Raw genomic sequence first — 72,089 nt, 5'->3', positions numbered from 1 at the left:
ATAAGTAATGGTGTCTGAAGTGCCCAACAAACAAGAGTTCGAAAGAACCTGATTGAACTTTTAAACTCTTGCCATGGGCTTTGAAATCACAGGCATATTAACAGATAATGCCAAAATGTATTACTTGTTTCGGACTTTTAGGCCATTTAAGCCTAAACGTACATTCATTCAGCACTCTGTTCAACAGGAAATTTCCAATGAAAGAATACCTTTCAAAAATTCTTGTGACCACTCCTCACCCACTCTGTTGGTTTTGGCAGTGTTGTATTGTCTTTTCAGACTCATATTTTGATTCAGAGAAGCAAATTTTCCAGTCAAATGAGTGGAATATTGAGAAAAGTGTCTTTGAGAAATATTTGAACCCTAACCCTAACTAGCAAAATCAGAAGCTAGGGTTAGGGTTTTATTCCCCATACAATGTGGACAGTGTTTGATGGCATGGCTGTGTTTTAGGGCTGAAAGGATACTTAGGAATATAGTTCTTTTGAAGTTTTCTAAACTTTTTTTTCTGACCTAAATGGCTGTATACAGTGCTTTGCTCCAAAAAGGGATGGTGTCTGAAGTGCCCAACAAGCAAGAGTATGTAAGAACCTGATTGAACTTTTAAACTCTTGCCATGGGCTTTGAAATCACAGGCATATTAACAGATAATGCCAAAATGTATTAGTTGTTTCGGACTTTTAGGCCACTAAAGCCTAAACGTACATTCATTCAGCACTCCGTTCAACACGAAATTTCCAATGAAAGAATACCTTTCAAAAATTGTTGTGACCACTCCTCACCCACTCTTTTGGTTTTGGCAGTGTTGTATTGTCTTTTCAAACTCATATTTTGATTCAAAGAAGCAAATTTTCCAGTCAAATGAGTGGAATATTGAGAAAAGTGTCTTTGAGAAATATTTGAACCCTAACCCTAACTAGCAAAACCCGAAGCTAGGGTTAGGGTTTTATTCCCCATACAATGTGGACAGTTTTTGATGGCATGGCTGTGTTTTAGGGCTGAAAGTATACTTAGGAATATAGTTCTTTCGATGTTTTCTAAACATTTTTTTTCTGACCTATATGGCTGTATACAGTGCTTTGCCCCAATAAGGCATGGTGTCTGAAGTGCCCAACAAACAAGAGTTCGAAAGAACCTGATTGAACTTTTAAACTCTTGCTATGGGCTTTGAAATCACAGGCATATTAACAGATAATGCCAAAATGTATTACTTGTTTCGGACTTTTAGGCCATTTAAGCCTAAACGTACATTCATTCAGCACTCTGTTCAACACGAAATTTCCAATGAAAGAATACCTTTCAAAAATTCATGTGACCACTCCTCACCCACTCTTTTGGTTTTGGCAGTGTTGTATTGTCTTTTCAGACTCATATTTTAATTCAGAGAAGCAAATTTTCCAGTCAAATGAGTGGAATATTGAGAAAAGTGTCTTTGAGAAATATTTGAACCCTAACCCTAACTAGCAAAATCAGAAGCTAGGGTTAGGGTTTTATTCCCCATACAATGTGGACAGTGTTTGATGGCATGGCTGTGTTTTAGGGCTGAAAGGATACTTAGGAATATAGTTCTTTTGAAGTTTTCTAAACTTTTTTTTCTGACCTAAATGGCTGTATACAGTGCTTTGCTCCAAAAAGGGATGGTGTCTGAAGTGCCCAACAAGCAAGAGTATGTAAGAACCTGATTGAACTTTTAAACTCTTGCCATGGGCTTTGAAATCACAGGCAAATTAACAGATAATGCCAAAATGTATTAGTTGTTTCGGACTTTTAGGCCACTAAAGCCTAAACGTACATTCATTCAGCACTCCGTTCAATACGAAATTTCCAATGAAAGAATACCTTTCAAAAATTGTTGTGACCACTCCTCACCCACTCTTTTGGTTTTGGCAGTGTTGTATTGTCTTTTCAAACTCATATTTTGATTCAAAGAAGCAAATTTTCCAGTCAAATGAGTGGAATATTGAGAAAAGTGTCTTTGAGAAATATTTGAACCCTAACCCTAACTAGCAAAACCCGAAGCTAGGGTTAGGGTTTTATTCCCCATACAATGTGGACAGTTTTTGATGGCATGGCTGTGTTTTAGGGCTGAAAGTATACTTAGGAATATAGTTCTTTCGATGTTTTCTAAACATTTTTTTTCTGACCTATATGGCTGTATACAGTGCTTTGCCCCAATAAGGCATGGTGTCTGAAGTGCCCAACAAACAAGAGTTCGAAAGAACCTGATTGAACTTTTAAACTCTTGCTATGGGCTTTGAAATCACAGGCATATTAACAGATAATGCCAAAATGTATTACTTGTTTCGGACTTTTAGGCCATTTAAGCCTAAACGTACATTCATTCAGCACTCTGTTCAACAGGAAATTTCCAATGAAAGAATACCTTTCAAAAATTCTTGTGACCACTCCTCACCCACTCTGTTGGTTTTGGCAGTGTTGTATTGTCTTTTCAGACTCATATTTTGATTCAGAGAAGCAAATTTTCCAGTCAAATGAGTGGAATATTGAGGAAAGTGTCTTTGAGAAATATTTGAACCCTAACCCTAACTAGCAAAACCCGAAGCTAGGGTTAGGGTTTTATTCCCATACAATGTGGACAGTTTTTGATGGCATGGCTGTGTTTTAGGGCTGAAAGGATACTTAGGAATATAGTTCTTTTGATGTTTTCTAAACATTTTTTTTCTGACCTATATGGCTGTATACAGTGCTTTGCTCCAAAAAGGAATGGTGTCTGAAGTGCCCAACAAACAAGAGTTCGAAAGAACCTGATTGAACTTTTAAACTCTTGCCATGGGCTTTGAAATCACAGGCATATTAACAGATAATGCCAAAATGCATTACTTGTTTCGGACTTTTAGGCCATTTAAGCCTAAACGTACATTCATTCAGCACTCTGTTCAACAGGAAATTTCCAATGAAAGAATACCTTTCAAAAATTCTTGTGACCACTCCTCACCCACTCTTTTGGTTTTGGCAGTGTTGTATTGTCTTTTCAGACTCATATTTTGATTCAGAGAAGCAAATTTTCCAGTCAAATGAGTGGAATATTGAGAAAAGTGTCTTTGAGAAATATTTGAACCCTAACCCTAACTAGCAAAACCCGAAGCTAGGGTTAGGGTTTTATTCCCATACAATGTGGACAGTTTTTGATGGCATGGCTGTGTTTTAGGGCTGAAAGGATACTTAGGAATATAGTTCTTTCGATGTTTTCTAAACATTTTTTTTCTGACCTATATGGCTGTATACAGTGCTTTGCCCCAATAAGGAATGGTGTCTGAAGTGCCCAACAAACAAGAGTTCGAAAGAACCTGATTGAACTTTTAAACTCTTGCCATGGGCTTTGAAATCACAGGCATATTAACAGATAATGCCAGAATGTATTACTTGTTTCGGACTTTTAGGCCATTTAAGCCTAAACGTACATTCATTCAGCACTCTGTTCAACAGGAAATTTCCAATGAAAGAATACCTTTCAAAAATTCATGTGACCACTCCTCACCCACTCTTTTGGTTTTGGCAGTGTTGTATTGTCTTTTCAGACTCATATTTTGATTCAGAGAAGCAAATTTTCCAGTCAAATGAGTGGAATATTGAGAAAAGTGTCTTTGAGAAATATTTGAACCCTAACCCTAACTAGCAAAACCCGAAGCTAGGGTTAGGGTTTTATTCCCCATACAATGTGGACAGTTTTTGATGGCATGGCTGTGTTTTAGGGCTGAAAGGATACTTAGGAATATAGTTATTTCGATGTTTTCTAAACATTTTTTTTCTGACCTATATGGCTGTATACAGTGCTTTGCCCCAATAAGTAATGGTGTCTGAAGTGCCCAACAAACAAGAGTTCGAAAGAACCTGATTGAACTTTTAAACTCTTGCCATGGGCTTTGAAATCACAGGCATATTAACAGATAATGCCAAAATGTATTACTTGTTTCGGACTTTTAGGCCATTTAAGCCTAAACGTACATTCATTCAGCACTCTGTTCAACACGAAATTTCCAATGAAAGAATACCTTTCAAAAATTCATGTGACCACTCCTCACCCACTCTTTTGGTTTTGGCAGTGTTGTATTGTCTTTTCAGACTCATATTTTAATTCAGAGAAGCAAATTTTCCAGTCAAATGAGTGGAATATTGAGAAAAGTGTCTTTGAGAAATATTTGAACCCTAACCCTAACTAGCAAAATCAGAAGCTAGGGTTAGGGTTTTATTCCCCATACAATGTGGACAGTGTTTGATGGCATGGCTGTGTTTTAGGGCTGAAAGGATACTTAGGAATATAGTTCTTTTGAAGTTTTCTAAACTTTTTTTTCTGACCTAAATGGCTGTATACAGTGCTTTGCTCCAAAAAGGGATGGTGTCTGAAGTGCCCAACAAGCAAGAGTATGTAAGAACCTGATTGAACTTTTAAACTCTTGCCATGGGCTTTGAAATCACAGGCATATTAACAGATAATGCCAAAATGTATTAGTTGTTTCGGACTTTTAGGCCACTAAAGCCTAAACGTACATTCATTCAGCACTCCGTTCAACACGAAATTTCCAATGAAAGAATACCTTTCAAAAATTGTTGTGACCACTCCTCACCCACTCTTTTGGTTTTGGCAGTGTTGTATTGTCTTTTCAAACTCATATTTTGATTCAAAGAAGCAAATTTTCCAGTCAAATGAGTGGAATATTGAGAAAAGTGTCTTTGAGAAATATTTGAACCCTAACCCTAACTAGCAAAACCCGAAGCTAGGGTTAGGGTTTTATTCCCCATAAAATGTGGACAGTTTTTGATGGCATGGCTGTGTTTTAGGGCTGAAAGTATACTTAGGAATATAGTTCTTTCGATGTTTTCTAAACATTTTTTTTCTGACCTATATGGGTGTATACAGTGCTTTGCCCCAATAAGGCATGGTGTCTGAAGTGCCCAACAAACAAGAGTTCGAAAGAACCTGATTGAACTTTTAAACTCTTGCTATGGGCTTTGAAATCACAGGCATATTAACAGATAATGCCAAAATGTATTACTTGTTTCGGACTTTTAGGCCATTTAAGCCTAAACGTACATTCATTCAGCACTCTGTTCAACACGAAATTTCCAATGAAAGAATACCTTTCAAAAATTCATGTGACCACTCCTCACCCACTCTTTTGGTTTTGGCAGTGTTATATTGTCTTTTCAGACTCATATTTTAATTCAGAGAAGCAAATTTTCCAGTCAAATGAGTGGAATATTGAGAAAAGTGTCTTTGAGAAATATTTGAACCCTAACCCTAACTAGCAAAATCAGAAGCTAGGGTTAGGGTTTTATTCCCCATACAATGTGGACAGTGTTTGATGGCATGGCTGTGTTTTAGGGCTGAAAGGATACTTAGGAATATAGTTCTTTTGAAGTTTTCTAAACTTTTTTTTCTGACCTAAATGGCTGTATACAGTGCTTTGCTCCAAAAAGGGATGGTGTCTGAAGTGCCCAACAAGCAAGAGTATGTAAGAACCTGATTGAACTTTTAAACTCTTGCCATGGGCTTTGAAATCACAGGCATATTAACAGATAATGCCAAAATGTATTAGTCGTTTCGGACTTTTAGGCCACTAAAGCCTAAACGTACATTCATTCAGCACTCCGTTCAACACGAAATTTCCAATGAAAGAATACCTTTCAAAAATTCTTGTGACCACTCCTCACCCACTCTTTTGGTTTTGGCAGTGTTGTATTGTCTTTTCAAACTCATATTTTGATTCAAAGAAGCAAATTTTCCAGTCAAATGAGTGGAATATTGAGAAAAGTGTCTTTGAGAAATATTTGAACCCTAACCCTAACTAGCAAAACCCGAAGCTAGGGTTAGGGTTTTATTCCCCATACAATGTGGACAGTTTTTGATGGCATGGCTGTGTTTTAGGGCTGAAAGTATACTTAGGAATATAGTTCTTTCGATGTTTTCTAAACATTTTTTTCTGACCTATATGGCTGTATACAGTGCTTTGCCCCAATAAGGAATGGTGTCTGAAGTGCCCAACAAACAAGAGTTCGAAAGAACCTGATTGAACTTTTAAACTCTTGCTATGGGCTTTGAAATCACAGGCATATTAACAGATAATGCCAAAATGTATTACTTGTTTCGGACTTTTAGGCCATTTAAGCCTAAACGTACATTCATTCAGCACTCTGTTCAACACGAAATTTCCAATGAAAGAATACCTTTCAAAAATTCATGTGACCACTCCTCACCCACTCTTTTGGTTTTGGCAGTGTTGTATTGTCTTTTCAGACTCATATTTTAATTCAGAGAAGCAAATTTTCCAGTCAAATGAGTGGAATATTGAGAAAAGTGTCTTTGAGAAATATTTGAACCCTAACCCTAACTAGCAAAATCAGAAGCTAGGGTTAGGGTTTTATTCCCCATACAATGTGGACAGTGTTTGATGGCATGGCTGTGTTTTAGGGCTGAAAGGATACTTAGGAATATAGTTCTTTTGAAGTTTTCTAAACTTTTTTTTCTGACCTAAATGGCTGTATACAGTGCTTTGCTCCAAAAAGGGATGGTGTCTGAAGTGCCCAACAAGCAAGAGTATGTAAGAACCTGATTGAACTTTTAAACTCTTGCCATGGGCTTTGAAATCACAGGCATATTAACAGATAATGCCAAAATGTATTAGTCGTTTTGGACTTTTAGGCCATTAAAGCCTAAACGTACATTCATTCAGCACTCCGTTCAACACGAAATTTCCAATGAAAGAATACCTTTCAAAAATTCTTGTGACCACTCCTCACCCACTCTTTTGGTTTTGGCAGTGTTGTATTGTCTTTTCAAACTCATATTTTGATTCAAAGAAGCAAATTTTCCAGTCAAATGAGTGGAATATTGAGAAAAGTGTCTTTGAGAAATATTTGAACCCTAACCCTAACTAGCAAAACCCGAAGCTAGGGTTAGGGTTTTATTCCCCATACAATGTGGACAGTTTTTGATGGCATGGCTGTGTTTTAGGGCTGAAAGTATACTTAGGAATATAGTTCTTTCGATGTTTTCTAAACATTTTTTTCTGACCTATTTGGCTGTATACAGTGCTTTGCCCCAATAAGGAATGGTGTCTGAAGTGCCCAACAAACAAGAGTTCGAAAGAACCTGATTGAACTTTTAAACTCTTGCCATGGGCTTTGAAATCACAGGCATATTAACAGATAATGCCAGAATGTATTACTTGTTTCGGACTTTTAGGCCATTTAAGCCTAAACGTACATTCATTCAGCACTCTGTTCAACAGGAAATTTCCAATGAAAGAATACCTTTCAAAAATTCATGTGACCACTCCTCACCCACTCTTTTGGTTTTGGCAGTGTTGTATTGTCTTTTCAGACTCATATTTTGATTCAGAGAAGCAAATTTTCCAGTCAAATGAGTGGAATATTGAGAAAAGTGTCTTTGAGAAATATTTGAACCCTAACCCTAACTAGCAAAACCCGAAGCTAGGGTTAGGGTTTTATTCCCATACAATGTGGACAGTTTTTGATGGCATGGCTGTGTTTTAGGGCTGAAAGGATACTTAGGAATATAGTTCTTTTGAAGTTTTCTAAACTTTTTTTTCTGACCTAAATGGCTGTATACAGTGCTTTGCTCCAAAAAGGGATGGTGTCTGAAGTGCCCAACAAGCAAGAGTATGTAAGAACCTGATTGAACTTTTAAACTCTTGCCATGGGCTTTGAAATCACAGGCATATTAACAGATAATGCCAAAATGTATTAGTCGTTTCGGACTTTTAGGCCACTAAAGCCTAAACGTACATTCATTCAGCACTCCGTTCAACACGAAATTTCCAATGAAAGAATACCTTTCAAAAATTCTTGTGACCACTCCTCACCCACTCTTTTGGTTTTGGCAGTGTTGTATTGTCTTTTCAAACTCATATTTTGATTCAAAGAAGCAAATTTTCCAGTCAAATGAGTGGAATATTGAGAAAAGTGTCTTTGAGAAATATTTGAACCCTAACCCTAACTAGCAAAACCCGAAGCTAGGGTTAGGGTTTTATTCCCCATACAATGTGGACAGTTTTTGATGGCATGGCTGTGTTTTAGGGCTGAAAGTATACTTAGGAATATAGTTCTTTCGATGTTTTCTAAACATTTTTTTCTGACCTATATGGCTGTATACAGTGCTTTGCCCCAATAAGGAATGGTGTCTGAAGTGCCCAACAAACAAGAGTTCGAAAGAACCTGATTGAACTTTTAAACTCTTGCTATGGGCTTTGAAATCACAGGCATATTAACAGATAATGCCAAAATGTATTACTTGTTTCGGACTTTTAGGCCATTTAAGCCTAAACGTACATTCATTCAGCACTCTGTTCAACACGAAATTTCCAATGAAAGAATACCTTTCAAAAATTCATGTGACCACTCCTCACCCACTCTTTTGGTTTTGGCAGTGTTGTATTGTCTTTTCAGACTCATATTTTAATTCAGAGAAGCAAATTTTCCAGTCAAATGAGTGGAATATTGAGAAAAGTGTCTTTGAGAAATATTTGAACCCTAACCCTAACTAGCAAAATCAGAAGCTAGGGTTAGGGTTTTATTCCCCATACAATGTGGACAGTGTTTGATGGCATGGCTGTGTTTTAGGGCTGAAAGGATACTTAGGAATATAGTTCTTTTGAAGTTTTCTAAACTTTTTTTTCTGACCTAAATGGCTGTATACAGTGCTTTGCTCCAAAAAGGGATGGTGTCTGAAGTGCCCAACAAGCAAGAGTATGTAAGAACCTGATTGAACTTTTAAACTCTTGCCATGGGCTTTGAAATCACAGGCATATTAACAGATAATGCCAAAATGTATTAGTCGTTTTGGACTTTTAGGCCATTAAAGCCTAAACGTACATTCATTCAGCACTCCGTTCAACACGAAATTTCCAATGAAAGAATACCTTTCAAAAATTCTTGTGACCACTCCTCACCCACTCTTTTGGTTTTGGCAGTGTTGTATTGTCTTTTCAAACTCATATTTTGATTCAAAGAAGCAAATTTTCCAGTCAAATGAGTGGAATATTGAGAAAAGTGTCTTTGAGAAATATTTGAACCCTAACCCTAACTAGCAAAACCCGAAGCTAGGGTTAGGGTTTTATTCCCCATACAATGTGGACAGTTTTTGATGGCATGGCTGTGTTTTAGGGCTGAAAGTATACTTAGGAATATAGTTCTTTCGATGTTTTCTAAACATTTTTTTCTGACCTATTTGGCTGTATACAGTGCTTTGCCCCAATAAGGAATGGTGTCTGAAGTGCCCAACAAACAAGAGTTCGAAAGAACCTGATTGAACTTTTAAACTCTTGCCATGGGCTTTGAAATCACAGGCATATTAACAGATAATGCCAGAATGTATTACTTGTTTCGGACTTTTAGGCCATTTAAGCCTAAACGTACATTCATTCAGCACTCTGTTCAACAGGAAATTTCCAATGAAAGAATACCTTTCAAAAATTCATGTGACCACTCCTCACCCACTCTTTTGGTTTTGGCAGTGTTGTATTGTCTTTTCAGACTCATATTTTGATTCAGAGAAGCAAATTTTCCAGTCAAATGAGTGGAATATTGAGAAAAGTGTCTTTGAGAAATATTTGAACCCTAACCCTAACTAGCAAAACCCGAAGCTAGGGTTAGGGTTTTATTCCCATACAATGTGGACAGTTTTTGATGGCATGGCTGTGTTTTAGGGCTGAAAGGATACTTAGGAATATAGTTCTTTTGAAGTTTTCTAAACTTTTTTTTCTGACCTAAATGGCTGTATACAGTGCTTTGCTCCAAAAAGGGATGGTGTCTGAAGTGCCCAACAAGCAAGAGTATGTAAGAACCTGATTGAACTTTTAAACTCTTGCCATGGGCTTTGAAATCACAGGCATATTAACAGATAATGCCAAAATGTATTAGTTGTTTCGGACTTTTAGGCCACTAAAGCCTAAACGTACATTCATTCAGCACTCCGTTCAACACGAAATTTCCAATGAAAGAATACCTTTCAAAAATTCTTGTGACCACTCCTCACCCACTCTTTTGGTTTTGGCAGTGTTGTATTGTCTTTTCAAACTCATATTTTGATTCAAAGAAGCAAATTTTCCAGTCAAATGAGTGGAATATTGAGAAAAGTGTCTTTGAGAAATATTTGAACCCTAACCCTAACTAGCAAAACCCGAAGCTAGGGTTAGGGTTTTATTCCCCATACAATGTGGACAGTTTTTGATGGCATGGCTGTGTTTTAGGGCTGAAAGTATACTTAGGAATATAGTTCTTTCGATGTTTTCTAAACATTTTTTTTCTGACCTATATGGCTGTATACAGTGCTTTGCCCCAATAAGGAATGGTGTCTGAAGTGCCCAACAAACAAGAGTTCGAAAGAACCTGATTGAACTTTTAAACTCTTGCCATGGGCTTTGAAATCACAGGCATATTAACAGATAATGCCAGAATGTATTACTTGTTTCGGACTTTTAGGCCATTTAAGCCTAAACGTACATTCATTCAGCACTCTGTTCAACAGGAAATTTCCAATGAAAGAATACCTTTCAAAAATTCATGTGACCACTCCTCACCCACTCTTTTGGTTTTGGCAGTGTTGTATTGTCTTTTCAAACTCATATTTTGATTCAAAGAAGCAAATTTTCCAGTCAAATGAGTGGAATATTGAGAAAAGTGTCTTTGAGAAATATTTGAACCCTAACCCTAACTAGCAAAACCCGAAGCTAGGGTTAGGGTTTTATTCCCCATACAATGTGGACAGTTTTTGATGGCATGGCTGTGTTTTAGGGCTGAAAGTATACTTAGGAATATAGTTCTTTCGATGTTTTCTAAACATTTTTTTCTGACCTATATGGCTGTATACAGTGCTTTGCCCCAATAAGGAATGGTGTCTGAAGTGCCCAACAAGCAAGAGTATGTAAGAACCTGATTGAACTTTTAAACTCTTGCCATGGGCTTTGAAATCACAGGCATATTAACAGATAATGCCAAAATGTATTAGTTGTTTCGGACTTTTAGGCCACTAAAGCCTAAACGTACATTCATTCAGCACTCCGTTCAACACGAAATTTCCAATGAAAGAATACCTTTCAAAAATTCTTGTGACCACTCCTCACCCACTCTTTTGGTTTTGACAGTGTTGTATTGTCTTTTCAGACTCATATTTTGATTCAGAGAAGCAATTTTTCCAGTCAAATGAGTGGAATATTGAGAAAAGTGTCTTTGAGAAATATTTGAACCCTAACCCTAACTAGCAAAACCCGAAGCTAGGGTTAGGGTTTTATTCCCATACAATGTGGACAGTTTTTGATGGCATGGCTGTGTTTTAGGGCTGAAAGTATACTTAGGAATATAGTTATTTCGATGTTTTCTAAACATTTTTTTTCTGACCTATATGGCTGTATACAGTGCTTTGCCCCAATAAGTAATGGTGTCTGAAGTGCCCAACAAACAAGAGTTCGAAAGAACCTGATTGAACTTTTAAACTCTTGCCATGGGCTTTGAAATCACAGGCATATTAACAGATAATGCCAGAATGTATTACTTGTTTCGGACTTTTAGGCCATTTAAGCCTAAACGTACATTCATTCAGCACTCTGTTCAACAGGAAATTTCCAATGAAAGAATACCTTTCAAAAATTCATGTGACCACTCCTCACCCACTCTTTTGGTTTTGGCAGTGTTGTATTGTCTTTTCAGACTCATATTTTGATTCAGAGAAGCAAATTTTCCAGTCAAATGAGTGGAATATTGAGAAAAGTGTCTTTGAGAAATATTTGAACCCTAACCCTAACTAGCAAAACCCGAAGCTAGGGTTAGGGTTTTATTCCCATACAATGTGGACAGTTTTTGATGGCATGGCTGTGTTTTAGGGCTGAAAGGATACTTAGGAATATAGTTCTTTTGAAGTTTTCTAAACTTTTTTTTCTGACCTAAATGGCTGTATACAGTGCTTTGCTCCAAAAAGGGATGGTGTCTGAAGTGCCCAACAAGCAAGAGTATGTAAGAACCTGATTGAACTTTTAAACTCTTGCCATGGGCTTTGAAATCACAGGCATATTAACAGATAATGCCAAAATGTATTAGTTGTTTCGGACTTTTAGGCCACTAAAGCCTAAACGTACATTCATTCAGCACTCCGTTCAACACGAAATTTCCAATGAAAGAATACCTTTCAAAAATTCTTGTGACCACTCCTCACCCACTCTTTTGGTTTTGGCAGTGTTGAATTGTCTTTTCAAACTCATATTTTGATTCAAAGAAGCAAATTTTCCAGTCAAATGAGTGGAATATTGAGAAAAGTGTCTTTGAGAAATATTTGAACCCTAACCCTAACTAGCAAAACCCGAAGCTAGGGTTAGGGTTTTATTCCCCATACAATGTGGACAGTTTTTGATGGCATGGCTGTGTTTTAGGGCTGAAAGTATACTTAGGAATATAGTTCTTTCGATGTTTTCTAAACATTTTTTTTCTGACCTATATGGCTGTATACAGTGCTTTGCCCCAATAAGGAATGGTGTCTGAAGTGCCCAACAAACAAGAGTTCGAAAGAACCTGATTGAACTTTTAAACTCTTGCCATGGGCTTTGAAATCACAGGCATATTAACAGATAATGCCAGAATGTATTACTTGTTTCGGACTTTTAGGCCATTTAAGCCTAAACGTACATTCATTCAGCACTCTGTTCAACACGAAATTTCCAATGAACGAATACCTTTCAAAAATTCTTGTGACCACTCCTCAGCCACTCTTTTGGTTTTGGCAGTGTTGTATTGTCTTTTCAGACTCATATTTTGATTCAGAGAAGCAAATTTTCCAGTCAAATGAGTGGAATATTGAGAAAAGTGTCTTTGAGAAATATTTGAACCCTAACCCTAACTAGCAAAACCCGAAGCTAGGGTTAGGGTTTTATTCCCCATACAATGTGGACAGTTTTTGATGGCATGGCTGTGTTTTAGGGCTGAAAGGATATTTAGGAATATAGTTCTTTTGATGTTTTCTAAACATTTTTTTTCTGACCTATATGGCTGTATACAGTGCTTTGCTCCAAAAAGGGATGGTGTCTGAAGTGCCCAACAAGCAAGAGTATGTAAGAACCTGATTGAACTTTTAAACTCTTGCCATGGGCTTTGAAATCACAGGCATATTAACAGATAATTCCAAAATGTATTAGTTTTTTCGGACATTTAGGCCATTTAAGCCTAAACGTACATTCATTCAGCACTCTGTTCAACAGGAAATTTCCAATGAAAGAATACCTTTCAAAAATTCTTGTGACCACTCCTCACCCACTCTTTTGGTTTTGGCAGTGTTGTATTGTCTTTTAGACTCATATTTTGATTCAGAGAAGCAAATTTTCCAGTCAAATGAGTGGAATATTGAGAAAAGTGTCTATGAGAAATATTTGAACCCTAACCCTAACTAGCAAAACCCGAAGCTAGGGTTAGGGTTTTATTCCCATACAATGTGGACAGTTTTTGATGGCATGGCTGTGTTTTAGGGCTGAAAGGATACTTAGGAATATAGTTCTTTTGAAGTTTTCTAAACTTTTTTTTCTGACCTATATGGCTGTATACAGTGCTTTGCTCCAAAAAGGGATGGTGTCTGAAGTGCCCAACAAGCAAGGGTATGTAAGAACCTGATTGAACTTTTAAACTCTTGCCATGGGCTTTGAAATCACAGGCATATTAACAGATAATGCCAAAATGTATTAGTTGTTTCGGACTTTTAGGCCACTAAAGCCTAAACGTACATTCATTCAGCACTCCGTTCAACACGAAATTTCCAATGAAAGAATACCTTTCAAAAATTCTTGTGACCACTCCTCACCCACTCTTTTGGTTTTGACAGTGTTGTATTGTCTTTTCAGACTCATATTTTGATTCAGAGAAGCAATTTTTCCAGTCAAATGAGTGGAATATTGAGAAAAGTGTCTTTGAGAAATATTTGAACCCTAACCCTAACTAGCAAAACCCGAAGCTAGGGTTAGGGTTTTATTCCCATACAATGTGGACAGTTTTTGATGGCATGGCTGTGTTTTAGGGCTGAAAGTATACTTAGGAATATAGTTATTTCGATGTTTTCTAAACATTTTTTTTCTGACCTATATGGCTGTATACAGTGCTTTGCCCCAATAAGTAATGGTGTCTGAAGTGCCCAACAAACAAGAGTTCGAAAGAACCTGATTGAACTTTTAAACTCTTGCCATGGGCTTTGAAATCACAGGCATATTAACAGATAATGCCAAAATGTATTACTTGTTTCGGACTTTTAGTCCATTTAAGCCTAAACGTACATTCATTCAGCACTCTGTTCAACAGGAAATTTCCAATGAAAGAATACCTTTCAAAAATTCTTGTGACCACTCCTCACCCACTCTTTTGGTTTTGGCAGTGTTGTATTGTCTTTTCAGACTCATATTTTGATTCAGAGAAGCAAATTTTCCAGTCAAATGAGTGGAATATTGAGGAAAGTGTCTTTGAGAAATATTTGAACCCTAACCCTAACTAGCAAAACCCGAAGCTAGGGTTAGGGTTTTATTCCCATACAATGTGGACAGTTTTTGATGGCATGGCTGTGTTTTAGGGCTGAAAGGATACTTAGGAATATAGTTCTTTCGATGTTTTCTAAACATTTTTTTCTGACCTATATGGCTGTATACAGTGCTTTGCCCCAATAAGGAATGGTGTCTGAAGTGCCCAACAAACAAGAGTTCGAAAGAACCTGATTGAACTTTTAAACTCTTGCCATGGGCTTTGAAATCACAGGCATATTAACAGATAATGCCAAAATGTATTACTTGTTTCGGACTTTTAGGCCATTTAAGCCTAAACGTACATTCATTCAGCACTCTGTTCAACACGAAATTTCCAATGAAAGAATACCTTTCAAAAATTCATGTGACCACTCCTCACCCACTCTTTTGGTTTTGGCAGTGTTGTATTGTCTTTTCAGACTCATATTTTGATTCAGAGAAGCAAATTTTCCAGTCAAATGAGTGGAATATTGAGAAAAGTGTCTTTGAGAAATATTTGAACCCTAACCCTAACTAGCAAAACCCGAAGCTAGGGTTAGGGTTTTATTCCCCATACAATGTGGACAGTGTTTGATGGCATGGCTGTGTTTTAGGGCTGAAAGGATACTTAGGAATATAGTTCTTTTGAAGTTTTCTAAACTTTTTTTTCTGACCTAAATGGCTGTATACAGTGCTTTGCTCCAAAAAGGGATGGTGTCTGAAGTGCCCAACAAGCAAGAGTATGTAAGAACCTGATTGAACTTTTAAACTCTTGCCATGGGCTTTGAAATCACAGGCATATTAACAGATAATGCCAAAATGTATTAGTTGTTTCGGACTTTTAGGCCACTAAAGCCTAAACGTACATTCATTCAGCACTCCGTTCAACACGAAATTTCCAATGAAAGAATACCTTTCAAAAATTCTTGTGACCACTCCTCACCCACTCTTTTGGTTTTGGCAGTGTTGTATTGTCTTTTCAGACTCATATTTTGATTCAGAGAAGCACATTTTCCAGTCAAATGAGTGGAATATTGAGAAAAGTGTCTTTGAGAAATATTTGAACCCTAACCCTAACTAGCAAAACCCGATGCTAGGGTTAGGGTTTTATTCCCCATACAATGTGGACAGTTTTTGATGGCATGGCTGTGTTTTAGGGCTGAAAGTATACTTAGGAATATAGTTCTTTCGATGTTTTCTAAACATTTGTTTTCTGACCTATATGGCTGTATACAGTGCTTTGCCCCAATAAGGAATGGTGTCTGAAGTGCCCAACAAACAAGAGTTCGAAAGAACCTGATTGAACTTTTAAACTCTTGCCATGGGCTTTGAAATCACAGGCATATTAACAGATAATGCCAGAATGTATTACTTGTTTTGGACTTTTAGGCCATTTAAGCCTAAACGTACATTCATTCAGCACTCTGTTCAACACGAAATTTCCAATGAAAGAATACCTTTCAAAAATTCATGTGACCACTCCTCACCCACTCTTTTGGTTTTGGCAGTGTTGTATTGTCTTTTCAGACTCATATTTTGATTCAGAGAAGCAAATTTTCCAGTCAAATGAGTGGAATATTGAGAAAAGTGTCTTTGAGAAATATTTGAACCCTAACCCTAACTAGCAAAACCCGAAGCTAGGGTTAGGGTTTTATTCCCATACAATGTGGACAGTTTTTGATGGCATGGCTGTGTTTTAGGGCTGAAAGTATACTTAGGAATATAGTTCTTTCGATGTTTTCTAAACATTTTTTTCTGACCTATATGGCTGTATACAGTGCTTTGCCCCAATAAGGAATGGTGTCTGAAGTGCCCAACAAACAAGAGTTCGAAAGAACCTGATTGAACTTTTAAACTCTTGCCATGGGCTTTGAAATCACAGGCATATTAACAGATAATGCCAAAATGTATTACTTGTTTCGGACTTTTAGGCCATTTAAGCCAAAACGAACATTCATTCAGCACTCTGTTCAACACGAAATTTCCAAGAAAGAATACCTTTCAAAAATTCATGTGACCACTCCTCACCCACTCTTTTGGTTTTGGCAGTGTTGTATTGTCTTTTCAGACTCATATTTTAATTCAGAGAAGCAAATTTTCCAGTCAAATGAGTGGAATATTGAGAAAAGTGTCTTTGAGAAATATTTGAACCCTAACCCTAACTAGCAAAACCAGAAGCTAGGGTTAGGGTTTTATTCCCCATACAATGTGGACAGTGTTTGATGGCATGGCTGTGTTTTAGGGCTGAAAGGATACTTAGGAATATAGTTCTTTTGAAGTTTTCTAAATTTTTTTTCTGACCTAAATGGCTGTATACAGTGCTTTGCTCCAAAAAGGGATGGTGTCTGAAGTGCCCAACAAGCAAGAGTATGTAAGAACCTGATTGAACTTTTAAACTCTTGCCATGGGCTTTGAAATCACAGGCATATTAACAGATAATGCCAAAATGTATTAGTTGTTTCGGACTTTTAGGCCACTAAAGCCTAAACGTACATTCATTCAGCACTCCGTTCAACACGAAATTTCCAATGAAAGAATACCTTTCAAAAATTCTTGTGACCACTCCTCACCCACTCTTTTTGTTTTGGCAGTGTTGTATTGTCTTTTCAAACTCATATTTTGATTCAGAGAAGCAAATTTTCCAGTCAAATGAGTGGAATATTGAGAAAAGTGTCTTTGAGAAATATTTGAACCCTAACCCTAACTATCAAAACCCGAAGCTAGGGTTAGGGTTTTATTCCCCATACAATGTGGACAGTTTTTGATGGCATGGCTGTGTTTTAGGGCTGAAAGTATACTTAGGAATATAGTTCTTTCGATGTTTTCTAAACATTTTTTTTCTGACCTATATGGCTGTATACAGTGCTTTGCCCCAATAAGGAATGGTGTCTGAAGTGCCCAACAAACAAGAGTTCGAAAGAACCTGATTGAACTTTTAAACTCTTGCCATGGGCTTTGAAATCACAGGCATATTAACAGATAATGCCAGAATGTATTACTTGTTTCGGACTTTTAGGCCATTTAAGCCTAAACGTACATTCATTCAGCACTCTGTTCAACCACGAAATTTCCAATGAAAGAATACCTTTCAAAAATTCATGTAACCACTCCTCACCCACTCTTTTGGTTTTGGCAGTGTTGTATTGTCTTTTCAGACTCATATTTTGATTCAGAGAAGCAAATTTTCCTGTCAAATGAGTGGAATATTGAGAAAAGTGTCTTTGAGAAATATTTGAACCCTAACCCTAACTAGCAAAACCCGAAGCTAGGGTTAGGGTTTTATTCCCCATACAATGTGGACAGTTTTTGATGGCATGGCTGTGTTTTAGGGCTGAAAGGATACTTAGGAATATAGTTCTTTTGAAGTTTTCTAAACTTTTTTTTCTGACCTAAATGGCTGTATACAGTGCTTTGCTCCAAAAAGGGATGGTGTCTGAAGTGCCCAACAAGCAAGAGTATGTAAGAACCTGATTGAACTTTTAAACTCTTGCCATGGGCTTTGAAATCACAGGCATATTAACAGATAATGCCAAAATGTATTAGTTGTTTCGGACTTTTAGGCCACTAAAGCCTAAACGTACATTCATTCAGCACTCCGTTCAACACGAAATTTCCAATGAACGAATACCTTTCAAAAATTCTTCTGACCACTCCTCAGCCACTCTTTTGGTTTTGGCAGTGTTTTATTGTCTTTTCAGACTCATATTTTGATTCAGAGAAGCAAATTTTCCAGTCAAATGATTGGAATATTGAGAAAAGTGTCTTTGAGAAATATTTGAACCCTAACCCTAACTAGCAAAACCCGAAGCTAGGGTTAGGGTTTTATTCCCATACAATGTGGACAGTTTTTGATGGCATGGCTGTGTTTTAGGGCTGAAAGTATACTTAGGAATATAGTTCTTTCGATGTTTTCTAAACATTTTTTTTCTGACCTATATGGCTGTATACAGTGCTTTGCCCCAATAAGGAATGGTGTCTGAAGTGCCCAACAAACAAGAGTTCGAAAGAACCTGATTGAACTTTTAAACTCTTGCCATGGGCTTTGAAATCACAGGCATATTAACAGATAATGCCAAAATGTATTAGTTGTTTCGCACTTTTAGGCCACTAAAGCCTAAACGTACATTCATTCAGCACTCCGTTCAACACGAAATTTCCAATGAAAGAATACCTTTCAAAAATTCATGTGACCACTCCTCACCCACTGTTTTGGTTTTGGCAGTGTTGTATTGTCTTTTCAGACTCATATTTTGATTCAGAGAAGCAAATTTTCCAGTCAAATGAGTGGAATATTGAGAAAAGTGTCTTTGAGAAATATTTGAACCCTAACCCTAACTAGCAAAACCCGAAGCTAGGGTTAGGGTTTTATTCCCATACAATGTGGACAGTTTTTGATGGCATGGCTGTGTTTTAGGGCTGAAAGTATACTTAGGAATATAGTTCTTTCGATGTTTTCTAAACATTTTTTTTCTGACCTATATGGCTGTATACAGTGCTTTGCCCCAATAAGGAATGGTGTCTGAAGTGCCCAACAAACAAGAGTTCGAAAGAACCTGATTGAACTTTTAAACTCTTGCCATGGGCTTTGAAATCACAGGCATATTAACAGATAATGCCAAAATATATTACTTGTTTCGGACTTTTAGGCCATTTAAGCCTAAACGTACATTCATTCAGCACTCTGTTCAACACGAAATTTCCAATGAAAGAATACCTTTCAAAAATTCATGTGACCACTCCTCACCCACTCTTTTGGTTTTGGCAGTGTTGTATTGTCTTTTCAGACTCATATTTTGATTCAGAGAAGCAAATTTTCCAGTCAAATGAGTGGAATATTGAGAAAAGTGTCTTTGAGAAATATTTGAACCCTAACCCTAACTAGCAAAACCCGAAGCTAGGGTTAGGGTTTTATTCCCATACAATGTGGACAGTTTTTGATGGCATGGCTGTGTTTTAGGGCTGAAAGGATACTTAGGAATATAGTTCTTTTGAAGTTTTCTAAACTTTTTTTTCTGACCTATATGGCTGTATACAGTGCTTTGCTCCAAAAAGGGATGGTGTCTGAAGTGCCCAACAAGCAAGAGTATGTAAGAACCTGATTGAACTTTTAAACTCTTGCCATGGGCTTTGAAATCACAGGCATATTAACAGATAATGCCAAAATGTATTAGTTGTTTCGGACTTTTAGGCCACTAAAGCCTAAACGTACATTCATTCAGCACTCCGTTCAACACGAAATTTCCAATGAAAGAATACCTTTCAAAAATTCTTGTGACCACTCCTCACCCACTCTTTTGGTTTTGGCAGTGTTGTATTGTCTTTTCAGACTCATATTTTGATTCAGAGAAGCAATTTTTCCAGTCAAATGAGTGGAATATTGAGAAAAGTGTCTTTGAGAAATATTTGAACCCTAACCCTAACTAGCAAAACCCGAAGCTAGGGTTAGGGTTTTATTCCCATACAATGTGGACAGTTTTTGATGGCATGGCTGTGTTTTAGGGCTGAAAGTATACTTAGGAATATAGTTCTTTCGATGTTTTCTAAACATTTTTTTTCTGACCTATATGGCTGTATACAGTGCTTTGCCCCAATAAGGAATGGTGTCTGAAGTGCCCAACAAACAAGAGTTCGAAAGAACCTGATTGAACTTTTAAACTCTTGCCATGGGCTTTGAAATCACAGGCATATTAACAGATAATGCCAAAATGTATTACTTGTTTTGGACTTTTAGGCCATTTAAACCTAAACGTACATTCATTCAGCACTCTGTTCAACACGAAATTTCCAATGAAAGAATACCTTTCAAAAATTCATGTGACCACTCCTCACCCACTCTTTTGGTTTTGGCAGTGTTGTATTGTCTTTTCAGACTCATATTTTAATTCAAAGAAGCAAATTTTCCAGTCAAATGAGTGGAATATTGAGAAAAGTGTCTTTGAGAAATATTTGAACCCTAACCCTAACTAGCAAAACCCGAAGCTAGGGTTAGGGTTTTATTCCCCATACAATGTGGACAGTTTTTGATGGCATGGCTGTGTTTTAGGGCTGAAAGGATATTTAGGAATATAGTTCTTTTGATGTTTTCTAAACATTTTTTTTCTGACCTATATGGCTGTATACAGTGCTTTGCTCCAAAAAGGGATGGTGTCTGAAGTGCCCAACAAGCAAGAGTATGTAAGAACCTGATTGAACTTTTAAACTCTTGCCATGGGCTTTGAAATCACAGGCATATTAACAGATAATGCCAAAATGTATTAGTTGTTTCGGACTTTTAGGCCATTTAAGCCTAAACGTACATTCATTCAGCACTCTGTTCAACAGGAAATTTCCAATGAAAGAATACCTTTCAAAAATTCTTGTGACCACTCCTCACCCACTCTTTTGGTTTTGGCAGTGTTGTATTGTCTTTTCAGACTCATATTTTGATTCAGAGAAGCAAATTTTCCAGTCAAATGAGTGGAATATTGAGAAAAGTGTCTTTGAGAAATATTTGAACCCTAACCCTAACTAGCAAAACCCGAAGCTAGGGTTAGGGTTTTATTCCCATACAATGTGGACAGTTTTTGATGGCATGGCTGTGTTTTAGGGCTGAAAGGATACTTAGGAATATAGTTCTTTTGAAGTTTTCTAAACTTTTTTTTCTGACCTATATGGCTGTATACAGTGCTTTGCTCCAAAAAGGGATGGTGTCTGAAGTGCCCAACAAGCAAGAGTATGTAAGAACCTGATTGAACTTTTAAACTCTTGCCATGGGCTTTGAAATCACAGGCATATTAACAGATAATGCCAAAATGTATTAGTTGTTTCGGACTTTTAGGCCACTAAAGCCTAAACGTACATTCATTCAGCACTCCGTTCAACACGAAATTTCCAATGAAAGAATACCTTTCAAAAATTCTTGTGACCACTCCTCACCCACTCTTTTGGTTTTGGCAGTGTTGTATTGTCTTTTCAGACTCATATTTTGATTCAGAGAAGCAAATTTTCCGGTCAAATGAGTGGAATACTGAGAAAAGTGTCTTTGAGAAATATTTGAACCCTAACCCTAACTAGCAAAACCCGAAGCTAGGGTTAGGGTTTTATTCCCCATACAATGTGGACAGTTTTTGATGGCATGGCTGTGTTTTAGGGCTGAAAGTATACTTAGGAATATAGTTCTTTCGATGTTTTCTAAACATTTTTTTTCTGACCTATATGGCTGTATACAGTGCTTTGCCCCAATAAGGAATGGTGTCTGAAGTGCCCAACAAACAAGAGTTCGAAAGAACCTGATTGAACTTTTAAACTCTTGCCATGGGCTTTGAAATCACAGGCATATTAACAGATAATGCCAAAATGTATTAGTTGTTTCGCACTTTTAGGCCACTAAAGCCTAAACGTACATTCATTCAGCACTCCGTTCAACACGAAATTTCCAATGAAAGAATACCTTTCAAAAATTCATGTGACCACTCCTCACCCACTGTTTTGGTTTTGGCAGTGTTGTATTGTCTTTTCAGACTCATATTTTGATTCAGAGAAGCAAATTTTCCAGTCAAATGAGTGGAATATTGAGAAAAGTGTCTTTGAGAAATATTTGAACCCTAACCCTAACTAGCAAAACCCGAAGCTAGGGTTAGGGTTTTATTCCCATACAATGTGGACAGTTTTTGATGGCATGGCTGTGTTTTAGGGCTGAAAGTATACTTAGGAATATAGTTCTTTCGATGTTTTCTAAACATTTTTTTTCTGACCTATATGGCTGTATACAGTGCTTTGCCCCAATAAGGAATGGTGTCTGAAGTGCCCAACAAACAAGAGTTCGAAAGAACCTGATTGAACTTTTAAACTCTTGCCATGGGCTTTGAAATCACAGGCATATTAACAGATAATGCCAAAATGTATTACTTGTTTCGGACTTTTAGGCCATTTAAGCCTAAACGTACATTCATTCAGCACTCTGTTCAACACGAAATTTCCAATGAAAGAATACCTTTCAAAAATTCATGTGACCACTCCTCACCCACTCTTTTGGTTTTGGCAGTGTTGTATTGTCTTTTCAGACTCATATTTTGATTCAGAGAAGCAATTTTTCCAGTCAAATGAGTGGAATATTGAGAAAAGTGTCTTTGAGAAATATTTGAACCCTAACCCTAACTAGCAAAACCCGAAGCTAGGGTTAGGGTTTTATTCCCCATACAATGTGGACAGTTTTTGATGGCATGGCTGTGTTTTAGGGCTGAAAGTATACTTAGGAATATAGTTCTTTCGATGTTTTCTAAACATTTTTTTCTGACCTATATGGCTGTATACAGTGCTTTGCCCCAATAAGGAATGGTGTCTGAAGTGCCCAACAAACAAGAGTTCGAAAGAACCTGATTGAACTTTTAAACTCTTGCCATGGGCTTTGAAATCACAGGCATATTAACAGATAATGCCAAAATGTATTACTTGTTTCGGACTTTTAGGCCATTTAAGCCTAAACGTACATTCATTCAGCACTCTGTTCAACACGAAATTTCCAATGAAAGAATACCTTTCAAAAATTCATGTGACCACTCCTCACCCACTCTTTTGGTTTTGGCAGTGTTGTTTTCTTTTCAGACTCATATTTTGATTCAGAGAAGCAAATTTTCCTGTCAAATGAGTGGAATATTGAGAAAAGTGTCTTTGAGAAATATTTGAACCCTAACCCTAACTAGCAAAACCCGAAGCTAGGGTTAGGGTTTTATTCCCATACAATGTGGACAGTTTTTGATGGCATGGCTGTGTTTTAGGGCTGAAAGTATACTTAGGAATATAGTTCTTTCGATGTTTTCTAAACATTTTTTTTCTGACCTATATGGCTGTATACAGTGCTTTGCCCCAATAAGGAATGGTGTCTGAAGTGCCCAACAAACAAGAGTTCGAAAGAACCTGATTGAACTTTTAAACTCTTGCCAGGGGCTTTGAAATCACAGGCATATTAACAGATAATGCCAAAATGTATTACTTGTTTTGGACTTTTAGGCCATTTAAACCTAAACGTACATTCATTCAGCACTCTGTTCAACACGAAATTTCCAATGAAAGAATACCTTTCAAAAATTCATGTGACCACTCCTCACCCACTCTTTTGGTTTTGGCAGTGTTGTATTGTCTTTTCAGACTCATATTTTAATTCAGAGAAGCAAATTTTCCAGTCAAATGAGTGGAATATTGAGAAAAGTGTCTTTGAGAAATATTTGAACCCTAACCCTAACTAGCAAAACCCGATGCTAGGGTTAGGGTTTTATTCCCCATACAATGTGGACAGTTTTTGATGGCATGGCTGTGTTTTAGGGCTGAAAGGATATTTAGGAATATAGTTCTTTTGATGTTTTCTAAACATTTTTTTTCTGACCTATATGGCTGTATACAGTGCTTTGCTCCAAAAAGGGATGGTGTCTGAAGTGCCCAACAAGCAAGAGTATGTAAGAACCTGATTGAACTTTTAAACTCTTGCCATGGGCTTTGAAATCACAGGCATATTAACAGATAATGCCAAAATGTATTAGTTGTTTCGGACTTTTAGGCCATTTAAGCCTAAACGTACATTCATTCAGCACTCTGTTCAACAGGAAATTTCCAATGAAAGAATACCTTTCAAAAATTCTTGTGACCACTCCTCACCCACTCTTTTGGTTTTGGCAGTGTTGTATTGTCTTTTCAGACTCATATTTTGATTCAGAGAAGCAAATTTTCCAGTCAAATGAGTGGAATATTGAGAAAAGTGTCTTTGAGAAATATTTGAACCCTAACCCTAACTAGCAAAACCCGATGCTAGGGTTAGGGTTTTATTCCCCATACAATGTGGACAGTTTTTGATGGCATGGCTGTGTTTTAGGGCTGAAAGGATATTTAGGAATATAGTTCTTTTGATGTTTTCTAAACATTTTTTTTCTGACCTATATGGCTGTATACAGTGCTTTGCTCCAAAAAGGGATGGTGTCTGAAGTGCCCAACAAGCAAGAGTATGTAAGAACCTGATTGAACTTTTAAACTCTTGCCATGGGCTTTGAAATCACAGGCATATTAACAGATAATGCCAAAATGTATTAGTTGTTTCGGACTTTTAGGCCATTTAAGCCTAAACGTACATTCATTCAGCACTCTGTTCAACAGGAAATTTCCAATGAAAGAATACCTTTCAAAAATTCTTGTGACCACTCCTCACCCACTCTTTTGGTTTTGGCAGTGTTGTATTGTCTTTTCAGACTCATATTTTGATTCAGAGAAGCAAATTTTCCAGTCAAATGAGTGGAATATTGAGAAAAGTGTCTTTGAGAAATATTTGAACCCTAACCCTAACTAGCAAAACCCGAAGCTAGGGTTAGGGTTTTATTCCCATACAATGTGGACAGTTTTTGATGGCATGGCTGTGTTTTAGGGCTGAAAGGATACTTAGGAATATAGTTCTTTTGAAGTTTTCTAAACTTTTTTTTCTGACCTATATGGCTGTATACAGTGCTTTGCTCCAAAAAGGGATGGTGTCTGAAGTGCCCAACAAGCAAGAGTATGTAAGAACCTGATTGAACTTTTAAACTCTTGCCATGGGCTTTGAAATCACAGGCATATTAACAGATAATGCCAAAATGTATTAGTTGTTTCGGACTTTTAGGCCACTAAAGCCTAAACGTACATTCATTCAGCACTCCGTTCAACACGAAATTTCCAATGAAAGAATACCTTTCAAAAATTCTTGTGACCACTCCTCACCCACTCTTTTGGTTTTGGCAGTGTTGTATTGTCTTTTCAGACTCATATTTTGATTCAGAGAAGCAAATTTTCCGGTCAAATGAGTGGAATACTGAGAAAAGTGTCTTTGAGAAATATTTGAACCCTAACCCTAACTAGCAAAACCCGAAGCTAGGGTTAGGGTTTTATTCCCCATACAATGTGGACAGTTTTTGATGGCATGGCTGTGTTTTAGGGCTGAAAGTATACTTAGGAATATAGTTCTTTCGATGTTTTCTAAACATTTTTTTTCTGACCTATATGGCTGTATACAGTGCTTTGCCCCAATAAGGAATGGTGTCTGAAGTGCCCAACAAACAAGAGTTCGAAAGAACCTGATTGAACTTTTAAACTCTTGCCATGGGCTTTGAAATCACAGGCATATTAACAGATAATGCCAAAATGTATTAGTTGTTTCGGACTTTTAGGCCACTAAAGCCTAAACGTACATTCATTCAGCACTCCGTTCAACACGAAATTTCCAATGAAAGAATACCTTTCAAAAATTCTTGTGACCACTCCTCACCCACTGTTTTGGTTTTGGCAGTGTTGTATTGTCTTTTCAGACTCATATTTTGATTCAGAGAAGCAAATTTTCCTGTCAAATGAGTGGAATATTGAGAAAAGTGTCTTTGAGAAATATTTGAACCCTAACCCTAACTAGCAAAACCCGAAGCTAGGGTTAGGGTTTTATTCCCCATACAATGTGGACAGTTTTTGATGGCATGGCTGTGTTTTAGGGCTGAAAGGATACTTAGGAATATAGTTCTTTTGAAGTTTTCTAAACTTTTTTTTCTGACCTAAATGGCTGTATACAGTGCTTTGCTCCAAAAAGGGATGGTGTCTGAAGTGCCCAACAAGCAAGAGTATGTAAGAACCTGATTGAACTTTTAAACTCTTGCCATGGGCTTTGAAATCACAGGCATATTAACAGATAATGCCAAAATGTATTAGTTGTTTCGGACTTTTAGGCCACTAAAGCCTAAACGTACATTCATTCAGCACTCCGTTCAACACGAAATTTCCAATGAACGAATACCTTTCAAAAATTCTTGTGACCACTCCTCAGCCACTCTTTTGGTTTTGGCAGTGTTGTATTGTCTTTTCAGACTCATATTTTGATTCAGAGAAGCAAATTTTCCTGTCAAATGAGTGGAATATTGAGAAAAGTGTCTTTGAGAAATATTTGAACCCTAACCCTAACTAGCAAAACCCGAAGCTAGGGTTAGGGTTTTATTCCCCATACAATGTGGACAGTTTTTGATGGCATGGCTGTGTTTTAGGGCTGAAAGTATACTTAGGAATATAGTTCTTTCGATGTTTTCTAAACATTTTTTTTCTGACCTATATGGCTGTATACAGTGCTTTGCCCCAATAAGGAATGGTGTCTGAAGTGCCCAACAAACAAGAGTTCGAAAGAGCCTGATTGAACTTTTAAACTCTTGCCATGGGCTTTGAAATCACAGGCATATTAACAGATAATGCCAGAATGTATTACTTGTTTCGGACTTTTAGGCCATTTAAGCCTAAACGTACATTCATTCAGCACTCTGTTCAACACGAAATTTCCAATGAAAGAATACCTTTCAAAAATTCATGTGACCACTCCTCACCCACTCTTTTGGTTTTGGCAGTGTTGTATTGTCTTTTCAGACTCATATTTTGATTCAGAGAAGCAAATTTTCCAGTCAAATGAGTGGAATATTGAGAAAAGTGTCTTTGAGAAATATTTGAACCCTAACCCTAACTAGCAAAACCCGAAGCTAGGGTTAGGGTTTTATTCCCATACAATGTGGACAGTTTTTGATGGCATGGCTGTGTTTTAGGGCTGAAAGAATACTTAGGAATATAGTTCTTTTGAAGTTTTCTAAACTTTTTTTTCTGACCTATATGGCTGTATACAGTGCTTTGCTCCAAAAAGGGATGGTGTCTGAAGTGCCCAACAAGCAAGAGTATGAAAGAACCTGATTGAACTTTTAAACTCTTGCCATGGGCTTTGAAATCACAGGCATATTAACAGATAATGCCAAAATGTATTAGTTGTTTCGGACTTTTAGGCCACTAAAGCCTAAACGTACATTCATTCAGCACTCCGTTCAACACGAAATTTCCAATGAAAGAATACCTTTCAAAAATTCTTGTGACCACTCCTCACCCACTGTTTTGGTTTTGGCAGTGTTGTATTGTCTTTTCAGACTCATATTTTGATTCAGAGAAGCAAATTTTCCTGTCAAATGAGTGGAATATTGAGAAAAGTGTCTTTGAGAAATATTTGAACCCTAACCCTAACTAGCAAAACCCGAAGCTAGGGTTAGGGTTTTATTCCCCATACAATGTGGACAGTTTTTGATGGCATGGCTGTGTTTTAGGGCTGAAAGGATACTTAGGAATATAGTTCTTTTGAAGTTTTCTAAACTTTTTTTTCTGACCTAAATGGCTGTATACAGTGCTTTGCTCCAAAAAGGGATGGTGTCTGAAGTGCCCAACAAGCAAGAGTATGTAAGAACCTGATTGAACTTTTAAACTCTTGCCATGGGCTTTGAAATCACAGGCATATTAACAGATAATGCCAAAATGTATTAGTTGTTTCGGACTTTTAGGCCACTAAAGCCTAAACGTACATTCATTCAGCACTCCGTTCAACACGAAATTTCCAATGAACGAATACCTTTCAAAAATTCTTGTGACCACTCCTCAGCCACTCTTTTGGTTTTGGCAGTGTTGTATTGTCTTTTCAGACTCATATTTTGATTCAGAGAAGCAAATTTTCCAGTCAAATGAGTGGAATATTGAGAAAAGTGTCTTTGAGAAATATTTGAACCCTAACCCTAACTAGCAAAACCCGAAGCTAGGGTTAGGGTTTTATTCCCATACAATGTGGACAGTTTTTGATGGCATGGCTGTGTTTTAGGGCTGAAAGTATACTTAGGAATATAGTTCTTTCGATGTTTTCTAAACATTTTTTTTCTGACCTATATGGCTGTATACAGTGCTTTGCCCCAATAAGGAATGGTGTCTGAAGTGCCCAACAAACAAGAGTTCGAAAGAGCCTGATTGAACTTTTAAACTCTTGCCATGGGCTTTGAAATCACAGGCATATTAACAGATAATGCCAGAATGTATTACTTGTTTCGGACTTTTAGGCCACTAAAGCCTAAACGTACATTCATTCAGCACTCCGTTCAACACGAAATTTCCAATGAAAGAATACCTTTCAAAAATTCTTGTGACCACTCCTCACCCACTGTTTTGGTTTTGGCAGTGTTGTATTGTCTTTTCAGACTCATATTTTGATTCAGAGAAGCAAATTTTCCTGTCAAATGAGTGGAATATTGAGAAAAGTGTCTTTGAGAAATATTTGAACCCTAACCCTAACTAGCAAAACCCGAAGCTAGGGTTAGGGTTTTATTCCCCATACAATGTGGACAGTTTTTGATGGCATGGCTGTGTTTTAGGGCTGAAAGTATACTTAGGAATATAGTTCTTTCGATGTTTTCTAAACATTTTTTTTCTGACCTATATGGCTGTATACAGTGCTTTGCCCCAATAAGGAATGGTGTCTGAAGTGCCCAACAAACAAGAGTTCGAAAGAGCCTGATTGAACTTTTAAACTCTTGCCATGGGCTTTGAAATCACAGGCATATTAACAGATAATGCCAGAATGTATTACTTGTTTCGGACTTTTAGGCCATTTAAGCCTAAACGTACATTCATTCAGCACTCTGTTCAACACGAAATTTCCAATGAAAGAATACCTTTCAAAAATTCATGTGACCACTCCTCACCCACTCTTTTGGTTTTGGCAGTGTTGTATTGTCTTTTCAGACTCATATTTTGATTCAGAGAAGCAAATTTTCCAGTCAAATGAGTGGAATATTGAGAAAAGTGTCTTTGAGAAATATTTGAACCCTAACCCTAACTAGCAAAACCCGAAGCTAGGGTTAGGGTTTTATTCCCCATACAATGTGGACAGTTTTTGATGGCATAGCTGTGTTTTAGGGCTGAAAGTATACTTAGGAATATAGTTCTTTCGATTATTTCTAAACATTTTTTTTCTGACCTATATGGCTGTATACAGTGCTTTGCCCCAATAAGGAATGGTGTCTGAAGTGCCCAACAATCAAGAGTTCGAAAGAACCTGATTGAACTTTTAAACTCTTGCCATGGGCTTTGAAATCACAGGCATATTAACAGATAATGCCAAAATGTATTAGTTGTTTCGGACTTTTAGGCCACTAAAGCCTAAACGTACATTCATTCAGCACTCCGTTCAACACGAAATTTCCAATGAAAGAATACCTTTCAAAAATTCTTGTGACCACTCCTCACCCACTGTTTTGGTTTTGGCAGTGTTGTATTGTCTTTTCAGACTCATATTTTGATTCAGAGAAGCAAATTTTCCTGTCAAATGAGTGGAATATTGAGAAAAGTGTCTTTGAGAAATATTTGAACCCTAACCCTAACTAGCAAAACCCGAAGCTAGGGTTAGGGTTTTATTCCCCATACAATGTGGACAGTTTTTGATGGCATGGCTGTGTTTTAGGGCTGAAAGGATACTTAGGAATATAGTTCTTTTGAAGTTTTCTAAACTTTTTTTTCTGACCTAAATGGCTGTATACAGTGCTTTGCTCCAAAAAGGGATGGTGTCTGAAGTGCCCAACAAGCAAGAGTATGTAAGAACCTGATTGAACTTTTAAACTCTTGCCATGGGCTTTGAAATCACAGGCATATTAACAGATAATGCCAAAATGTATTAGTTGTTTCGGACTTTTAGGCCACTAAAGCCTAAACGTACATTCATTCAGCACTCCGTTCAACACGAAATTTCCAATGAACGAATACCTTTCAAAAATTCTTGTGACCACTCCTCAGCCACTCTTTTGGTTTTGGCAGTGTTGTATTGTCTTTTCAGACTCATATTTTGATTCAGAGAAGCAAATTTTCCAGTCAAATGAGTGGAATATTGAGAAAAGTGTCTTTGAGAAATATTTGAACCCTAACCCTAACTAGCAAAACCCGAAGCTAGGGTTAGGGTTTTATTCCCATACAATGTGGACAGTTTTTGATGGCATGGCTGTGTTTTAGGGCTGAGAGTATACTTAGGAATATAGTTCTTTCGATGTTTTCTAAACATTTTTTTTCTGACCTATATGGCTGTATACAGTGCTTTGCTCCAAAAAGGGATGGTGTCTGAAGTGCCCAACAAGCAAGAGTATGTAAGAACCTGATTGAACTTTTAAACTCTTGCCATGGGCTTTGAAATCACAGGCATATTAACAGATAATGCCAAAATGTATTAGTTGTTTCGGACTTTTAGGCCATTTAAGCCTAAACGTACATTCATTCAGCACTCTGTTCAACAGGAAATTTCCAATGAAAGAATACCTTTCAAAAATTCTTGTGACCACTCCTCACCCACTCTTTTGGTTTTGGCAGTGTTGTATTGTCTTTTCAGACTCATATTTTGATTCAGAGAAGCAAATTTTCCAGTCAAATGAGTGGAATATTGAGAAAAGTGTCTTTGAGAAATATTTGAACCCTAACCCTAACTAGCAAAACCCGATGCTAGGGTTAGGGTTTTATTCCCCATACAATGTGGACAGTTTTTGATGGCATGGCTGTGTTTTAGGGCTGAAAGGATATTTAGGAATATAGTTCTTTTGATGTTTTCTAAACATTTTTTTTCTGACCTATATGGCTGTATACAGTGCTTTGCTCCAAAAAGGGATGGTGTCTGAAGTGCCCAACAAGCAAGAGTATGTAAGAACCTGATTGAACTTTTAAACTCTTGCCATGGGCTTTGAAATCACAGGCATATTAACAGATAATGCCAAAATGTATTAGTTGTTTCGGACTTTTAGGCCATTTAAGCCTAAACGTACATTCATTCAGCACTCTGTTCAACAGGAAATTTCCAATGAAAGAATACCTTTCAAAAATTCTTGTGACCACTCCTCACCCACTCTTTTGGTTTTGGCAGTGTTGTATTGTCTTTTCAGACTCATATTTTGATTCAGAGAAGCAAATTTTCCAGTCAAATGAGTGGAATATTGAGAAAAGTGTCTTTGAGAAATATTTGAACCCTAACCCTAACTAGCAAAACCCGAAGCTAGGGTTAGGGTTTTATTCCCATACAATGTGGACAGTTTTTGATGGCATGGCTGTGTTTTAGGGCTGAAAGGATACTTAGGAATATAGTTCTTTTGAAGTTTTCTAAACTTTTTTTTCTGACCTATATGGCTGTATACAGTGCTTTGCTCCAAAAAGGGATGGTGTCTGAAGTGCCCAACAAGCAAGAGTATGTAAGAACCTGATTGAACTTTTAAACTCTTGCCATGGGCTTTGAAATCACAGGCATATTAACAGATAATGCCAAAATGTATTAGTTGTTTCGGACTTTTAGGCCACTAAAGCCTAAACGTACATTCATTCAGCACTCCGTTCAACACGAAATTTCCAATGAAAGAATACCTTTCAAAAATTCTTGTGACCACTCCTCACCCACTCTTTTGGTTTTGGCAGTGTTGTATTGTCTTTTCAGACTCATATTTTGATTCAGAGAAGCAAATTTTCCTGTCAAATGAGTGGAATATTGAGAAAAGTGTCTTTGAGAAATATTTGAACCCTAACCCTAACTAGCAAAACCCGAAGCTAGGGTTAGGGTTTTATTCCCCATACAATGTGGACAGTTTTTGATGGCATGGCTGTGTTTTAGGGCTGAAAGGATACTTAGGAATATAGTTCTTTTGAAGTTTTCTAAACTTTTTTTTCTGACCTAAATGGCTGTATACAGTGCTTTGCTCCAAAAAGGGATGGTGTCTGAAGTGCCCAACAAGCAAGAGTATGTAAGAACCTGATTGAACTTTTAAACTCTTGCCATGGGCTTTGAAATCACAGGCATATTAACAGATAATGCCAAAATGTATTAGTTGTTTCGGACTTTTAGGCCACTAAAGCCTAAACGTACATTCATTCAGCACTCCGTTCAACACGAAATTTCCAATGAACGAATACCTTTCAAAAATTCTTGTGACCACTCCTCAGCCACTCTTTTGGTTTTGGCAGTGTTGTATTGTCTTTTCAGACTCATATTTTGATTCAGAGAAGCAAATTTTCCTGTCAAATGAGTGGAATATTGAGAAAAGTGTCTTTGAGAAATATTTGAACCCTAACCCTAACTAGCAAAACCCGAAGCTAGGGTTAGGGTTTTATTCCCCATACAATGTGGACAGTTTTTGATGGCATGGCTGTGTTTTAGGGCTGAAAGTATACTTAGGAATATAGTTCTTTCGATGTTTTCTAAACATTTTTTTTCTGACCTATATGGCTGTATACAGTGCTTTGCCCCAATAAGGAATGGTGTCTGAAGTGCCCAACAAACAAGAGTTCGAAAGAGCCTGATTGAACTTTTAAACTCTTGCCATGGGCTTTGAAATCACAGGCATATTAACAGATAATGCCAGAATGTATTACTTGTTTCGGACTTTTAGGCCATTTAAGCCTAAACGTACATTCATTCAGCACTCTGTTCAACACGAAATTTCCAATGAAAGAATACCTTTCAAAAATTCATGTGACCACTCCTCACCCACTCTTTTGGTTTTGGCAGTGTTGTATTGTCTTTTCAGACTCATATTTTGATTCAGAGAAGCAAATTTTCCAGTCAAATGAGTGGAATATTGAGAAAAGTGTCTTTGAGAAATATTTGAACCCTAACCCTAACTAGCAAAACCCGAAGCTAGGGTTAGGGTTTTATTCCCATACAATGTGGACAGTTTTTGATGGCATGGCTGTGTTTTAGGGCTGAAAGGATACTTAGGAATATAGTTCTTTTGAAGTTTTCTAAACTTTTTTTTCTGACCTATATGGCTGTATACAGTGCTTTGCTCCAAAAAGGGATGGTGTCTGAAGTGCCCAACAAGCAAGAGTATGTAAGAACCTGATTGAACTTTTAAACTCTTGCCATGGGCTTTGAAATCACAGGCATATTAACAGATAATGCCAAAATGTATTAGTTGTTTCGGACTTTTAGGCCACTAAAGCCTAAACGTACATTCATTCAGCACTCCGTTCAACACGAAATTTCCAATGAAAGAATACCTTTCAAAAATTCTTGTGACCACTCCTCACCCACTGTTTTGGTTTTGGCAGTGTTGTATTGTCTTTTCAGACTCATATTTTGATTCAGAGAAGCAAATTTTCCTGTCAAATGAGTGGAATATTGAGAAAAGTGTCTTTGAGAAATATTTGAACCCTAACCCTAACTAGCAAAACCCGAAGCTAGGGTTAGGGTTTTATTCCCCATACAATGTGGACAGTTTTTGATGGCATGGCTGTGTTTTAGGGCTGAAAGGATACTTAGGAATATAGTTCTTTTGAAGTTTTCTAAACTTTTTTTTCTGACCTAAATGGCTGTATACAGTGCTTTGCTCCAAAAAGGGATGGTGTCTGAAGTGCCCAACAAGCAAGAGTATGTAAGAACCTGATTGAACTTTTAAACTCTTGCCATGGGCTTTGAAATCACAGGCATATTAACAGATAATGCCAAAATGTATTAGTTGTTTCGGACTTTTAGGCCACTAAAGCCTAAACGTACATTCATTCAGCACTCCGTTCAACACGAAATTTCCAATGAACGAATACCTTTCAAAAATTCTTGTGACCACTCCTCAGCCACTCTTTTGGTTTTGGCAGTGTTGTATTGTCTTTTCAGACTCATATTTTGATTCAGAGAAGCAAATTTTCCAGTCAAATGAGTGGAATATTGAGAAAAGTGTCTTTGAGAAATATTTGAACCCTAACCCTAACTAGCAAAACCCGAAGCTAGGGTTAGGGTTTTATTCCCATACAATGTGGACAGTTTTTGATGGCATGGCTGTGTTTTAGGGCTGAGAGTATACTTAGGAATATAGTTCTTTCGATGTTTTCTAAACATTTTTTTTCTGACCTATATGGCTGTATACAGTGCTTTGCCCCAATAAGGAATGGTGTCTGAAGTGCCCAACAAACAAGAGTTCGAAAGAGCCTGATTGAACTTTTAAACTCTTGCCATGGGCTTTGAAATCACAGGCATATTAACAGATAATGCCAGAATGTATTACTTGTTTCGGACTTTTAGGCCATTTAAGCCTAAACGTACATTCATTCAGCACTCTGTTCAACACGAAATTTCCAATGAAAGAATACCTTTCAAAAATTCATGTGACCACTCCTCACCCACTCTTTTGGTTTTGGCAGTGTTGTATTGTCTTTTCAGACTCATATTTTGATTCAGAGAAGCAAATTTTCCAGTCAAATGAGTGGAATATTGAGAAAAGTGTCTTTGAGAAATATTTGAACCCTAACCCTAACTAGCAAAACCCGAAGCTAGGGTTAGGGTTTTATTCCCATACAATGTGGACAGTTTTTGATGGCATGGCTGTGTTTTAGGGCTGAAAGGATACTTAGGAATATAGTTCTTTTGAAGTTTTCTAAACTTTTTTTTCTGACCTATATGGCTGTATACAGTGCTTTGCTCCAAAAAGGGATGGTGTCTGAAGTGCCCAACAAACAAGAGTTCGAAAGAACCTGATTGAACTTTTAAACTCTTGCCATGGGCTTTGAAATCACAGGCATATTAACAGATAATGCCAAAATGTATTAGTTGTTTCGGACTTTTAGGCCACTAAAGCCTAAACGTACATTCATTCAGCACTCCGTTCAACACGAAATTTCCAATGAAAGAATACCTTTCAAAAATTCTTGTGACCACTCCTCACCCACTGTTTTGGTTTTGGCAGTGTTGTATTGTCTTTTCAGACTCATATTTTGATTCAGAGAAGCAAATTTTCCAGTCAAATGAGTGGAATATTGAGAAAAGTGTCTTTGAGAAATATTTGAACCCTAACCCTAACTAGCAAAACCCGAAGCTAGGGTTAGGGTTTTATTCCCCATACAATGTGGACAGTTTTTGATGGCATAGCTGTGTTTTAGGGCTGAAAGTATACTTAGGAATATAGTTCTTTCGATGTTTTCTAAACATTTTTTTTCTGACCTATATGGCTGTATACAGTGCTTTGCCCCAATAAGGAATGGTGTCTGAAGTGCCCAACAATCAAGAGTTCGAAAGAACCTGATTGAACTTTTAAACTCTTGCCATGGGCTTTGAAATCACAGGCATATTAACAGATAATGCCAAAATGTATTAGTTGTTTCGGACTTCTAGGCCACTAAAGCCTAAACGTACATTCATTCAGCACTCTGTTCAACACGAAATTTCCAATGAAAGAATACCTTTCAAAAATTCATGTGACCACTCCTCACCCACTCTTTTGGTTTTGGCAGTGTTGTATTGTCTTTTCAGACTCATATTTTGATTCAGAGAAGCAAATTTTCCAGTCAAATGAGTGGAATATTGAGAAAAGTGTCTTTGAGAAATATTTGAACCCTAACCCTAACTAGCAAAACCCGAAGCTAGGGTTAGGGTTTTATTCCCCATACAATGTGGACAGTTTTTGATGGCATAGCTGTGTTTTAGGGCTGAAAGTATACTTAGGAATATAGTTCTTTCGATGTTTTCTAAACATTTTTTTTCTAACCTATATGGCTGTATACAGTGCTTTGCCCCAATAAGGAATGGTGTCTGAAGTGCCCAACAATCAAGAGTTCGAAAGAACCTGATTGAACTTTTAAACTCTTGCCATGGGCTTTGAAATCACAGGCATATTAACAGATAATGCCAGAATGTATTAGTTGTTTCGGACTTTTAGGCCATTTAAGCCTAAACGTACATTCATTCAGCACTCTGTTCAACACGAAATTTCCAATGAAAGAATACCTTTCAAAAATTCATGTGACCACTCCTCACCAACTCTTTTGGTTTTGGCAGTGTTGTATTGTCTTTTCAGACTCATATTTTGATTCAGAGAAGCAAATTTTCCAGTCAAATGAGTGGAATATTGAGAAAAGTGTCTTTGAGAAATATTTGAACCCTAACCCTAACTAGCAAAACCCGAAGCTAGGGTTAGGGTTTTATTCCCATACAATGTGGACAGTTTTTGATGGCATGGCTGTGTTTTAGGGCTGAAAGGATACTTAGGAATATAGTTCTTTTGAAGTTTTCTAAACTTTTTTTTCTGACCTATATGGCTGTATACAGTGCTTTGCTCCAAAAAGGGATGGTGTCTGAAGTGCCCAACAAGCAAGAGTATGTAAGAACCTGATTGAACTTTTAAACTCTTGCCATGGGCTTTGAAATCACAGGCATATAAACAGATAATGCCAAAATGTATTAGTTGTTTCGGTTTTTTAGGCCATTTAAGCCTAAACGTACATTCATTCAGCACTCTGTTCAACAGGAAATTTCCAATGAAAGAATACCTTTCAAAAATTCATGTGACCACTCCTCACCCACTCTTTTGGTTTTGGCAGTGTTGTATTGTCTTTTCAGACTCATATTTTGATTCAGAGAAGCAAATTTTCCAGTCAAATGATTGGAATATTGAGAAAAGTGTCTTTGAGAAATATTTGAACCCTAACCCTAACTAGCAAAACCCGAAGCTAGGGTTAGGGTTTTATTCCCATACAATGTGGACAGTTTTTGATGGCATGGCTGTGTTTTAGGGCTGAAAGTATACTTAGGAATATAGTTCTTTCGATGTTTTCTAAACTTTTTTTTCTAACCTATATGGCTGTATACAGTGCTTTGCCCCAATAAGGAATGGTGTCTGAAGTGCCCAACAATCAAGAGTTCGAAAGAACCTGATTGAACTTTTAAACTCTTGCCATGGGCTTTGAAATCACAGGCATATTAACAGATAATGCCAGAATGTATTAGTTGTTTCGGACTTTTAGGCCATTTAAGCCTAAACGTACATTCATTCAGCACTCTGTTCAACACGAAATTTCCAATGAAAGAATACCTTTCAAAAATTCATGTGACCACTCCTCACCAACTCTTTTGGTTTTGGCAGTGTTGTATTGTCTTTTCAGACTCATATTTTGATTCAGAGAAGCAAATTTTCCAGTCAAATGAGTGGAATATTGAGAAAAGTGTCTTTGAGAAATATTTGAACCCTAACCCTAACTAGCAAAACCCGAAGCTAGGGTTAGGGTTTTATTCCCATACAATGTGGACAGTTTTTGATGGCATGGCTGTGTTTTAGGGCTGAAAGGATACTTAGGAATATAGTTCTTTTGAAGTTTTCTAAACTTTTTTTTCTGACCTATATGGCTGTATACAGTGCTTTGCTCCAAAAAGGGATGGTGTCTGAAGTGCCCAACAAGCAAGAGTATGTAAGAACCTGATTGAACTTTTAAACTCTTGCCATGGGCTTTGAAATCACAGGCATATAAACAGATAATGCCAAAATGTATTAGTTGTTTCGGTTTTTTAGGCCATTTAAGCCTAAACGTACATTCATTCAGCACTCTGTTCAACAGGAAATTTCCAATGAAAGAATACCTTTCAAAAATTCATGTGACCACTCCTCACCCACTCTTTTGGTTTTGGCAGTGTTGTATTGTCTTTTCAGACTCATATTTTGATTCAGAGAAGCAAATTTTCCAGTCAAATGATTGGAATATTGAGAAAAGTGTCTTTGAGAAATATTTGAACCCTAACCCTAACTAGCAAAACCCGAAGCTAGGGTTAGGGTTTTATTCCCATACAATGTGGACAGTTTTTGATGGCATGGCTGTGTTTTAGGGCTGAAAGTATACTTAGGAATATAGTTCTTTCGATGTTTTCTAAACATTTTTTTTCTGACCTATATGGCTGTGTACAGTGCTTTGCCCCAATAAGGAATGGTGTCTGAAGTGCCCAACAATCAAGAGTTCGAAAGAACCTGATTGAACTTTTAAACTCTTGCCATGGGCTTTGAAATCACAGGCATATTAACAGATAATGCCAAAATGTATTAGTTGTTTCGGACTTTTAGGCCACTAAAGCCTAAACGTACATTCATTCAGCACTCTGTTCAACACGAAATTTCCAATGAAAGAATACCTTTCAAAAATTCATGTGACCACTCCTCACCCACTCTTTTGGTTTTGGCAGTGTTGTATTGTCTTTTCAGACTCATATTTTGATTCAGAGAAGCAAATTTTCCAGTCAAATGAGTGGAATATTGAGAAAAGTGTCTTTGAGAAATATTTGAACCCTAACCCTAACTAGCAAAACCCGAAGCTAGGGTTAGGGTTTTATTCCCCATACAATGTGGACAGTTTTTGATGGCATAGCTGTGTTTTAGGGCTGAAAGTATACTTAGGAATATAGTTCTTTCGATGTTTTCTAAACATTTTTTTTCTAACCTATATGGCTGTATACAGTGCTTTGCCCCAATAAGGAATGGTGTCTGAAGTGCCCAACAATCAAGAGTTCGAAAGAACCTGATTGAACTTTTAAACTCTTGCCATGGGCTTTGAAATCACAGGCATATTAACAGATAATGCCAGAATGTATTAGTTGTTTCGGACTTTTAGGCCATTTAAGCCTAAACGTACATTCATTCAGCACTCTGTTCAACACGAAATTTCCAATGAAAGAATACCTTTCAAAAATTCTTGTGACCACTCCTCACCCACTCTTTTGGTTTTGGCAGTGTTGTATTGTCTTTTCAAACTCATATTTTGATTCAGAGAAGCAAATTTTCCAGTCAAATGAGTGGAATATTGAGAAAAGTGTCTTTGAGAAATATTTGAACCCTAACCCTAACTAGCAAAACCCGAAGCTAGGGTTAGGGTTTTATTCCCCATACAATGTGGACAGTTTTTGATGGCATGGCTGTGTTTTAGGGCTGAAAGTATACTTAGGAATATAGTTCTTTCGATGTTTTCTAAACATTTTTTTTCTGACCTATATGGCTGTATACAGTGCTTTGCCCCAATAAGGAATGGTGTCTGAAGTGCCCAACAAACAAGAGTTCGAAAGAACCTGATTGAACTTTTAAACTCTTGCCATGGGCTTTGAAATCACAGGCATATTAACAGATAATGCCAGAATGTATTACTTGTTTCGGACTTTTAGGCCATTTAAGCCTAAACGTACATTCATTCAGCACTCTGTTCAACACGAAATTCCCAATGAAAGAATACCTTTCAAAAATTCATGTGACCACTCCTCACCCACTCTTTTGGTTTTGGCAGTGTTGTATTGTCTTTTCAGACTCATATTTTGATTCAGAGAAGCAAATTTTCCTGTCAAATGAGTGGAATATTGAGAAAAGTGTCTTTGAGAAATATTTGAACCCTAACCCTAACTAGCAAAACCCGAAGCTAGGGTTAGGGTTTTATTCCCATACAATGTGGACAGTTTTTGATGGCATGGCTGTGTTTTAGGGCTGAAAGGATACTTAGGAATATAGTTCTTTTGAAGTTTTCTAAACTTTTTTTTCTGACCTAAATGGCTGTATACAGTGCTTTGCTCCAAAAAGGGATGGTGTCTGAAGTGCCCAACAAGCAAGAGTATGTAAGAACCTGATTGAACTTTTAAACTCTTGCCATGGGCTTTGAAATCACAGGCATATTAACAGATAATGCCAAAATGTATTAGTTGTTTCGGACTTTTAGGCCACTAAAGCCTAAACGTACATTCATTCAGCACTCCGTTCAACACGAAATTTCCAATGAAAGAATACCTTTCAAAAATTCTTGTGACCACTCCTCACCCACTCTTTTGGTTTTGGCAGTGTTGTATTGTCTTTTCAAACTCATATTTTGATTCAGAGAAGCAAATTTTCCAGTCAAATGAGTGGAATATTGAGAAAAGTGTCTTTGAGAAATATTTGAACCCTAACCCTAACTAGCAAAACCCGAAGCTAGGGTTAGGGTTTTATTCCCCATACAATGTGGACAGTTTTTGATGGCATGGCTGTGTTTTAGGGCTGAAAGTATACTTAGGAATATAGTTCTTTCGATGTTTTCTAAACATTTTTTTTCTGACCTATATGGCTGTATACAGTGCTTTGCCCCAATAAGGAATGGTGTCTGAAGTGCCCAACAAACAAGAGTTCGAAAGAACCTGATTGAACTTTTAAACTCTTGCCATGGGCTTTGAAATCACAGGCATATTAACAGATAATGCCAGAATGTATTACTTGTTTCGGACTTTTAGGCCATTTAAGCCTAAACGTACATTCATTCAGCACTCTGTTCAACACGAAATTTCCAATGAAAGAATACCTTTCAAAAATTCATGTGAACACTCCTCACCCACTCTTTTGGTTTTGGCAGTGTTGTATTGTCTTTTCAGACTCATATTTTGATTCAGAGATGCAAATTTTCCTGTCAAATGAGTGGAATATTGAGAAAAGTGTCTTTGAGAAATATTTGAACCCTAACCCTAACTAGCAAAACCCGAAGCTAGGGTTAGGGTTTTATTCCCCATACAATGTGGACAGTTTTTGATGGCATGGCTGTGTTTTAGGGCTGAAAGGATACTTAGGAATATAGTTCTTTTGAAGTTTTCTAAACTTTTTTTTCTGACCTAAATGGCTGTATACAGTGCTTTGCTCCAAAAAGGGATGGTGTCTGAAGTGCCCAACAAGCAAGAGTATGTAAGAACCTGATTGAACTTTTAAACTCTTGCCATGGGCTTTGAAATCACAGGCATATTAACAGATAATGCCAGAATGTATTACTTGTTTCGGACTTTTAGGCCATTTAAGCCTAAACGTACATTCATTCAGCACTCCGTTCAACACGAAATTTCCAATGAAAGAATACCTTTCAGAAATTCATGTGACCACTCCTCACCCACTCTTTTGGTTTTGGCAGTGTTGTATTGTCTTTTCAGACTCATATTTTGATTCAGAGAAGCAAATTTTCCAGTCAAATGAGTGGAATATTGAGAAAAGTGTCTTTGAGAAATATTTGAACCCTAACCCTAACTAGCAAAACCCGAAGCTAGGGTTAGGGTTTTATTCCCCATACAATGTGGACAGTTTTTGATGGCATAGCTGTGTTTTAGGGCTGAAAGTATACTTAGGAATATAGTTCTTTCGATGTTTTCTAAACATTTTTTTTCTGACCTATATGGCTGTATACAGTGCTTTGCCCCAATAAGGAATGGTGTCTGAAGTGCCCAACAAACAAGAGTTCGAAAGAACCTGATTGAACTTTTAAACTCTTGCCATGGGCTTTGAAATCACAGGCATATTAACAGATAATGCCAGAATGTATTACTTGTTTCGGACTTTTAGGCCATTTAAGCCTAAACGTACATTCATTCAGCACTCTGTTCAACACGAAATTTCCAATGAAAGAATACCTTTCAAAAATTCATGTGACCACTCCTCACCCACTCTTTTGGTTTTGGCAGTGTTGTATTGTCTTTTCAGACTCATATTTTGATTCAGAGAAGCAAATTTTCCAGTCAAATGAGTGGAATATTGAGAAAAGTGTCTTTGAGAAATATTTGAACCCTAACCCTAACTAGCAAAACCCGAAGCTAGGGTTAGGGTTTTATTCCCATACAATGTGGACAGTTTTTGATGGCATGGCTGTGTTTTAGGGCTGAAAGTATACTTAGGAATATAGTTCTTTCGATGTTTTCTAAACATTTTTTTTCTGACCTATATGGCTGTATACAGTGCTTTGCCCCAATAAGGAATGGTGTCTGAAGTGCCCAACAAACAAGAGTTCGAAAGAACCTGATTGAACTTTTAAACTCTTGCCATGGGCTTTGAAATCACAGGCATATTAACAGATAATGCCAAAATGTATTACTTGTTTCGGACTTTTAGGCCATTTAAGCCTAAACGTACATTCATTCAGCACTCTGTTCAACAGGAAATTTCCAATGAAAGAATACCTTTCAAAAATTCATGTGACCACTCCTCACCCACTCTTTTGGTTTTGGCAGTGTTGTATTGTCTTTTCAGACTCATATTTTGATTCAGAGAAGCAAATTTTCCAGTCAAATGAGTGGAATATTGAGAAAATTGTCTTTGAGAAATATTTGAACCCTAACCCTAACTAGCAAAACCCGAAGCTAGGGTTAGGGTTTTATTCCCCATACAATGTGGACAGTTTTTGATGGCATGGCTGTGTTTTAGGGCTGAAAGTATACTTAGGAATATAGTTCTTTCGATGTTTTCTAAACATTTTTTTTCTGACCTATATGGCTGTATACAGTGCTTTGCCCCAATAAGGAATGGTGTCTGAAGTGCCCAACAAGCAAGAGTTCGAAAGAACCTGATTGAACTTTTAAACTCTTGCCATGGGCTTTGAAATCACAGGCATATTAACAGATAATGCCAGAATGTATTACTTGTTTCGGACTTTTAGGCCATTTAAGCCTAAACGTACATTCATTCAGCACTCTGTTCAACACGAAATTTCCAATGAAAGAATACCTTTCAGAAATTCATGTGACCACTCCTCACCCACTCTTTTGGTTTTGGCAGTGTTGTATTGTCTTTTCAGACTCATATTTTGATTCAGAGAAGCAAATTTTCCAGTCAAATGAGTGGAATATTGAGAAAAGTGTCTTTGAGAAATATTTGAACCCTAACCCTAACTAGCAAAACCCGAAGCTAGGGTTAGGGTTTTATTCCCCATACAATGTGGACAGTTTTTGATGGCATAGCTGTGTTTTAGGGCTGAAAGTATACTTAGGAATATAGTTCTTTCGATGTTTTCTAAACATTTTTTTTCTGACCTATATGGCTGTATACAGTGCTTTGCCCCAATAAGGAATGGTGTCTGAAGTGCCCAACAAACAAGAGTTCGAAAGAACCTGATTGAACTTTTAAACTCTTGCCATGGGCTTTGAAATCACAGGCATATTAACAGATAATGCCAGAATGTATTACTTGTTTCAGACTTTTAGGCCATTTAAGCCTAAACGTACATTCATTCAGCACTCTGTTCAACACGAAATTTCCAATGAAAGAATACCTTTCAAAAATTCTTGTGACCACTCCTCACCCACTCTTTTGGTTTTGGCAGTGTTGTATTGTCTTTTCAGACTCATATTTTGATTCAGAGAAGCAAATTTTCCAGTCAAATGAGTGGAATATTGAGAAAAGTGTCTTTGAGAAATATTTGAACCCTAACCCTAACTAGCAAAACCCGAAGCTAGGGTTAGGGTTTTATTCCCCATACAATGTGGACAGTGTTTGATGGCATGGCTGTGTTTTAGGGCTGAAAGGATACTTAGGAATATAGTTCTTTTGAAGTTTTCTAAACTTTTTTTTCTGACCTAAATGGCTGTATACAGTGCTTTGCTCCAAAAAGGGATGGTGTCTGAAGTGCCCAACAAACAAGAGTTCGAAACAACCTGATTGAACTTTTAAACTCTTGCCATGGGCTTTGAAATCACAGGCATATTAACAGATAATGCCAGAATGTATTAGTTGTTTCGGACTTTTAGGCCATTTAAGCCTAAACGTACATTCATTCAGCACTCTGTTCAACACGAAATTTCCAATGAAAGAATACCTTTCAAAAATTCATGTGACCACTCCTCACTCACTCTTTTGGTTTTGGCAGTGTTGTATTGTCTTTTCAGACTCATATTTTGATTCAGAGAAGCAAATTTTCCAGTCAAATGAGTGGAATATTGAGAAAAGTGTCTTTGAGAAATATTTGAACCCTAACCCTAACTAGCAAAACCCGAAGCTAGGGTTAGGGTTTTATTCCCATACAATGTGGACAGTTTTTGATGGCATGGCTGTGTTTTAGGGCTGAAAGTATACTTAGGAATATAGTTCTTTCGATGTTTTCTAAACATTTTTTTTCTGACCTATATGGCTGTATACAGTGCTTTGCCCCAATAAGGAATGGTGTCTGAAGTGCCCAACAAACAAGAGTTCGAAAGAACCTGATTGAACTTTTAAACTCTTGCCATGGGCTTTGAAATCACAGGCATATTAACAGATAATGCCAGAATGTATTACTTGTTTCGGACTTTTAGGCCATTTAAGCCTAAACGTACATTCATTCAGCACTCTGTTCAACACGAAATTTCCAATGAAAGAATACCTTTCAGAAATTCATGTGACCACTCCTCACCCACTCTTTTGGTTTTGGCAGTGTTGTATTGTCTTTTCAGACTCATATTTTGATTCAGAGAAGCAAATTTTCCAGTCAAATGAGTGGAATATTGAGAAAAGTGTCTTTGAGAAATATTTGAACCCTAACCCTAACTAGCAAAACCCGAAGCTAGGGTTAGGGTTTTATTCCCATACAATGTGGACAGTTTTTGATGGCATGGCTGTGTTTTAGGGCTGAAAGTATACTTAGGAATATAGTTCTTTCGATGTTTTCTAAACATTTTTTTTCTGACCTATATGGCTGTATACAGTGCTTTGCCCCAATAAGGAATGGTGTCTGAAGTGCCCAACAAACAAGAGTTCGAAAGAACCTGATTGAACTTTTAAACTCTTGCCATGGGCTTTGAAATCACAGGCATATTAACAGATAATGCCAAAATGTATTAGTTGTTTCGGACTTTTAGGCCACTAAAGCCTAAACGTACATTCATTCAGCACTCCGTTCAACACGAAATTTCCAATGAAAGAATACCTTTCAAAAATTCATGTGACCACTCCTCACCCACTCTTTTGGTTTTGGCAGTGTTGTATTGTCTTTTCAGACTCATATTTTGATTCAGAGAAGCAAATTTTCCAGTCAAATGAGTGGAATATTGAGAAAAGTGTCTTTGAGAAATATTTGAACCCTAACCCTAACTAGCAAAACCCGAAGCTAGGGTTAGGGTTTTATTCCCCATACAATGTAGACAGTTTTTGATGGCATAGCTGTGTTTTAGGGCTGAAAGTATACTTAGGAATATAGTTCTTTCGATGTTTTCTAAACATTTTTTTTCTGACCTATATGGCTGTATACAGTGCTTTGCCCCAATAAGGAATGGTGTCTGAAGTGCCCAACAAACAAGAGTTCGAAACAACCTGATTGAACTTTTAAACTCTTGCCATGGGCTTTGAAATCACAGGCATATTAACAGATAATGCCAGAATGTATTAGTTGTTTCGGACTTTTAGGCCATTTAAGCCTAAACGTACATTCATTCAGCACTCTGTTCAACACGAAATTTCCAATGAAAGAATACCTTTCAAAAATTCATGTGACCACTCCTCACTCACTCTTTTGGTTTTGGCAGTGTTGTATTGTCTTTTCAGACTCATATTTTGATTCAGAGAAGCAAATTTTCCAGTCAAATGAGTGGAATATTGAGAAAAGTGTCTTTGAGAAATATTTGAACCCTAACCCTAACTAGCAAAACCCGAAGCTAGGGTTAGGGTTTTATTCCCATACAATGTGGACAGTTTTTGATGGCATGGCTGTGTTTTAGGGCTGAAAGTATACTTAGGAATATAGTTCTTTCGATGTTTTCTAAACATTTTTTTTCTGACCTATATGGCTGTATACAGTGCTTTGCCCCAATAAGGAATGGTGTCTGAAGTGCCCAACAAACAAGAGTTCGAAAGAACCTGATTGAACTTTTAAACTCTTGCCATGGGCTTTGAAATCACAGGCATATTAACAGATAATGCCAAAATGTATTAGTTGTTTCGGACTTTTAGGCCACTAAAGCCTAAACGTACATTCATTCAGCACTCCGTTCAACACGAAATTTCCAATGAAAGAATACCTTTCAAAAATTCATGTGACCACTTCTCACCCACTGTTTTGGTTTTGGCAGTGTTGTATTGTCTTTTCAGACTCATATTTTGATTCAGAGAAGCAAATTTTCCAGTCAAATGAGTGGAATATTGAGAAAAGTGTCTTTGAGAAATATTTGAACCCTAACCCTAACTAGCAAAACCCGAAGCTAGGGTTAGGGTTTTATTCCCATACAATGTGGACAGTTTTTGATGGCATGGCTGTGTTTTAGGGCTGAAAGTATACTTAGGAATATAGTTCTTTCGATGTTTTCTAAACATTTTTTTTCTGACCTATATGGCTGTATACAGTGCTTTGCCCCAATAAGGAATGGTGTCTGAAGTGCCCAACAAGCAAGAGTTCGAAAGAACCTGATTGAACTTTTAAACTCTTGCCATGGGCTTTGAAATCACAGGCATATTAACAGATAATGCCAAAATGTATTACTTGTTTCGGACTTTTAGGCCATTTAAGCCTAAACGTACATTCATTCAGCACTCTGTTCAACACGAAATTTCCAATGAAAGAATACCTTTCAAAAATTCTTGTAACCACTCCTCACCCACTCTTTTGGTTTTGGCAGTGTTGTATTGTCTTTTCAGACTCATATTTTGATTCAGAGAAGCAATTTTTCCAGTCAAATGAGTGGAATATTGAGAAAAGTGTCTTTGAGAAATATTTGAACCCTAACCCTAACTAGCAAAACCCGAAGCTAGGGTTAGGGTTTTATTCCCCATACAATGTGGACAGTTTTTGATGGCATGGCTGTGTTTTAGGGCTGAAAGTATACTTAGGAATATAGTTCTTTCGATGTTTTCTAAACATTTTTTTTCTGACCTATATGGCTGTATACAGTGCTTTGCCCCAATAAGGAATGGTGTCTGAAGTGCCCAACAAACAAGAGTTCGAAAGAACCTGATTGAACTTTTAAACTCTTGCCATGGGCTTTGAAATCACAGGCATATTAACAGATAATGCCAAAATGTATTACTTGTTTTGACTTTTAGGCCATTTAAGCCTAAACATACATTCATTCAGCACTCTGTTCAACACGAAATTTCCAATGAAAGAATACCTTTCAAAAATTCATGTGACCACTCCTCACCCACTCTTTTGGTTTTGGCAGTGTTGTATTGTCTTTTCAGACTCATATTTTGATTCAGAGAAGCAAATTTTCCAGTCAAATGAGTGGAATATTGAGAAAAGTGTCTTTGAGAAATATTTGAACCCTAACCCTAACTAGCAAAACCCGAAGCTAGGGTTAGGGTTTTATTCCCCATACAATGTGGACAGTTTTTGATGGCATAGCTGTGTTTTAGGGCTGAAAGTATACTTAGGAATATAGTTCTTTCGATGTTTTCTAAACATTTTTTTTCTGACCTATATGGCTGTATACAGTGCTTTGCCCCAATAAGGAATGGTGTCTGAAGTGCCCAACAAACAAGAGTTCGAAAGAACCTGATTGAACTTTTAAACTCTTGCCATGGGCTTTGAAATCACAGGCATATTAACAGATAATGCCAGAATGTATTACTTGTTTCAGACTTTTAGGCCATTTAAGCCTAAACGTACATTCATTCAGCACTCTGTTCAACACGAAATTTCCAATGAAAGAATACCTTTCAAAAATTCTTGTGACCACTCCTCACCCACTCTTTTGGTTTTGGCAGTGTTGTATTGTCTTTTCAGACTCATATTTTGATTCAGAGAAGCAAATTTTCCAGTCAAATGAGTGGAATATTGAGAAAAGTGTCTTTGAGAAATATTTGAACCCTAACCCTAACTAGCAAAACCCGAAGCTAGGGTTAGGGTTTTATTCCCATACAATGTGGACAGTGTTTGATGGCATGGCTGTGTTTTAGGGCTGAAAGGATACTTAGGAATATAGTTCTTTTGAAGTTTTCTAAACTTTTTTTTCTGACCTAAATGGCTGTATACAGTGCTTTACTCCAAAAAGGGATGGTGTCTGAAGTGCCCAACAAGCAAGAATATGTAAGAACCTGATTGAACTTTTAAACTCTTGCCATGGGCTTTGAAAACACAGGCATATTAACAGATAATGCCAAAATGTATTAGTTGTTTTGGACTTTTAGGCCACTAAAGCCTAAACGTACATTCATTCAGCACTCCGTTCAACACGAAATTTCCAATGAAAGAATACCTTTCAAAAATTCTTGTGACCACTCCTCACCCATTCTTTTGGTTTTGGCAGTGTTGTATTGTCTTTTCAGACTCATATTTTGATTCAGAGAAGCAAATTTTCCAGTCAAATGAGTGGAATATTGAGAAAGTGTCTTTGAGAAATATTTGAACCCTAACCCTAACTAGCAAAACCCGAAGCTAGGGTTAGGGTTTTATTCCCCATACAATGTGGACAGTTTTTGATGGCATGGCTGTGTTTTAGGGCTGAAAGTATACTTAGGAATATAGTTCTTTTGAAGTTTTCTAAACTTTTTTTTCTGACCTAAATGGCTGTATACAGTGCTTTGCTCCAAAAAGGGATGGTGTCTGAAGTGCCCAACAAGCAAGAGTATGTAAGAACCTGATTGAACTTTTAAAGTCTTGCCATGGGCTTTGAAATCACAGGCATATTAACAGATAATGCCAGAATGTATTACTTGTTTCGGACTTTTAGGCCATTTAAGCCTAAACGTACATTCATTCAGCACTCTGTTCAACACGAAATTTCCAATGAAAGAATACCTTTCAAAAATTCATGTGACCACTCCTCACCCACTCTTTTGGTTTTGGCAGTGTTGTATTGTCTTTTCAGACTCATATTTTGATTCAGAGAAGCAAATTTTCCAGTCAAATGAGTGGAATATTGAGAAAAGTGTCTTTGAGAAATATTTGAACCCTAACCCTAACTAGCAAAACCCGAAGCTAGGGTTAGGGTTTTATTCCCCATACAATGTAGACAGTTTTTGATGGCATAGCTGTGTTTTAGGGCTGAAAGTATACTTAGGAATATAGTTCTTTCGATGTTTTCTAAACATTTTTTTTCTGACCTATATGGCTGTATACAGTGCTTTGCCCCAATAAGGAATGGTGTCTGAAGTGCCCAACAAACAAGAGTTCGAAACAACCTGATTGAACTTTTAAACTCTTGCCATGGGCTTTGAAATCACAGGCATATTAACAGATAATGCCAGAATGTATTAGTTGTTTCGGACTTTTAGGCCATTTAAGCCTAAACGTACATTCATTCAGCACTCTGTTCAACACGAAATTTCCAATGAAAGAATACCTTTCAAAAATTCATGTGACCACTCCTCACTCACTCTTTTGGTTTTGGCAGTGTTGTATTGTCTTTTCAGACTCATATTTTGATTCAGAGAAGCAAATTTTCCAGTCAAATGAGTGGAATATTGAGAAAAGTGTCTTTGAGAAATATTTGAACCCTAACCCTAACTAGCAAAACCCGAAGCTAGGGTTAGGGTTTTATTCCCATACAATGTGGACAGTTTTTGATGGCATGGCTGTGTTTTAGGGCTGAAAGTATACTTAGGAATATAGTTCTTTCGATGTTTTCTAAACATTTTTTTTCTGACCTATATGGCTGTATACAGTGCTTTGCCCCAATAAGGAATGGTGTCTGAAGTGCCCAACAAACAAGAGTTCGAAAGAACCTGATTGAAATTTTAAACTCTTGCCATGGGCTTTGAAATCACAGGCATATTAACAGATAATGCCAGAATGTATTACTTGTTTCGGACTTTTAGGCCATTTAAGCCTAAACGTACATTCATTCAGCACTCTGTTCAACACGAAATTTCCAATGAAAGAATACCTTTCAGAAATTCATGTGACCACTCCTCACCCACTCTTTTGGTTTTGGCAGTGTTGTATTGTCTTTTCAGACTCATATTTTGATTCAGAGAAGCAAATTTTCCAGGCAAATGAGTGGAATATTGAGAAAAGTGTCTTTGAGAAATATTTGAACCCTAACCCTAACTAGCAAAACCCGAAGCTAGGGTTAGGGTTTTATTCCCCATACAATGTGGACAGTTTTTGATGGCATAGCTGTGTTTTAGGGCTGAAAGTATACTTAGGAATATAGTTCTTTCGATGTTTTCTAAACATTTTTTTTCTGACCTATATGGCTGTATACAGTGCTTTGCCCCAATAAGGAATGGTGTCTGAAGTGCCCAACAAACAAGAGTTCGAAAGAACCTGATTGAACTTTTAAACTCTTGCCATGGGCTTTGAAATCACAGGCATATTAACAGATAATGCCAGAATGTATTAGTTGTTTCGGACTTTTAGGCCATTTAAGCCTAAACGTACATTCATTCAGCACTCTGTTCAACACGAAATTTCCAATGAAAGAATACCTTTCAAAAATTCATGTGACCACTCCTCACTCACTCTTTTGGTTTTGGCAGTGTTGTATTGTCTTTTCAGACTCATATTTTGATTCAGAGAAGCAAATTTTCCAGTCAAATGAGTGGAATATTGAGAAAAGTGTCTTTGAGAAATATTTGAACCCTAACCCTAACTAGCAAAACCCGAAGCTAGGGTTAGGGTTTTATTCCCATACAATGTGGACAGTTTTTGATGGCATGGCTGTGTTTTAGGGCTGAAAGTATACTTAGGAATATAGTTCTTTCGATGTTTTCTAAACATTTTTTTTCTGACCTATATGGCTGTATACAGTGCTTTGCCCCAATAAGGAATGGTGTCTGAAGTGCCCAACAAACAAGAGTTCGAAAGAACCTGATTGAACTTTTAAACTCTTGCCATGGGCTTTGAAATCACAGGCATATTAACAGATAATGCCAGAATGTATTACTTGTTTCAGACTTTTAGGCCATTTAAGCCTAAACGTACATTCATTCAGCACTCTGTTCAACACGAAATTTCCAATGAAAGAATACCTTTCAAAAATTCTTGTGACCACTCCTCACCCACTCTTTTGGTTTTGGCAGTGTTGTATTGTCTTTTCAGACTCATATTTTGATTCAGAGAAGCAAATTTTCCAGTCAAATGAGTGGAATATTGAGAAAAGTGTCTTTGAGAAATATTTGAACCCTAACCCTAACTAGCAAAACCCGAAGCTAGGGTTAGGGTTTTATTCCCATACAATGTGGACAGTGTTTGATGGCATGGCTGTGTTTTAGGGCTGAAAGGATACTTAGGAATATAGTTCTTTTGAAGTTTTCTAAACTTTTTTTTCTGACCTAAATGGCTGTATACAGTGCTTTACTCCAAAAAGGGATGGTGTCTGAAGTGCCCAACAAGCAAGAATATGTAAGAACCTGATTGAACTTTTAAACTCTTGCCATGGGCTTTGAAAACACAGGCATATTAACAGATAATGCCAAAATGTATTAGTTGTTTTGGACTTTTAGGCCACTAAAGCCTAAACGTACATTCATTCAGCACTCCGTTCAACACGAAATTTCCAATGAAAGAATACCTTTCAAAAATTCTTGTGACCACTCCTCACCCATTCTTTTGGTTTTGGCAGTGTTGTATTGTCTTTTCAGACTCATATTTTGATTCAGAGAAGCAAATTTTCCAGTCAAATGAGTGGAATATTGAGAAAGTGTCTTTGAGAAATATTTGAACCCTAACCCTAACTAGCAAAACCCGAAGCTAGGGTTAGGGTTTTATTCCCCATACAATGTGGACAGTTTTTGATGGCATGGCTGTGTTTTAGGGCTGAAAGTATACTTAGGAATATAGTTCTTTTGAAGTTTTCTAAACTTTTTTTTCTGACCTAAATGGCTGTATACAGTGCTTTGCTCCAAAAAGGGATGGTGTCTGAAGTGCCCAACAAGCAAGAGTATGTAAGAACCTGATTGAACTTTTAAACTCTTGCCATGGGCTTTGAAATCACAGGCATATTAACAGATAATGCCAGAATGTATTACTTGTTTCGGACTTTTAGGCCATTTAAGCCTAAACGTACATTCATTCAGCACTCTGTTCAACACGAAATTTCCAATGAAAGAATACCTTTCAAAAATTCATGTGACCACTCCTCACCCACTCTTTTGGTTTTGGCAGTGTTGTATTGTCTTTTCAGACTCATATTTTGATTCAGAGAAGCAAATTTTCCAGTCAAATGAGTGGAATATTGAGAAAAGTGTCTTTGAGAAATATTTGAACCCTAACCCTAACTAGCAAAACCCGAAGCTAGGGTTAGGGTTTTATTCCCCATACAATGTAGACAGTTTTTGATGGCATAGCTGTGTTTTAGGGCTGAAAGTATACTTAGGAATATAGTTCTTTCGATGTTTTCTAAACATTTTTTTTCTGACCTATATGGCTGTATACAGTGCTTTGCCCCAATAAGGAATGGTGTCTGAAGTGCCCAACAAACAAGAGTTCGAAACAACCTGATTGAACTTTTAAACTCTTGCCATGGGCTTTGAAATCACAGGCATATTAACAGATAATGCCAGAATGTATTAGTTGTTTCGGACTTTTAGGCCATTTAAGCCTAAACGTACATTCATTCAGCACTCTGTTCAACACGAAATTTCCAATGAAAGAATACCTTTCAAAAATTCATGTGACCACTCCTCACTCACTCTTTTGGTTTTGGCAGTGTTGTATTGTCTTTTCAGACTCATATTTTGATTCAGAGAAGCAAATTTTCCAGTCAAATGAGTGGAATATTGAGAAAAGTGTCTTTGAGAAATATTTGAACCCTAACCCTAACTAGCAAAACCCGAAGCTAGGGTTAGGGTTTTATTCCCATACAATGTGGACAGTTTTTGATGGCATGGCTGTGTTTTAGGGCTGAAAGTATACTTAGGAATATAGTTCTTTCGATGTTTTCTAAACATTTTTTTTCTGACCTATATGGCTGTATACAGTGCTTTGCCCCAATAAGGAATGGTGTCTGAAGTGCCCAACAAACAAGAGTTCGAAAGAACCTGATTGAAATTTTAAACTCTTGCCATGGGCTTTGAAATCACAGGCATATTAACAGATAATGCCAGAATGTATTACTTGTTTCGGACTTTTAGGCCATTTAAGCCTAAACGTACATTCATTCAGCACTCTGTTCAACACGAAATTTCCAATGAAAGAATACCTTTCAGAAATTCATGTGACCACTCCTCACCCACTCTTTTGGTTTTGGCAGTGTTGTATTGTCTTTTCAGACTCATATTTTGATTCAGAGAAGCAAATTTTCCAGGCAAATGAGTGGAATATTGAGAAAAGTGTCTTTGAGAAATATTTGAACCCTAACCCTAACTAGCAAAACCCGAAGCTAGGGTTAGGGTTTTATTCCCCATACAATGTGGACAGTTTTTGATGGCATAGCTGTGTTTTAGGGCTGAAAGTATACTTAGGAATATAGTTCTTTCGATGTTTTCTAAACATTTTTTTTCTGACCTATATGGCTGTATACAGTGCTTTGCCCCAATAAGGAATGGTGTCTGAAGTGCCCAACAAACAAGAGTTCGAAAGAACCTGATTGAACTTTTAAACTCTTGCCATGGGCTTTGAAATCACAGGCATATTAACAGATAATGCCAGAATGTATTAGTTGTTTCGGACTTTTAGGCCATTTAAGCCTAAACGTACATTCATTCAGCACTCTGTTCAACACGAAATTTCCAATGAAAGAATACCTTTCAAAAATTCATGTGACCACTCCTCACTCACTCTTTTGGTTTTGGCAGTGTTGTATTGTCTTTTCAGACTCATATTTTGATTCAGAGAAGCAAATTTTCCAGTCAAATGAGTGGAATATTGAGAAAAGTGTCTTTGAGAAATATTTGAACCCTAACCCTAACTAGCAAAACCCGAAGCTAGGGTTAGGGTTTTATTCCCATACAATGTGGACAGTTTTTGATGGCATGGCTGTGTTTTAGGGCTGAAAGTATACTTAGGAATATAGTTCTTTCGATGTTTTCTAAACATTTTTTTTCTGACCTATATGGCTGTATACAGTGCTTTGCCCCAATAAGGAATGGTGTCTGAAGTGCCCAACAAACAAGAGTTCGAAAGAACCTGATTGAACTTTTAAACTCTTGCCATGGGCTTTGAAATCACAGGCATATTAACAGATAATGCCAGAATGTATTACTTGTTTCGGACTTTTAGGCCATTTAAGCCTAAACGTACATTCATTCAGCACTCTGTTCAACACGAAATTTCCAATGAAAGAATACCTTTCAGAAATTCATGTGACCACTCCTCACCCACTCTTTTGGTTTTGGCAGTGTTGTATTGTCTTTTCAGACTCATATTTTGATTCAGAGAAGCAAATTTTCCAGTCAAATGAGTGGAATATTGAGAAAAGTGTCTTTGAGAAATATTTGAACCCTAACCCTAACTAGCAAAACCCGAAGCTAGGGTTAGGGTTTTATTCCCATACAATGTGGACAGTTTTTGATGGCATGGATGTGTTTTAGGGCTGAAAGTATACTTAGGAATATAGTTCTTTCGATGTTTTCTAAACATTTTTTTTCTGACCTATATGGCTGTATACAGTGCTTTGCCCCAATAAGGAATGGTGTCTGAAGTGCCCAACAAACAAGAGTTCGAAAGAACCTGATTGAACTTTTAAACTCTTGCCATGGGCTTTGAAATCACAGGCATATTAACAGATAATGCCAAAATGTATTAGTTGTTTCGGACTTTTAGGCCACTAAAGCCTAAACGTACATTCATTCAGCACTCCGTTCAACACGAAATTTCCAATGAAAGAATACCTTTCAAAAATTCATGTGACCACTCCTCACCCACTCTTTTGGTTTTGGCAGTGTTGTATTGTCTTTTCAGACTCATATTTTGATTCAGAGAAGCAAATTTTCCAGTCAAATGAGTGGAATATTGAGAAAAGTGTCTTTGAGAAATATTTGAACCCTAACCCTAACTAGCAAAACCCGAAGCTAGGGTTAGGGTTTTATTCCCCATACAATGTAGACAGTTTTTGATGGCATAGCTGTGTTTTAGGGCTGAAAGTATACTTAGGAATATAGTTCTTTCGATGTTTTCTAAACATTTTTTTTCTGACCTATATGGCTGTATACAGTGCTTTGCCCCAATAAGGAATGGTGTCTGAAGTGCCCAACAAACAAGAGTTCGAAACAACCTGATTGAACTTTTAAACTCTTGCCATGGGCTTTGAAATCACAGGCATATTAACAGATAATGCCAAAATGTATTAGTTGTTTCGGACTTTTAGGCCACTAAAGCCTAAACGTACATTCATTCAGCACTCCGTTCAACACGAAATTTCCAATGAAAGAATACCTTTCAAAAATTCATGTGACCACTTCTCACCCACTGTTTTGGTTTTGGCAGTGTTGTATTGTCTTTTCAGACTCATATTTTGATTCAGAGAAGCAAATTTTCCAGTCAAATGAGTGGAATATTGAGAAAAGTGTCTTTGAGAAATATTTGAACCCTAACCCTAACTAGCAAAACCCGAAGCTAGGGTTAGGGTTTTATTCCCATACAATGTGGACAGTTTTTGATGGCATGGCTGTGTTTTAGGGCTGAAAGTATACTTAGGAATATAGTTCTTTCGATGTTTTCTAAACATTTTTTTTCTGACCTATATGGCTGTATACAGTGCTTTGCCCCAATAAGGAATGGTGTCTGAAGTGCCCAACAAGCAAGAGTTCGAAAGAACCTGATTGAACTTTTAAACTCTTGCCATGGGCTTTGAAATCACAGGCATATTAACAGATAATGCCAAAATGTATTACTTGTTTCGGACTTTTAGGCCATTTAAGCCTAAACGTACATTCATTCAGCACTCTGTTCAACACGAAATTTCCAATGAAAGAATACCTTTCAAAAATTCTTGTAACCACTCCTCACCCACTCTTTTGGTTTTGGCAGTGTTGTATTGTCTTTTCAGACTCATATTTTGATTCAGAGAAGCAATTTTTCCAGTCAAATGAGTGGAATATTGAGAAAAGTGTCTTTGAGAAATATTTGAACCCTAACCCTAACTAGCAAAACCCGAAGCTAGGGTTAGGGTTTTATTCCCCATACAATGTGGACAGTTTTTGATGGCATGGCTGTGTTTTAGGGCTGAAAGTATACTTAGGAATATAGTTCTTTCGATGTTTTCTAAACATTTTTTTTCTGACCTATATGGCTGTATACAGTGCTTTGCCCCAATAAGGAATGGTGTCTGAAGTGCCCAACAAACAAGAGTTCGAAAGAACCTGATTGAACTTTTAAACTCTTGCCATGGGCTTTGAAATCACAGGCATATTAACAGATAATGCCAAAATGTATTACTTGTTTTGACTTTTAGGCCATTTAAGCCTAAACATACATTCATTCAGCACTCTGTTCAACACGAAATTTCCAATGAAAGAATACCTTTCAAAAATTCATGTGACCACTCCTCACCCACTCTTTTGGTTTTGGCAGTGTTGTATTGTCTTTTCAGACTCATATTTTGATTCAGAGAAGCAAATTTTCCAGTCAAATGAGTGGAATATTGAGAAAAGTGTCTTTGAGAAATATTTGAACCCTAACCCTAACTAGCAAAACCCGAAGCTAGGGTTAGGGTTTTATTCCCCATACAATGTGGACAGTTTTTGATGGCATAGCTGTGTTTTAGGGCTGAAAGTATACTTAGGAATATAGTTCTTTCGATGTTTTCTAAACATTTTTTTTCTGACCTATATGGCTATATACAGTGCTTTGCCCCAATAAGGAATGGTGTCTGAAGTGCCCAACAAACAAGAGTTCGAAAGAACCTGATTGAACTTTTAAACTCTTGCCATGGGCTTTGAAATCACAGGCATATTAACAGATAATGCCAGAATGTATTACTTGTTTCAGACTTTTAGGCCATTTAAGCCTAAACGTACATTCATTCAGCACTCTGTTCAACACGAAATTTCCAATGAAAGAATACCTTTCAAAAATTCTTGTGACCACTCCTCACCCACTCTTTTGGTTTTGGCAGTGTTGTATTGTCTTTTCAGACTCATATTTTGATTCAGAGAAGCAAATTTTCCAGTCAAATGAGTGGAATATTGAGAAAAGTGTCTTTGAGAAATATTTGAACCCTAACCCTAACTAGCAAAACCCGAAGCTAGGGTTAGGGTTTTATTCCCATACAATGTGGACAGTGTTTGATGGCATGGCTGTGTTTTAGGGCTGAAAGGATACTTAGGAATATAGTTCTTTTGAAGTTTTCTAAACTTTTTTTTCTGACCTAAATGGCTGTATACAGTGCTTTACTCCAAAAAGGGATGGTGTCTGAAGTGCCCAACAAGCAAGAATATGTAAGAACCTGATTGAACTTTTAAACTCTTGCCATGGGCTTTGAAAACACAGGCATATTAACAGATAATGCCAAAATGTATTAGTTGTTTTGGACTTTTAGGCCACTAAAGCCTAAACGTACATTCATTCAGCACTCCGTTCAACACGAAATTTCCAATGAAAGAATACCTTTCAAAAATTCTTGTGACCACTCCTCACCCATTCTTTTGGTTTTGGCAGTGTTGTATTGTCTTTTCAGACTCATATTTTGATTCAGAGAAGCAAATTTTCCAGTCAAATGAGTGGAATATTGAGAAAGTGTCTTTGAGAAATATTTGAACCCTAACCCTAACTAGCAAAACCCGAAGCTAGGGTTAGGGTTTTATTCCCCATACAATGTGGACAGTTTTTGATGGCATGGCTGTGTTTTAGGGCTGAAAGTATACTTAGGAATATAGTTCTTTTGAAGTTTTCTAAACTTTTTTTTCTGACCTAAATGGCTGTATACAGTGCTTTGCTCCAAAAAGGGATGGTGTCTGAAGTGCCCAACAAGCAAGAGTATGTAAGAACCTGATTGAACTTTTAAAGTCTTGCCATGGGCTTTGAAATCACAGGCATATTAACAGATAATGCCAGAATGTATTACTTGTTTCGGACTTTTAGGCCATTTAAGCCTAAACGTACATTCATTCAGCACTCTGTTCAACACGAAATTTCCAATGAAAGAATACCTTTCAAAAATTCATGTGACCACTCCTCACCCACTCTTTTGGTTTTGGCAGTGTTGTATTGTCTTTTCAGACTCATATTTTGATTCAGAGAAGCAAATTTTCCAGTCAAATGAGTGGAATATTGAGAAAAGTGTCTTTGAGAAATATTTGAACCCTAACCCTAACTAGCAAAACCCGAAGCTAGGGTTAGGGTTTTATTCCCCATACAATGTAGACAGTTTTTGATGGCATAGCTGTGTTTTAGGGCTGAAAGTATACTTAGGAATATAGTTCTTTCGATGTTTTCTAAACATTTTTTTTCTGACCTATATGGCTGTATACAGTGCTTTGCCCCAATAAGGAATGGTGTCTGAAGTGCCCAACAAACAAGAGTTCGAAACAACCTGATTGAACTTTTAAACTCTTGCCATGGGCTTTGAAATCACAGGCATATTAACAGATAATGCCAGAATGTATTAGTTGTTTCGGACTTTTAGGCCATTTAAGCCTAAACGTACATTCATTCAGCACTCTGTTCAACACGAAATTTCCAATGAAAGAATACCTTTCAAAAATTCATGTGACCACTCCTCACTCACTCTTTTGGTTTTGGCAGTGTTGTATTGTCTTTTCAGACTCATATTTTGATTCAGAGAAGCAAATTTTCCAGTCAAATGAGTGGAATATTGAGAAAAGTGTCTTTGAGAAATATTTGAACCCTAACCCTAACTAGCAAAACCCGAAGCTAGGGTTAGGGTTTTATTCCCATACAATGTGGACAGTTTTTGATGGCATGGCTGTGTTTTAGGGCTGAAAGTATACTTAGGAATATAGTTCTTTCGATGTTTTCTAAACATTTTTTTTCTGACCTATATGGCTGTATACAGTGCTTTGCCCCAATAAGGAATGGTGTCTGAAGTGCCCAACAAACAAGAGTTCGAAAGAACCTGATTGAACTTTTAAACTCTTGCCATGGGCTTTGAAAACACAGGCATATTAACAGATAATGCCAAAATGTATTAGTTGTTTTGGACTTTTAGGCCACTAAAGCCTAAACGTACATTCATTCAGCACTCCGTTCAACACGAAATTTCCAATGAAAGAATACCTTTCAAAAATTCTTGTGACCACTCCTCACCCATTCTTTTGGTTTTGGCAGTGTTGTATTGTCTTTTCAGACTCATATTTTGATTCAGAGAAGCAAATTTTCCAGTCAAATGAGTGGAATATTGAGAAAGTGTCTTTGAGAAATATTTGAACCCTAACCCTAACTAGCAAAACCCGAAGCTAGGGTTAGGGTTTTATTCCCCATACAATGTGGACAGTTTTTGATGGCATGGCTGTGTTTTAGGGCTGAAAGTATACTTAGGAATATAGTTCTTTTGAAGTTTTCTAAACTTTTTTTTCTGACCTAAATGGCTGTATACAGTGCTTTGCTCCAAAAAGGGATGGTGTCTGAAGTGCCCAACAAGCAAGAGTATGTAAGAACCTGATTGAACTTTTAAACTCTTGCCATGGGCTTTGAAATCACAGGCATATTAACAGATAATGCCAGAATGTATTACTTGTTTCGGACTTTTAGGCCATTTAAGCCTAAACGTACATTCATTCAGCACTCTGTTCAACACGAAATTTCCAATGAAAGAATACCTTTCAAAAATTCATGTGACCACTCCTCACCCACTCTTTTGGTTTTGGCAGTGTTGTATTGTCTTTTCAGACTCATATTTTGATTCAGAGAAGCAAATTTTCCAGTCAAATGAGTGGAATATTGAGAAAAGTGTCTTTGAGAAATATTTGAACCCTAACCCTAACTAGCAAAACCCGAAGCTAGGGTTAGGGTTTTATTCCCCATACAATGTAGACAGTTTTTGATGGCATAGCTGTGTTTTAGGGCTGAAAGTATACTTAGGAATATAGTTCTTTCGAAGTTTTCTAAACATTTTTTTTCTGACCTATATGGCTGTATACAGTGCTTTGCCCCAATAAGGAATGGTGTCTGAAGTGCCCAACAAACAAGAGTTCGAAACAACCTGATTGAACTTTTAAACTCTTGCCATGGGCTTTGAAATCACAGGCATATTAACAGATAATGCCAGAATGTATTAGTTGTTTCGGACTTTTAGGCCATTTAAGCCTAAACGTACATTCATTCAGCACTCTGTTCAACACGAAATTTCCAATGAAAGAATACCTTTCAAAAATTCATGTGACCACTCCTCACCCACTCTTTTGGTTTTGGCAGTGTTGTATTGTCTTTTCAGACTCATATTTTGATTCAGAGAAGCAAATTTTCCAGTCAAATGAGTGGAATATTGAGAAAAGTGTCTTTGAGAAATATTTGAACCCTAACCCTAACTAGCAAAACCCGAAGCTAGGGTTAGGGTTTTATTCCCATACAATGTGGACAGTTTTTGATGGCATGGCTGTGTTTTAGGGCTGAAAGTATACTTAGGAATATAGTTCTTTCGATGTTTTCTAAACATTTTTTTTCTGACCTATATGGCTGTATACAGTGCTTTGCCCCAATAAGGAATGGTGTCTGAAGTGCCCAACAAACAAGAGTTCGAAAGAACCTGATTGAACTTTTAAACTCTTGCCATGGGCTTTGAAATCACAGGCATATTAACAGATAATGCCAAAATGTATTACTTGTTTCGGACTTTTAGGCCATTTAAGCCTAAACGTACATTCATTCAGCACTCTGTTCAACACGAAATTTCCAATGAAAGAATACCTTTCAAAAATTCTTGTGACCACTCCTCACCCACTCTTTTGGTTTTGGCAGTGTTGTATTGTCTTTTCAGACTCATATTTTGATTCAGAGAAGCAATTTTTCCAGTCAAATGAGTGGAATATTGAGAAAAGTGTCTTTGAGAAATATTTGAACCCTAACCCTAACTAGCAAAACCCGAAGCTAGGGTTAGGGTTTTATTCCCCATACAATGTGGACAGTTTTTGATGGCATGGCTGTGTTTTAGGGCTGAAAGTATACTTAGGAATATAGTTCTTTCGATGTTTTCTAAACATTTTTTTTCTGACCTATATGGCTGTATACAGTGCTTTGCCCCAATAAGGAATGGTGTCTGAAGTGCCCAACAAACAAGAGTTCGAAAGAACCTGATTGAACTTTTAAACTCTTGCCATGGGCTTTGAAATCACAGGCATATTAACAGATAATGCCAAAATGTATTACTTGTTTTGACTTTTAGGCCATTTAAGCCTAAACATACATTCATTCAGCACTCTGTTCAACACGAAATTTCCAATGAAAGAATACCTTTCAAAAATTCATGTGACCACTCCTCACCCACTCTTTTGGTTTTGGCAGTGTTGTATTGTCTTTTCAGACTCATATTTTGATTCAGAGAAGCAAATTTTCCAGTCAAATGAGTGGAATATTGAGAAAAGTGTCTTTGAGAAATATTTGAACCCTAACCCTAACTAGCAAAACCCGAAGCTAGGGTTAGGGTTTTATTCCCATACAATGTGGACAGTTTTTGATGGCATGGCTGTGTTTTAGGGCTGAAAGTATACTTAGGAGTATAGTTCTTTCGATGTTTTCTAAACATTTTTTTTCTGACCTATATGGCTGTATACAGTGCTTTGCCCCAATAAGGAATGGTGTCTGAAGTGCCCAACAAGCAAGAGTTCGAAAGAACCTGATTGAACTTTTAAACTCTTGCCATGGGCTTTGAAATCACAGGCATATTAACAGATAATGCCAAAATGTATTACTTGTTTCGGACTTTTAGGCCATTTAAGCCTAAACGTACATTCATTCAGCACTCTGTTCAACACGAAATTTCCAATGAAAGAATACCTTTCAAAAATTCATGTGACCACTCCTCACCCACTCTTTTGGTTTTGGCAGTGTTGTATTGTCTTTTCAGACTCATATTTTGATTCAGAGAAGCAAATTTTCCAGTCAAATGAGTGGAATATTGAGAAAATTGTCTTTGAGAAATATTTGAACCCTAACCCTAACTAGCAAAACCCGAAGCTAGGGTTAGGGTTTTATTCCCCATACAATGTGGACAGTTTTTGATGGCATGGCTGTGTTTTAGGGCTGAAAGTATACTTAGGAATATAGTTCTTTCGATGTTTTCTAAACATTTTTTTTCTGACCTATATGGCTGTATACAGTGCTTTGCCCCAATAAGGAATGGTGTCTGAAGTGCCCAACAAGCAAGAGTTCGAAAGAACCTGATTGAACTTTTAAACTCTTGCCATGGGCTTTGAAATCACAGGCATATTAACAGATAATGCCAGAATGTATTACTTGTTTCGGACTTTTAGGCCATTTAAGCCTAAACGTACATTCATTCAGCACTCTGTTCAACACGAAATTTCCAATGAAAGAATACCTTTCAGAAATTCATGTGACCACTCCTCACCCACTCTTTTGGTTTTGGCAGTGTTGTATTGTCTTTTCAGACTCATATTTTGATTCAGAGAAGCAAATTTTCCAGTCAGATGAGTGGAATATTGAGAAAAGTGTCTTTGAGAAATATTTGAACCCTAACCCTAACTAGCAAAACCCGAAGCTAGGGTTAGGGTTTTATTCCCCATACAATGTGGACAGTTTTTGATGGCATAGCTGTGTTTTAGGGCTGAAAGTATACTTAGGAATATAGTTCTTTCGATGTTTTCTAAACATTTTTTTTCTGACCTATATGGCTGTATACAGTGCTTTGCCCCAATAAGGAATGGTGTCTGAAGTGCCCAACAAACAAGAGTTCGAAAGAACCTGATTGAACTTTTAAACTCTTGCCATGGGCTTTGAAATCACAGGCATATTAACAGATAATGCCAGAATGTATTACTTGTTTCAGACTTTTAGGCCATTTAAGCCTAAACGTACATTCATTCAGCACTCTGTTCAACACGAAATTTCCAATGAAAGAATACCTTTCAAAAATTCTTGTGACCACTCCTCACCCACTCTTTTGGTTTTGGCAGTGTTGTATTGTCTTTTCAGACTCATATTTTGATTCAGAGAAGCAAATTTTCCAGTCAAATGAGTGGAATATTGAGAAAAGTGTCTTTGAGAAATATTTGAACCCTAACCCTAACTAGCAAAACCCGAAGCTAGGGTTAGGGTTTTATTCCCCATACAATGTGGACAGTGTTTGATGGCATGGCTGTGTTTTAGGGCTGAAAGGATACTTAGGAATATAGTTCTTTTGAAGTTTTCTAAACTTTTTTTTCTGACCTAAATGGCTGTATACAGTGCTTTGCTCCAAAAAGGGATGGTGTCTGAAGTGCCCAACAAGCAAGAATATGTAAGAACCTGATTGAACTTTTAAACTCTTGCCATGGGCTTTGAAAACACAGGCATATTAACAGATAATGCCAAAATGTATTAGTTGTTTTGGACTTTTAGGCCACTAAAGCCTAAACGTACATTCATTCAGCACTCCGTTCAACACGAAATTTCCAATGAAAGAATACCTTTCAAAAATTCTTGTGACCACTCCTCACCCAATCTTTTGGTTTTGGCAGTGTTGTATTGTCTTTTCAGACTCATATTTTGATTCAGAGAAGCAAATTTTCCAGTCAAATGAGTGGAATATTGAGAAAAGTGTCTTTGAGAAATATTTGAACCCTAACCCTAACTAGCAAAACCCGAAGCTAGGGTTAGGGTTTTATTCCCCATACAATGTGGACAGTTTTTGATGGCATGGCTGTGTTTTAGGGCTGAAAGTATACTTAGGAATATAGTTCTTTTGATGTTTTCTAAACATTTTTTTTCTGACCTATATGGCTGTATACAGTGCTTTGCCCCAATAAGGAATGGTGTCTGAAGTGCCCAACAAACAAGAGTTCGAAAGAACCTGATTGAACTTTTAAACTTTTGCCATGGGCTTTGAAATCACAGGCATATTAACAGATAATGCCAGAATGTATTACTTGTTTCGGACTTTTAGGCCATTTAAGCCTAAACGTACATTCATTCAGCACTCTGTTCAACAGGAAATTTCCAATGAAAGAATACCTTTCAAAAATTCATGTGACCACTCCTCACCCACTCTTTTGGTTTTGGCAGTGTTGTATTGTCTTTTCAGACTCATATTTTGATTCAGAGAAGCAAATTTTCCAGTCAAATGAGTGGAATATTGAGAAAAGTGTCTTTGAGAAATATTTGAACCCTAACCCTAACTAGCAAAACCCGAAGCTAGGGTTAGGGTTTTATTCCCCATACAATGTGGACAGTTTTTGATGGCATGGCTGTGTTTTAGGGCTGAAAGTATACTTAGGAATATAGTTCTTTCGATGTTTTCTAAACATTTTTTTTCTGACCTATATGGCTGTATACAGTGCTTTGCCCCAATAAGGAATGGTGTCTGAAGTGCCCAACAAGCAAGAGTTCGAAAGAACCTGATTGAACTTTTAAACTCTTGCCATGGGCTTTGAAATCACAGGCATATTAACAGATAATGCCAGAATGTATTACTTGTTTCGGACTTTTAGGCCATTTAAGCCTAAACGTACATTCATTCAGCACTCTGTTCAACACGAAATTTCCAATGAAAGAATACCTTTCAAAAATTCATGTGACCACTCCTCACCCACTCTTTTGGTTTTGGCAGTGTTGTATTGTCTTTTCAGACTCATATTTTGATTCAGAGAAGCAAATTTTCCAGTCAAATGAGTGGAATATTGAGAAAAGTGTCTTTGAGAAATATTTGAACCCTAACCCTAACTAGCAAAACCCGAAGCTAAGGTTAGGGTTTTATTCCCCATACAATGTGGACAGTTTTTGATGGCATAGCTGTGTTTTAGGGCTGAAAGTATACTTAGGAATATAGTTCTTTCGATGTTTTCTAAACATTTTTTTTCTGACCTATATGGCTGTATACAGTGCTTTGCCCCAATAAGGAATGGTGTCTGAAGTGCCCAACAAGCAAGAGTTCGAAAGAACCTGATTGAACTTTTAAACTCTTGCCATGGGCTTTGAAATCACAGGCATATTAACAGATAATGCCAAAATGTATTAGTTGTTTCGGACTTTTAGGCCACTAAAGCCTAAACGTACATTCATTCAGCACTCCGTTCAACACGAAATTTCCAATGAAAGAATACCTTTCAAAAATTCATGTGACCACTTCTCACCCACTGTTTTGGTTTTGGCAGTGTTGTATTGTCTTTTCAGACTCATATTTTGATTCAGAGAAGCAAATTTTCCAGTCAAATGAGTGGAATATTGAGAAAAGTGTCTTTGAGAAATATTTGAACCCTAACCCTAACTAGCAAAACCCGAAGCTAGGGTTAGGGTTTTATTCCCATACAATGTGGACAGTTTTTGATGGCATGGCTGTGTTTTAGGGCTGAAAGTATACTTAGGAATATAGTTCTTTCGATGTTTTCTAAACATTTTTTTTCTGACCTATATGGCTGTATACAGTGCTTTGCCCCAATAAGGAATGGTGTCTGAAGTGCCCAACAAGCAAGAGTTCGAAAGAACCTGATTGAACTTTTAAACTCTTGCCATGGGCTTTGAAATCACAGGCATATTAACAGATAATGCCAAAATGTATTACTTGTTTCGGACTTTTAGGCCATTTAAGCCTAAACGTACATTCATTCAGCACTCTGTTCAACACGAAATTTCCAATGAAAGAATACCTTTCAAAAATTCTTGTGACCACTCCTCACCCACTCTTTTGGTTTTGGCAGTGTTGTATTGTCTTTTCAGACTCATATTTTGATTCAGAGAAGCAATTTTTCCAGTCAAATGAGTGGAATATTGAGAAAAGTGTCTTTGAGAAATATTTGAACCCTAACCCTAACTAGCAAAACCCGAAGCTAGGGTTAGGGTTTTATTCCCCATACAATGTGGACAGTTTTTGATGGCATGGCTGTGTTTTAGGGCTGAAAGTATACTTAGGAATATAGTTCTTTCGATGTTTTCTAAACATTTTTTTTCTGACCTATATGGCTGTATACAGTGCTTTGCCCCAATAAGGAATGGTGTCTGAAGTGCCCAACAAACAAGAGTTCGAAAGAACCTGATTGAACTTTTAAACTCTTGCCATGGGCTTTGAAATCACAGGCATATTAACAGATAATGCCAAAATGTATTAGTTGTTTCGGACTTTTAGGCCACTAAAGCCTAAACGTACATTCATTCAGCACTCCGTTCAACACGAAATTTCCAATGAAAGAATACCTTTCAAAAATTCATGTGACCACTTCTCACCCACTGTTTTGGTTTTGGCAGTGTTGTATTGTCTTTTCAGACTCATATTTTGATTCAGAGAAGCAAATTTTCCAGTCAAATGAGTGGAATATTGAGAAAAGTGTCTTTGAGAAATATTTGAACCCTAACCCTAACTAGCAAAACCCGAAGCTAGGGTTAGGGTTTTATTCCCATACAATGTGGACAGTTTTTGATGGCATGGCTGTGTTTTAGGGCTGAAAGTATACTTAGGAATATAGTTCTTTCGATGTTTTCTAAACATTTTTTTTCTGACCTATATGGCTGTATACAGTGCTTTGCCCCAATAAGGAATGGTGTCTGAAGTGCCCAACAAACAAGAGTTCGAAAGAACCTGATTGAACTTTTAAACTCTTGCCATGGGCTTTGAAATCACAGGCATATTAACAGATAATGCCAAAATGTATTAGTTGTTTCGGACTTTTAGGCCACTAAAGCCTAAACGTACATTCATTCAGCACTCCGTTCAACACGAAATTTCCAATGAAAGAATACCTTTCAAAAATTCATGTGACCACTTCTCACCCACTGTTTTGGTTTTGGCAGTGTTGTATTGTCTTTTCAGACTCATATTTTGATTCAGAGAAGCAAATTTTCCAGTCAAATGAGTGGAATATTGAGAAAAGTGTCTTTGAGAAATATTTGAACCCTAACCCTAACTAGCAAAACCCGAAGCTAGGGTTAGGGTTTTATTCCCATACAATGTGGACAGTTTTTGATGGCATGGCTGTGTTTTAGGGCTGAAAGTATACTTAGGAGTATAGTTCTTTCGATGTTTTCTAAACATTTTTTTTCTGACCTATATGGCTGTATACAGTGCTTTGCCCCAATAAGGAATGGTGTCTGAAGTGCCCAACAAGCAAGAGTTCGAAAGAACCTGATTGAACTTTTAAACTCTTGCCATGGGCTTTGAAATCACAGGCATATTAACAGATAATGCCAAAATGTATTACTTGTTTCGGACTTTTAGGCCATTTAAGCCTAAACGTACATTCATTCAGCACTCTGTTCAACACGAAATTTCCAATGAAAGAATACCTTTCAAAAATTCATGTGACCACTCCTCACCCACTCTTTTGGTTTTGGCAGTGTTGTATTGTCTTTTCAGACTCATATTTTGATTCAGAGAAGCAAATTTTCCAGTCAAATGAGTGGAATATTGAGAAAATTGTCTTTGAGAAATATTTGAACCCTAACCCTAACTAGCAAAACCCGAAGCTAGGGTTAGGGTTTTATTCCCCATACAATGTGGACAGTTTTTGATGGCATGGCTGTGTTTTAGGGCTGAAAGTATACTTAGGAATATAGTTCTTTCGATGTTTTCTAAACATTTTTTTTCTGACCTATATGGCTGTATACAGTGCTTTGCCCCAATAAGGAATGGTGTCTGAAGTGCCCAACAAGCAAGAGTTCGAAAGAACCTGATTGAACTTTTAAACTCTTGCCATGGGCTTTGAAATCACAGGCATATTAACAGATAATGCCAGAATGTATTACTTGTTTCGGACTTTTAGGCCATTTAAGCCTAAACGTACATTCATTCAGCACTCTGTTCAACACGAAATTTCCAATGAAAGAATACCTTTCAGAAATTCATGTGACCACTCCTCACCCACTCTTTTGGTTTTGGCAGTGTTGTATTGTCTTTTCAGACTCATATTTTGATTCAGAGAAGCAAATTTTCCAGTCAGATGAGTGGAATATTGAGAAAAGTGTCTTTGAGAAATATTTGAACCCTAACCCTAACTAGCAAAACCCGAAGCTAGGGTTAGGGTTTTATTCCCCATACAATGTGGACAGTTTTTGATGGCATAGCTGTGTTTTAGGGCTGAAAGTATACTTAGGAATATAGTTCTTTCGATGTTTTCTAAACATTTTTTTTCTGACCTATATGGCTGTATACAGTGCTTTGCCCCAATAAGGAATGGTGTCTGAAGTGCCCAACAAACAAGAGTTCGAAAGAACCTGATTGAACTTTTAAACTCTTGCCATGGGCTTTGAAATCACAGGCATATTAACAGATAATGCCAGAATGTATTACTTGTTTCAGACTTTTAGGCCATTTAAGCCTAAACGTACATTCATTCAGCACTCTGTTCAACACGAAATTTCCAATGAAAGAATACCTTTCAAAAATTCTTGTGACCACTCCTCACCCACTCTTTTGGTTTTGGCAGTGTTGTATTGTCTTTTCAGACTCATATTTTGATTCAGAGAAGCAAATTTTCCAGTCAAATGAGTGGAATATTGAGAAAAGTGTCTTTGAGAAATATTTGAACCCTAACCCTAACTAGCAAAACCCGAAGCTAGGGTTAGGGTTTTATTCCCCATACAATGTGGACAGTGTTTGATGGCATGGCTGTGTTTTAGGGCTGAAAGGATACTTAGGAATATAGTTCTTTTGAAGTTTTCTAAACTTTTTTTTCTGACCTAAATGGCTGTATACAGTGCTTTGCTCCAAAAAGGGATGGTGTCTGAAGTGCCCAACAAGCAAGAATATGTAAGAACCTGATTGAACTTTTAAACTCTTGCCATGGGCTTTGAAAACACAGGCATATTAACAGATAATGCCAAAATGTATTAGTTGTTTTGGACTTTTAGGCCACTAAAGCCTAAACGTACATTCATTCAGCACTCCGTTCAACACGAAATTTCCAATGAAAGAATACCTTTCAAAAATTCTTGTGACCACTCCTCACCCATTCTTTTGGTTTTGGCAGTGTTGTATTGTCTTTTCAGACTCATATTTTGATTCAGAGAAGCAAATTTTCCAGTCAAATGAGTGGAATATTGAGAAAGTGTCTTTGAGAAATATTTGAACCCTAACCCTAACTAGCAAAACCCGAAGCTAGGGTTAGGGTTTTATTCCCCATACAATGTGGACAGTTTTTGATGGCATGGCTGTGTTTTAGGGCTGAAAGTATACTTAGGAATATAGTTCTTTTGATGTTTTCTAAACATTTTTTTTCTGACCTATATGGCTGTATACAGTGCTTTGCCCCAATAAGGAATGGTGTCTGAAGTGCCCAACAAACAAGAGTTCGAAAGAACCTGATTGAACTTTTAAACTTTTGCCATGGGCTTTGAAATCACAGGCATATTAACAGATAATGCCAGAATGTATTACTTGTTTCGGACTTTTAGGCCATTTAAGCCTAAACGTACATTCATTCAGCACTCTGTTCAACAGGAAATTTCCAATGAAAGAATACCTTTCAAAAATTCATGTGACCACTCCTCACCCACTCTTTTGGTTTTGGCAGTGTTGTATTGTCTTTTCAGACTCATATTTTGATTCAGAGAAGCAAATTTTCCAGTCAAATGAGTGGAATATTGAGAAAAGTGTCTTTGAGAAATATTTGAACCCTAACCCTAACTAGCAAAACCCGAAGCTAGGGTTAGGGTTTTATTCCCCATACAATGTGGACAGTTTTTGATGGCATGGCTGTGTTTTAGGGCTGAAAGTATACTTAGGAATATAGTTCTTTCGATGTTTTCTAAACATTTTTTTTCTGACCTATATGGCTGTATACAGTGCTTTGCCCCAATAAGGAATGGTGTCTGAAGTGCCCAACAAGCAAGAGTTCGAAAGAACCTGATTGAACTTTTAAACTCTTGCCATGGGCTTTGAAATCACAGGCATATTAACAGATAATGCCAGAATGTATTACTTGTTTCGGACTTTTAGGCCATTTAAGCCTAAACGTACATTCATTCAGCACTCTGTTCAACACGAAATTTCCAATGAAAGAATACCTTTCAAAAATTCATGTGACCACTCCTCACCCACTCTTTTGGTTTTGGCAGTGTTGTATTGTCTTTTCAGACTCATATTTTGATTCAGAGAAGCAAATTTTCCAGTCAAATGAGTGGAATATTGAGAAAAGTGTCTTTGAGAAATATTTGAACCCTAACCCTAACTAGCAAAACCCGAAGCTAAGGTTAGGGTTTTATTCCCCATACAATGTGGACAGTTTTTGATGGCATAGCTGTGTTTTAGGGCTGAAAGTATACTTAGGAATATAGTTCTTTCGATGTTTTCTAAACATTTTTTTTCTGACCTATATGGCTGTATACAGTGCTTTGCCCCAATAAGGAATGGTGTCTGAAGTGCCCAACAAACAAGAGTTCGAAAGAACCTGATTGAACTTTTAAACTCTTGCCATGGGCTTTGAAATCACAGGCATATTAACAGATAATGCCAGAATGTATTAGTTGTTTCGGACTTTTAGGCCATTTAAGCCTAAACGTACATTCATTCAGCACTCTGTTCAACACGAAATTTCCAATGAAAGAATACCTTTCAAAAATTCTTGTGACCACTCCTCACCCACTCTTTTGGTTTTGGCAGTGTTGTATTGTCTTTTCAGACTCATATTTTGATTCAGAGAAGCAAATTTTCCAGTCAAATGAGTGGTATATTGAGAAAAGTGTCTTTGAGAAATATTTGAACCCTAACCCTAACTAGCAAAAACCGAAGCTAGGGTTAGGGTTTTATTCCCCATACAATGTGGACAGTGTTTGATGGCATGGCTGTGTTTTAGGGCTGAAAGGATACTTAGGAATATAGTTCTTTTGAAGTTTTCTAAACATTTTTTTTCTGACCTAAATGGCTGTATACAGTGCTTTGCTCCAAAAAGGGATGGTGTCTGAAGTGCCCAACAAGCAAGAATATGTAAGAACCTGATTGAACTTTTAAACTCTTGCCATGGGCTTTGAAAACACAGGCATATTAACAGATAATGCCAAAATGTATTAGTTGTTTTGGACTTTTAGGCCACTAAAGCCTAAACGTACATTCATTCAGCACTCCGTTCAACACGATATTTCCAATGAAAGAATACCTTTCAAAAATTCTTGTGACCACTCCTCACCCATTCTTTTGGTTTTGGCAGTGTTGTATTGTCTTTTCAGACTCATATTTTGATTCAGAGAAGCAAATTTTCCAGTCAAATGAGTGGAATATTGAGAAAGTGTCTTTGAGAAATATTTGAACCCTAACCCTAACTAGCAAAACCCGAAGCTAGGGTTAGGGTTTTATTCCCCATACAATGTGGACAGTTTTTGATGGCATGGCTGTGTTTTAGGGCTGAAAGTATACTTAGGAATATAGTTCTTTCGATGTTTTCTAAACATTTTTTTTCTGACCTATATGGCTGTATACAGTGCTTTGCCCCAATAAGGAATGGTGTCTGAAGTGCCCAACAAACAAGAGTTCGAAAGAACCTGATTGAACTTTTAAACTCTTGCCATGGGCTTTGAAATCACAGGCATATTAACAGATAATGCCAGAATGTATTACTTGTTTCGGACTTTTAGGCCATTTAAGCCTAAACGTACATTCATTCAGCACTCTGTTCAACACGAAATTTCCAATGAAAGAATACCTTTCAAAAATTCTTGTGACCACTCCTCACCCACTCTTTTGGTTTTGGCAGTGTTGTATTGTCTTTTCAGACTCATATTTTGATTCAGAGAAGCAAATTTTCCAGTCAAATGAGTGGAATATTGAGAAAAGTGTCTTTGAGAAATATTTGAACCCTAACCCTAACTAGCAAAACCCGAAGCTAGGGTTAGGGTTTTATTCCCCATACAATGTGGACAGTGTTTGATGGCATGGCTGTGTTTTAGGGCTGAAAGGATACTTAGGAATATAGTTCTTTTGAAGTTTTCTAAACTTTTTTTTCTGACCTAAATGGCTGTATACAGTGCTTTGCTCCAAAAAGGGATGGTGTCTGAAGTGCCCAACAAGCAAGAATATTTAAGAACCTGATTGAACTTTTAAACTCTTGCCATGGGCTTTGAAAACACAGGCATATTAACAGATAATGCCAAAATGTATTAGTTGTTTTGGACTTTTAGGCCACTAAAGCCTAAACGTACATTCATTCAGCACTCCGTTCAACACGAAATTTCCAATGAAAGAATACCTTTCAAAAATTCTTGTGACCACTCCTCACCCATTCTTTTGGTTTTGGCAGTGTTGTATTGTCTTTTCAGACTCATATTTTGATTCAGAGAAGCAAATTTTCCAGTCAAATGAGTGGAATATTGAGAAAGTGTCTTTGAGAAATATTTGAACCCTAACCCTAACTAGCAAAACCCGAAGCTAGG

The sequence above is a fragment of the Lepisosteus oculatus genome, chromosome 4, assembly GCF_040954835.1.
Source record: "Lepisosteus oculatus isolate fLepOcu1 chromosome 4, fLepOcu1.hap2, whole genome shotgun sequence".
Classification (NCBI taxonomy): domain Eukaryota; kingdom Metazoa; phylum Chordata; class Actinopteri; order Semionotiformes; family Lepisosteidae; genus Lepisosteus; species Lepisosteus oculatus.
The sequence above is the reverse complement of the archived record's forward strand: the minus strand, read 5'-3'. Positions refer to the sequence as shown.